General features: G+C 38.9%; 3 protein-coding genes across 4 annotated transcripts in view; 1 reads left to right on the top strand and 2 right to left on the bottom strand.

The window, feature by feature from the left end:
* The window catches only part of LOC131364606 (uncharacterized), a 10,633-nt gene extending 1,812 nt beyond the window's left edge, over positions 1 to 8,821 (top strand). Inside the window, exons 2-3 of the mRNA XM_058407781.1 lie at positions 6,363 to 6,584; positions 7,252 to 8,821. Of these exons, the coding sequence (XP_058263764.1) occupies positions 6,363 to 6,584; positions 7,252 to 8,237 (1,208 nt within the window). The 3' untranslated portion in view covers positions 8,238 to 8,821. The remainder of the gene's footprint in view (positions 1 to 6,362; positions 6,585 to 7,251) is intronic.
* Positions 8,822 to 14,125: 5,304 nt separating this feature from the next.
* LOC131364723 (mucin-2) lies at positions 14,126 to 20,564 on the bottom strand. Its single transcript, XM_058408006.1, has 2 exons — positions 20,036 to 20,564; positions 14,126 to 19,357 (listed from the first exon to the last, which is right to left on the bottom strand). The coding sequence occupies exon 2, from the start codon at positions 19,204 to 19,206 to the stop codon at positions 16,366 to 16,368; it is 2,841 nt and encodes a 946-aa protein (XP_058263989.1). The 5' UTR covers positions 19,207 to 19,357; positions 20,036 to 20,564; the 3' UTR covers positions 14,126 to 16,365.
* Positions 20,565 to 24,157: 3,593 nt separating this feature from the next.
* sncb (synuclein, beta) lies at positions 24,158 to 43,955 on the bottom strand. 2 transcript variants are annotated; one of them, XM_058408008.1, is made up of 6 exons: positions 43,799 to 43,955; positions 41,979 to 42,113; positions 33,875 to 33,904; positions 33,025 to 33,143; positions 28,697 to 28,786; positions 24,158 to 25,001 (listed from the first exon to the last, which is right to left on the bottom strand). In XM_058408008.1, exons 2-6 carry the CDS (start codon positions 42,097 to 42,099, stop codon positions 24,969 to 24,971), a joined length of 393 nt encoding a protein of 130 aa, XP_058263991.1. In that variant the 5' UTR covers positions 42,100 to 42,113; positions 43,799 to 43,955; the 3' UTR covers positions 24,158 to 24,968. The 2 variants fall into 2 exon arrangements, with proteins under 2 accessions (XP_058263991.1, XP_058263992.1); XM_058408009.1 differs by having other exon boundaries at positions 24,158 to 24,995.
* Between the last annotated feature and the right edge of the window lie 28,134 nt (positions 43,956 to 72,089).

The following is a 72,089-nucleotide window of genomic DNA, read 5'->3' as shown; positions in this document are numbered from 1 at the left end:
ACACACCTTGCTGAGTAGCTGCCTGAATGTGTGTGGGCGTGGCTTATGACATTTAAATAATAAAACAGAGTAATAAAAATCACTTGGTTGCATTATACAGTAAGGCACATTATTAGTTATTATTATTAGTCTGGAAAGAAACCATTAGATCGATCGATCGATAGATAGATAGATAGATAGATAGATAGATAGATAGATAGATAGATAGATAGATAGATAGATAGACAGATAGACAGATAGATACTTTATTCATCCCAAAAGAAAACTTACAGAATTTGAAAATTATAATCTATTATCCAGAGTCTCAAATCAATCAAATTATAATTGATTATAACAGCTCAGACTAATAAAACAAATCATGTCAATGCTCTCGTTTTTGTCCTTACCTTATCGTTTCCATAGTAACCGCACATTATTCACATGAAGTAATGATAACCATCAACAAATTCAATGGATTAAGAAGCTGTTGTTATTTATCACAGAAAAAAGCTATGCTTGTTTAAATGGACAGGAGATGTTTATTTAATGGATTATGGAAGGAGTCTCCAGCGTCAGCGCTTTGAAACAGTCTGTAAGTTTCTTGACATTTTCAGGCTGTCTACAGTAGTGGCTAAAATGGTTAAGGTGCTGGGTTGTTGATTAGGGGATCTGGGTTCAAGCCCCAGCATCACCAAGCTCCACTGTTGGGCAATTGAGCAAAGGCCCTCTCTGCTCCAGGTGGGCTGTATCATAGTGACCCCTGTGCTCAGACCCCAACTTCCTCAGGTGGACAGTAAAGAAGTACATTTACTTAAGTACACTTTTTGAGTATCTGTACTTTACTTGAGTATGATTTTTTCTGGATACTTTTTACTTTAACTTCACTACATTTGAAAGACAAATACTCTACTTTTACTCCACTACATTTCTGGCAAGGTCATTGAGTAGAAAGTAGTTACATTAATCATAGGATGATTTTTTTTCACTCTTGTAGCGTCACGTGTTGTAAAGTTCAGTGGTTTTCCATAAGTTTTTTAACTCAGTTGCTCAATTGATCAATTGCTGACAAAATGGACGAATATATGCTTTGTATATTATACACCACCAACGCACTGGTAATGATGTTAGTTAACACACAAAAACGTATGCTGTGTCCAAATTCTCATACTATGTGTCCTAAATAGTATTCAAAAATAGAATTAGTATGCCCCAAATCGTAGTATACTGAAAAGAGTATTCCAAAAATTCCTGGATGGTCTACTACTTCCGGTAGAAATTCAAAGTGCAGAACAATGCACACTCTAACGGGTAATATTGCCCACAACGCATTGTACACAGGAGGGAGGAGCCTGGACAATGGTGTAAATGCATATTAAAATGGTGTAAATGAATTGTGGAAATATATATAACTGCTTTGTTAAAGCTGTGTTGCTGTTGGGTGGTTGTACAGCTACAGTTGTGTAGCTGGGTTTTAAAGCAGGTTAGAATTTTTTTTCTGACCAGTCTTCATTTACAGACCATTTGATTGAAATGTTCATGAGTGGATACACATAGATGTGTACAGGTATATCTCAAAATTTAGAATATAAGGAAAAAGGACAATATTTTTTGTCGCTCAGTTCAGAAGTGAAACCCATATATTATATAGATTCATTACACATAGAGTGAAATATTTCAAGCCTTTATTTCTTGAAATTGTGATGATTATGGCTTACAGATAAAGAAAACCCAAAATTCTGTGTCTCAGAGAATTAGAATATTGTGAAAAAGTTCAATATTGGAAAGTCATGGTGTCGCACCCTAATCAGCTAATTACCTCAAAACACCTGCAAAGGTTTCCTGAGCTTTTAAATGGTCTTTCAGTCTGGGTCAGTAGGCTACACAATCATGGGGAAGACTGCTGACTTGACAGTTGTCCAGAAGACAGTCATTGACACCCTCCACAAGGAGGGGAAGCCACAAAAGGTAATTGCTAATGAAGCTGGTTGTTCACAGAGTGCTGTATCCAAGCATATTCATAGAAAGTTGAGTGGAAGGAAAAAGTGTGGTAGGAGAAGGTGCACCAGCAAAAGGGATAACCGCAGCCTTGAGAGGATTCTCAGGCAAAATCCATTCAAGAATTTGGGGGAGCTTCAGACGAATCCTAGACATGGCCTACAAATGTCGCCTTCCTCGTGTCAAGCCACTCCTGAACCAGAGACTACGTCAGAAGCATCTTACCTGGGCTGTGGAGAAAAAGAAATGGACTGTTGCTCAGTGGTCCAAAGTCCTCTTTTCAGATGAAAGTAAGTTTTGCATTTCATTTGGAAATCAATGTCCCAGAGTCTGGAGTAAGAGTGGAGAGGCACAGAATCCATGTTGCTTGAAGTCCAGTGTGAAGTGTCCACAGTCAGTGATTTGGGCTGCCATGTCATCTGCTGGCATTGGTCCACTGTGTTTTCTGAAGTCCACAGTCAACACAGCCATCTACCAGGAAATCTTAGAGCACTTCATGCTTCCTTCTGCTAACAAGCTTTATGGAGATGCTGATTTTATTTTCCAGCAGGACTTGGCACCTGCCCACACTGCTAAAGGTACCATAAGCTGGTTCAATGACCATGGTGTTACTGTGCTTGATTGGCCAGCAAACTCTCCTGACCTGAACCCCATAGAGAGTCTATGGGGTATTGTCAAGAGGAAGATGAGAGACACCAGACCCAACAATGCAGATGACCTGAAGGCTGCTATCAAAGCAATCTGGGCTTCCATTACACCTGAGCAGTGCCACAGGCTGATTGCCTCCATGCCACGCTGCACTGATGCAAAAGGAGGCCCAACCAGGTATTGAGTGCATAGAAACGAACATACTTTTCAGAAGTCTGACATTTCTCTTTGAAATATCCTTTTTTTATTGATCTTATGTAATATTCTAATTTTCTGAGACACAGAATTTTGGGTTTTCCTTATCTGTAACCCATAATCATCACAATTTCAAGAAATAAAGGCTTGAAATATTTCACTCTATGTGTAATGAATCTATATAATATATGGGGTTCACTTTCTGAATTGAGTGATAAAAAATATTGACCTTTTTCATGATATTCTAATTTTTTGAGATGTACCTGTACTTTTTTGTTGGGGGTGGTAGGAGTGTTAAATTAAAAATGAAAATGATTATACCTGTCTTTTTTGTCAATTCAGTTGTTTAATTTCTATAGGTTTTGTAACATTCTAAAAGCTCTTAATTCCACAGATACTACAAACTGGTCAGTATATTCACTAGGTTGCTACAAAAGGTACTGTAAGTATTGCATACAACAATGCAACAATAATAAAGCAATGCGTTGACATTTACTTTTGATACTTAAGTACTTTTAAAAACAAGTACTTCTGTACTTTTACTTAAGTAAAAATCTGTCTTTACAACTTTTACTTGTAATGGAGTAATGTTTGACCAGTAGTATTTGTACTTTCACTCAAGTAAGGAAGTTGTGTACTTCGTCCACCTCTGCAGATGGGATATTCGAAGAAAAGAATTCCACTTTGCTGTAATGTATGTGTGGAGATAATAAAAGCTTCATGCCCCCCAGTTCTACATTTATTAAGTCTTATTAAGAATGTCTGGTGAGGTACTGTAAGGTAAGACGAGAAAGGGTGTACAAGAGTATGTGTAATTCTAACTGGATTAAAAAGCATGACATGTTTATTAATACATTTAAAAACGTAAATTGATGGTGTGGGGAGGACATGGGCTTTGTGTTTAGCTTTTTCGGGTAGAGGGTTCGAGCCCCTGATCTGTGTGTTTGGGGTTTGCATGTTCTCCCGGTGCTTCAAAGGTTTCTTTCTGGTTCTTCCCCCAGTTCAAAGACATGTTTCTGGTGTGAGTGTGTGATGGATTCACACCCTATCCAAAGTGTCCTCCTTGTTGAGTTCCCTTGGATAAGCTCCCCATGACCTCGTACAGGATAAGTGCTACAGAAAATTGATGGATGGATGGATGGATGGATGGATAGATGTATGTATGTATGTATTGATGGATGGATGGATGGAAGGAAGGATGGATGGAAGGATGAGTGGAGGGATGAATGGATGGATGGAAGGATGGATGTATGTATGTATGTATGTATGTATGTATGGATGAGTGGAAGGATGGATGGATGGATGGATGGATGGATGGATGGATGGATGGAAAGATGAAAGGATGGATGGATGGAAGGATGAGTAGATGGAAGGATGAGTGGATGGATGGGTAGAATGTTCATTGTTAAAAGCACTATACAAATAAATAGACAGATGGATGGATGGGTGGGTGGATAGGTGGATGGCTGTATACCTTACTTTTTTCCATTTGGATAAAACTCTGTTCTATTCAGCCTTCAGAAAATCTTTCTTCTACATGTAACATGTTTCAATACATAAATGATGATTGTGTAGTCAAGTACCAGCATTTTAACATTTTTCCATTTTCTTCACCATTTTTCCAGTAGATCTCTGTGTCATCAGGCTTATAAAAATGAAAGGTCAGGCTGCACTTCAGGTTGATTCTGTAAGCTGGGAAAAGACCAGTTAATTACGTACATAAAGACTGATAATCAGTTAGTGGATATCAACCTGCAGTGAATTGTTGTGGTTAAAAACAGACTCAGTATCAATTCTGTTTAAAGGATGCACAAATTCCGTATAACTGCCTTGTCATCAGTTTTTCCACACCGGTGGTTTGAATCTAATCACAGGAGATAACACCACCACCACAGCGTGGAAACATGACTCCCCAAACACTTTAGCAAAGAAAGCATTTCTCTTATCTCTTAGGGTGTGTAAACAGGAAAGTAAAATATGTCAGGCAAGCTGTTAGAAGTCGATATGACTGGAACTTTCTGGAAAACAGACCATAATTACGAAGAATTATATACTTCACATCTCAGTTGTAAGAAAACAATTTTTTTTTACCAAAACAGTATAGAAATGATTCTCTGATTCTAAGAGTGACCTGCTGAAGCACATGAGTGAATCCATATCATGAGCAAATGATTCACTGACTCAAACACTGACCCACTGAATCAGATGAGTGAATCTTACTCATGCCCAAATGCCTTACTGACTCAAACACTGACCTGATAAATCAGATGAGCCAATCTGAATCATGAACAAACGATTCACTGACTCAGACAATGACCAACTGAATCAGATAAGTGAATTTCAATTGTGATGGAACAGTTCACTGATTCAAAGTGACCTGCTGAATCAGATGAGCCAATCTCAATCATGAATGAACAATTGACTGACTCAAACACTGTTTAACAAATGCAGAAGGAAAGCAAATCAGTCTCTCTAAAGATGACTAAACCCTCACTAGCTAAGTGTGCTTATCACATAATTATCACAAAACTATTGTCCATGCCCCTGCACTTTGGGGGCTCATCAAATCACAGTGCCCTGAATGAATGAACGGTTGAATGAAAGAGGGTTTATTTTCTTCTGTTAGTGTAATCACAGATCAATGGAGTGAAGAGATGATGACGTGCGACACGAGTGCCTTTTACCTCAGAGGATGAGACAGGCACTGATGTGGATGATAATCAAAATGAGAACTCAGTTAGGGTTAGTTAGGTAGTTTTTCCTTCAATAAATCAGGTTAAAACATAGAATTATTTATTATTTATACATTATTTATTTATTTTTCTTCCTTTCTTTGTAGTAAGTGTTATTTCCTAATTTCTTACACTAGAAGAAAATATCTATTAAGTCTCTTAAACTTTGCTTTTGGTATTTTGAAACTGACCTCATTGAGAAAATGGGCAAAATTTATTTATTTATTTATTTATTTATTTATTTATTTATTTATTTATTTATTTATTTATTTATTTATTTATTCATTCATTCATTTATGTATGTATGTATTTATTTATTCCCATTTTTTTAGTATTTTTATTTATTAGTAGCATATATGAATCATATCACATAACACTACAGATTTTTTTTGCATGAACAGGGAACAAAATATAATAATAATAATAATAATAATAATAATAATAATAATAATAATAATAATAATAATAATAATAATAATAATAATGATAATAATAATAATAATGACAATAAAGAAAAAAAAATACAGAAAAAAACCCCTCCCACTCTGGGTCCTGGCCTGTTTTAGTTGTCAAATATAACAAAAAAACACTCATGTCATGTAAAGTTTTACAAAAAATAAAATAAAAAACACTAAGTCGGACAGAACCTGGCAGCCTGTGAAATATGAATGAAACGGTTGCCATTTATGAAAAAAAACTGGCAGTGTTATATCTTATTGTATATTTATTTTATTATGGGCAAATTAGACACTTTTCATTCACCTAAAATGAGAAAAAAATGGCAAATTGTTTAAAACTGTATTGTTTTTCCAGACCTCAAAGCTCATGACAATATCCATATAGTGCTGGACTGTGATATATCACGAGCATGGCTGGGAGATAATTGGAAATTTCAAAATGGTGGCATTCTGGATGGGTTTCCAAGGAGGTTTTACCATCAGGAAGTTTCCCTGCTGTCTTTGTCTTCGAGATATCAGAGACACCAAGAGCTTGGACTCGCCATAGCGGGCCAAGTACACAATGTGGAGGAACATTGTGAGAGGCATTGGGAAGTTCTGATGCCAGCACTGCACACCACACTGGACCTTATACAAAAATTTATAACAGCTTTAGATAAGGACAGATAGATCAGCAGCCTTCATGTTCCTTCAAGACTTCATTCCTAAGATGTTTATGGCAAAAGTCAAACTTTTTTGGTCATTTCTGTGTAACTTTTATTTATATGTTGTTTTTTTATGAAACACTGACCCGCTGAATCAGATGAGTCAGTCTCAATCATGCCCAGCTGATTCACTGACTCAAACACTGACCAACTGAATCAGGTGAGTGAATCTCAATCATGCCCAACTGATTCACTGACTCAAACACTGACCAACTGAATCAGATAAGCGAATCTCAATCATGATTAAATGATTTACTCACTTAAACACTGCCTGCTGAATCAGATGAGTGTATCTCAAATGTGACTGAACAATTTACTGACTCAAACAATGATGAGCAAATCTCAAATCCAGCAAATCCAGATCATGACCAAACGATTCACTGACTCAAACACTGACTCACTGAATCAGATGAGTTTATATCGTCTGTTTCTTTTTCTCTTTCACCTAAATTTCTTACTCTGTCAGGTTTCGTTTGCTAAATCTTTACTTGCATAACGCAGTTAATTGTTCTTTTGTTTTTCTATCCCCCCTCCCCCCATTTAACAATCAGAAAATTTGTTTTAGTAACCTGATTAACATAAAACTAGATGATAGTGAATGCACAGCCAGCACCTTTGATCTGAAGCTAGGACTGTTAAATATAAGATCTCTGTCAACTAAAACACTTATAATTAATGAACTGATTACTGATCAGGAGTTCAGCGTTCTTTGTTTAACAGAAACAAAACAAAACGAGTATGTAGTAAATGAAGCTTGTCCGCCTGGCTATAGCTATATACATCAACCGCGTCTAACAGGCAGGGGAGGAGGTGTCGCAGTTATTCATGATTATAAGCTAAGCGCCACACAAAAACCCAGACATCAATTCAACACATTCGAAGTTCTTTATACTAACCTAACGTATGCAACTACAGATAATAAGTTCACAGAGTCAATTCCACTAACTGTTATTTACAGACCCCCAGGGCCATACTCTGAATTCCTCAGTGAATTTGGAGATTTTACTTCAAACCTTGTTGTTTATTTAGACAAAGCATTAATAGTAGGAGACTTCAACATTCATTTTGATAAGCCAGAAGACCCTCTGAGAACAGCAGGTGTGTCCATCTTAGATTCATTAGGTGTTAATCAAAATGTAATCGGACCCACTCATAATGGAGGTCACACTCTGGATCTCATTTTTACATTCGGATTAAATATAGAAAACAGAGTCACTCTTCCACAGTCGGAAGCCATCTCAGATCATTATCTAGTTTCATTTAGAATGCGTCTTAGTCACGAGATGCGCAACTTGCCACGTTACCGTATGAAGCGTATATTTACGTCTGCTACTGCAGAGAGATTTACCGATAGTCTCCCAGAATTATCACACATGATTCGTTCACCTTCTGACCCTACAGAACTTGACCAGGCGACTGATTACTTGGACTCATTATTTCGGAACACCCTAGACACTGTAGCTCCACTTAAAAGGAAAACAATTAAAGACAAGAAACTAGCACCCTGGTACAACGACCACACATGAGCTTTAAAACAATCAGCTAGGAAACTAGAGCGTAAATGGCGTCAAACTAAATTGGCAGTATTCCAGATTGCGTGGAAGGAAAGCCTTCTGAGATACAAAAGTTCTCCTAGTGCTGCTAGATCAGCGTATCTCTCTGCCCTAATCGAAGATAACAAAAACAATCCAAAATTTTTATTTACTAACTAGGAGTATAACCACTGTAGAAAAGCGCACACCATCTACATTTAGCAGCAATGACTTCATGGATTTTTTCAATGAAAAAATTGACAATATCAGGCAAAAATTCAGACTAGTAATTTAAAACCATATTATTTGATAGATAATACTTTAGATAATATAGCTATTTCTGATTAGAGCTTAGAGTGCTTCACTCCACTTCAAGAGCCTGATCTAATTTCACTGATTTCTTCTTCAAAATCTTCTACCTGCATCCTAGATCCTTTACCCACATCTTTCCTTAAACAGATATTACCAGTAGCTACTGAACCCCTTCTAAAAATAATTAATTCTTCTCTAAGCACTGGCTATGTGCCTAAATCTTTTAAGCTAGCAGTTATCAAACCCTTGATTAAAAAACCGGACCTCGACCCCTGTCAGCTGTCTAACTATAGACTGATATCAAACCTGCCCTTTATCTCCAAGATCCTAGAAAAGGCTGTAGCACAGCGGTTATGTTCATACCTGCATAGAAATAACATTTATGAAATGTATCAGTCAGGATTTAGGCCTCATCATAGCACAGAGACAGCACTGGTTAAAGTGGTAAATGACCTGTTACTGGCTTCTGATCAGGGTTGTGTCTCCCTACTGGTGTTACTCGATCTTAGTGCAGCTTTTGACACCATTGACCACACTGTTCTACATGATAGACTAGAACATGTTGTTGGTGTTAAAGGAACAGCCCTCACCTGGCTCAGGTCTTATTTGATTGACCGTTAACAGTTTGTAGATTTAGATGGTGACTTCTCCATGCATACCAAGGTTATGTTCGGTGTTCCACAAGGTTCTGTCTTAGGCCCACTGCTTTTCTCCCTATATATGTTACCCCTTGGTGCAATTATTCGTAAACATGGTATTAGCTTCCACTGATATGCAGATGACACACAGCTATATGTTTCAGCTAAATCAGATGAGAGACACCAGCTTATTAAGATAGAAGAATGTGTAAAGGACATTAGACATTGGATGGCCACTAACTTCCTCCTGCTCAATTCGGACAAGACAGAGGTGCTTGTACTAGGACCACAGGCAGTTAGAAGTGAGCTTTCTGATTACAGAGTAACGGTGGATGGTCTTTTGGTTTCATCTTGTCCAGCAGTAAAAGATTTTGGTGTGATTATTGATTCTGGTCTTTCATTCGAAGCTCATGTAAATAATATCACTCGGGTAGCCTTCTTCCATCTTAGGAATATTGCTAAATATAGAAATATGTTGTCGCTTCATGATGCAGAAAAATTAGTTCATGCTTTTATTACCTCTAGGTTGGATTATTGTAATGCCTTACTGTCTGGATGTTCCAGTAAGGAACATGTTTCTCTGTTTTCTTCTTTTGTAAAGCTGCTTTGAGACAATGTTCATTGTAAAAGACGCTATACAAAATAAATTGAATTGAATTGAATCTTTCTCATGCCCAAACGTCTCACTGACTCAAACATTGACCCACTGAATCAGATGTTCAAATCCACATCATGACCAAATAATTCACTGACTCAAACACTGACCTGCTTTATCAGATGAGCAAATCTCAATCATGATTAAATAATTCACTGACTCGAACACTGACCCGCAGAATCAGATGAGCAAATCCAAATCATGACCAAATGATTCACTGACTCAAACACTGACCCACTGAATCAGAAAGGTGAATCACACACATGCCCAACTGATTCACTGACTCAAACACTGACCCACTGAATCAGATAAGTGAATCTCACTCATGCCCAAACGATTCCCTGACTCAAACACTGCCCTGCTGAATCAGACAAGCTTGACCAAATGATCTGCTGAATCCAGATCATGACCGAATGATTCACTGACTCAAACACTGACAAGTAGACATTTATCTGCTTGAAATCCAAAACTATAACACGGAATGAACAGAAAAATCCCCTTGTGCTGATTTATTAGAAAGATAAGAAATGGTTTTGCTATTCTGTTTTTTTTTATTAATAAGCATTACTTGTAAGAGCCACGATAAACAATTCATCCGACCGTTAAAACTTCAAAGCTTAATACAGTTTACATTCCTGTCCAAGAGCAACCATTAATAATTTACTCCATTATGCAAAACCAGTGTCAGGCTTGTTTTTGGGAATATTCTGTCTTATTGCTTCATATAATCTATTGCTTCATTTATAGAAGTAGGAAATTCAGCTATTGCATCATTTATGGCTCTTCAGAAAACACTGAGAGATAAATACGTATCAGAAACGTTTCCTAAAATCTATGTTTGATAGTCTTGAAGGTGTTGGAACATAAGGAGTGAAATCATCATGGCACACTTTTTAGTACTAGTATGCTGTGTTAGGGGTAGCATGGTGGCTTAGTGGTCAGCACTGTTGCCTCACAACAAGAAGGTCCTGGGTTTGAATCCTGGGGTTGAACCGGCAGGGGCCTTTCTGTGTGGAGTTTGCATGTTCTCCCCGTGCCTCCATGGGTTTACTTAGGTTTCCTCCCACAGTCCAAAAACATATACATTAGGTTGATTGGTAATTCCAAATTGTCCACAGGAGTGAGTGTGAGTGGTTGTTTGTCCTGTGATGGACTGGTGATGTACCCCTGCCTTTTGTCCAATGTGCACTAGGTTAGGCTCCAGCAGATCCCTGTGACTGTAATTAGGAATAAACAATGGATGAATGCTACGTTAGCATGATACTGCAGTGACTAGCTGAGTAAATGTTAGCTAGCAAAATACCTGACTTGTGCTTCTCTCTGTCTCTTTCTCCTTTTTTTTGAAATGTTTTCGAATGCTTAGCTATTTAGCTTTTGCAAATAAAAGAAACATTTAGATGAAGCTCAAAACAACCAAGTAAAACTCTAGCAAGGCAAGAATGAGGAAATTCCTCATTCTTGACGTTAAGAGCAAATGTAAGTTAATGTTCACTAACTTTGTGTGAAATGATTTTCCCCCCTCACATTCTTTCTTTTTCACCCTAATTAGCTCTTTTCATCACAGTATCTACACTTACAATCAGGTTGCAAAAAAACAAACAACAACAAACACCTCAGAGAGAAATGATAAAATGAACGTTGATATAATTGCTTGAATAAATCATTAATAAATCAGTCCTTTTTCTGCCTCCTTGACAGAGCTGAATACACGGACAAGCATCCGAATACCTGCGGTATATTTTCAGTGTCACCCAGTTGTTGGAGGCATGCTGTTTTGGAAGATTTGGATGTTTGCCCATGCAAATCTACACCACAGAATGTGAGGTGAATCACGTAGGCGGCTCCATCTTAAATCTCATAACCAGGCTGTGGTGAGATACTGTTTCAATAAGCTTTTGTAGTTGTAGAAGAAAAAAAAACAAAGCAATGATTATTATATCAGTAATTTGCATGTGCTGGTGTTGAGAGAAGCTGAGATTTATAAACAAATCCATGACCTTGAACAAATATTCCAAAGCCTTAATAGTCATCAGATTTCAAATGACACTTTAACAGATTGTTCCAGTTAGTGTTTTTACTGTAAACTAATACAGTCTTTAATAAATTTTTAAAAACATTGAAAATGATGCTTGCAAAAGTATACAACTCCTTCAGCCTTGTACTTGGATCTTCAAGATCTTTAAGTCTGAGCTGTTCCAGCTCTTCTGCTGCTTGGGTTCTTCAGATTAGTTAGATGTTTGTTGTTTGTAATATTTATTCTCGGTAAGATTCAGAGCTGGATTTTTACTGGATACTGTAGAAGTCAATTCAATTTATTTGTATAGCTTTTTTAACAAGGGACATTGTCTCAAAGCACCTTCACAGAAGTATATAAACATAGAGAAAAAAATTATAAAGTTTAAAGTTACTATTTTGTCCCCCAAAAAGAGAAGAACAAGTCAGGTAAAGATAGAAGATTTACTTGTTTTGTTTTGTAGAGGCATTGGGAGGCATTGTTCTCCCAAGCAGTCTGAAGTGCAATGGGATTTGTTCCATCTATTCTCCATATAATTATGGCAAGAAACCCAGATCCTGTGGATAAAAAGCATCTCCATAGCACGATGCTGCTATCACTTTGTTTCACTGAGGGTATGAAGCCTTTATTATCACCACACATACGTTACTTTTCTTCACATACCCCAGATGTCTAAGGTTTCAGAGCACAGGGGCAGCTATGGTACATCCCTCCTGGAGCAGAGAGGATTAAGGGCCTTGCTCAATTGCCCAACTTGGTGGTGCTAGGGCTTGAACCCTGATCCACCGAGCAACAACCCAGAGCCTTAACCACTTGAGCCACCACTGCCCCTAGAGATGTAGAGTGAGGTCTTTCTCTCAGGGCAATTTCCAGTTATTAATGTTATATTAAAAAAGTAAAAAAAAAAACTCATATATGTGAACTGGCTCTCCAAAGAGGTCAGTAAATCCCTGTGTACAAACACTATAGGCAGTGAAATTTTGAGACAGTGTTATCTTGAAATAGTCAAAATTTCCACCCAAATAACCAATGTCTATGTTGACAAGCTTTACAGATCCTTGTCCTGTCTCTCTTTTTGTCTCTCTCAGTATGTTAGTCACATCTAGTGGCAGGACTTGCGTATAGCATCTGAAAAGAAAGCTCCACTGTATTGTGAGTTGAAATTTGATCAGTGTCATGTTAGAAATGTATGAGAACTGGGGTAACTTGATCTTGAGCTTAAGTGTGGTAGTGTTTCATGATTTCAGCCATGTTAATTGATGTCAATTGTAAAACAGCATAATATCACTTCCAGGTGATGGAAAGAAATAGACAGCTAATATACAGTAAATACCAACAATCTGAAATCAACTAGCAAAATACTGTGTGTGGAATAACATCTTCAAAATACAACCACTCTCCGGCATCAACACATGATTATGTAAATGAATTCCGATCCAAAGCCATCCAAAGAACCTTGACCTTAGCATTCTTTTATGCCCCACTATAGCATAACTTATTACTTATATATCTCCATATTAGAAACATCTAAACATCTTAAACTGTTCATATTTACAGCAATGACTGCTGCAATGACTGCTTACTATTGCTAAAAAATCTAGAAAGGGCAAAGGTGACCCCAACCCTAACCCTACAGTATATTTTTGTTTCATTAAAAGATCCACAGTCCATAGGCTTACTTGTTTTAAAAACAAAACAAAGCCCAAAATAGTATTAAATAATACAGAAAATCCTATTTCACTATTTAGAAAAATAACACTTGTCTACTGAAATATGAAGAAAATAAAAAGATATATGTGTGCATTAATATGTAGTTCATATTCCTAATGCCTTTAATGTTAATATGAAGGTCCACTCTTCTCTTCTGGAAAGCTTTCCACTAGATGTTGGAGCATATTGTAAGGATTTGTTTTCACTCACACAAGAGCATCAGTGAGATCAGACTCTGATGTTGGGATGTTGATGAGACAAAGTCAGGGCTCTGTACAGGACACAAAAGTTCTTCCACTTTCTTCTCAAACCTTCACCTCCACACCATGTCTTCATGGAGCTCAGGGGCTTTGTGCACAGATGCACTGTCAAAAAGAAAAAAGAAGCACAGAAAATTTGTCTGGAATAACGATGATTTCTACCAAAAAAAAAGTGATACCATTCCATTGAATGGCCTTTAAATCTACTTATTTATTTGTTTGTTTGTTTGTTTGTTCAAATAAACACACATTCATTTCTTTTAAACCATAGATTTATTGTTAAAATTTTCCCCAGATTTGAGTCTTATCTCTACTTTCTTAGCATAACTTTTTAAGCATTAATGATTCCTTAGAAGCACACAAGTGCTATTAATATGCTGATAATCATTAATCATTTCATTCCAAAATTTTATTTTATTTCTTTAATATTACTTTAACTTGGCCACTGAGTACATTAAAATGAATACATTTTAAAGTGGAAGATACACAGGCCATTTGTATTGCATGGGGAGCCGCTTTATTAATTTTTAAAGTAGTAGCAATGTAAATATTTTAAATCATAATTTATTTCTGTGATTTTAAGGTGTGTATGTATAACAGTTTTATGAGTGAGCTTGATGTGATTAATGAAGTAATGGAGCAATGTGTATGCTTGTGATGCCTATAATAAAATACAATACTATTTCTACAAAAAAATGCATCTTTGTAATTGAATGCAAGACAATCAGCAGAAGCACATTACAGTATGACTATAGAAACATGGTCTGAGAAACGAAGGCTGTTTGAAAAAAGCATATTAATAAATTGCTCAGGTTTCCACAAAATCAGTCTAGAGTCAATTCCATATCCAAGTCCATTTTTGTGAAATCCATCTTTTGTCCAGGAGCATTTACATTTCCTTTTTTTTTTCTTTTTTCTTTAAATAAATAGTGATTCTTAAAAGCATCTTAGATATGTTCAGATAAATCTGATTGAAAAAGTATTACACAACATGTGCCCTGTGTTCACACTAGCAAGCAACAAGTCTTTTGTTCATCTCTTATGGGTGTGTAGTGACTGCTATTGTTGCCTGTAGTGGGCGTGGCCTGTCCAGCATTCTGAGAAACAATCATACCTAGCACATTTAGCTTCTAAAACAAATTAATTAAACACAAATTAAATATTTAATGAATCAGTTCAAATTAAATTCATAGGCAGATTAGCAAAGCAAGCAAACTGTACTAGCCACATGCATGTACAAGAGGAAACGTCACAATCATCTCTGCTACCTGCTTTCAAGCTTTATCTTTCTTCATAATGTCTCGATACACGTTTAACGAAAAGTCGTATATGACTGGAAATGATGAAATAATAGTACAGTTTTGCACCTCCAACAGAACATGTGATGTAATTGTAAGTAGGAACTAATACTGTGAGTGAGGAAATGAAGATTTAGCGGACCACTGGATCGGTCAGAGGAATCTCTTCCGCCAGTCGTTTGGGCTTGTTGCATTCAAACCTACAATTTAGATAGAGTGAGAAAATCTTTTTGGAAAGATCTACACTGGAATGTAGGTGCTTTTGTCATTCACTGTTGTCACTGCTATTCACAGATCTGTTCAGTGCATGTACCTAGACAATGAGCAGTCACCAGACATCACTTGGTAGAGTGAACAGAGACTAAAGAGACATTTCAACCTGGGAAACTTTCAGAAAATAATGCGAAAGGCTGAAATGCAATAAAAATAACTGCTTAGCAAAAAAGGATAGGATTGTCTATGCACTTGTATAATCATCTAACTCTAAGCTAATTACACTTCCAGGGTTAGATCTGACACCCTTAAGGGTCCTTCAGTTTAACTGAAAGTCAGTTCCTCTACCAAAAAGGGTTTCAAGGAGAGCCCTGAAATATACAAAATATCCAAATGCCACTAAAGAAAGTCTCTTTTTCTAGGAAAGTAGATATACTATTTAGTAGATATAGAACGCAACTCTGTAGGCTTCTCCCCCAACTGCAAGTTAAGTAACAATGTACAAGTGTGCAGGCTAGGACTTGCCCCATCCCACAAGGGGTAACCATGTTTAGAGGCTGCTGTCTGCTTGTTAATGTTTCACAGAATGCCTGATCCCAGTTTGTACAAAAAAGTCACACTCTTATGGTCCAGGATTTCCAGGATGCTGGGAATTTGACTCTCTGTTGAAGCTAGATCCAGCACTGGAAATGTCTGTGAAAGTTGCGTCATTGAAATACTCAGAAGTATTAAATCAGTGTAGCTGGACATGCGATGCAATCCTGAAGACCTTTCAACAATCATTTGAAGTGCTTCATAATCCTTTCAAAAATATTTTAGTATTACATCATAAATTAAAGCATAGTAAGAAAGAATCATTAAAAAACATCATATCACTGGGGAGTGCTTCCCAGTCAGAGGGACTTTATCAGTTGACGAAATCTATATGTTCATTCCAGTACTCAAAAAATTGGACTGTTTTCAGTTCCCCTGATTTAAATCTCTTACTATTGCAATTTCAAAGCACTGTCTCTTCCTTATGTCTACTCGGAATGTACCCGGGAGCAGCAGTTTGGCCTTCTGAAAAATGAGCGAATAGGATTCCGCCTTTGTCTGCCTCTTGTTCCTTTTCTGTCATCCTTTTTCCTGCTACCTTTTGCTGAGCTACACCGGCTGGATGCTGACAATGCAGGTGGGGTGGAAGGAACAGGAGTGGAAGTGTCTGTAGTGTTTGGAGGCAAAGTTTGATTGGACGAGGAATCATAGGGTTTCATTTGCTTCTTCAGAACCTGTTTCTCCAGGTGCTTCTGGATTGCCGAGCCCAGGACTGATACCTCAACCATGGCACCATAGACTTCCCATGTCATGCCTTTTTCATCCCAACACACTTCCTGGACTGGCTCAGGTGGTTCCTCTGAACCTGACATGGCTCTTGGCTCTGGCTCTGGGATCAGCTCAGGTGAGCTTAAGATGATAGGACTCATGGGAGCTGTGGCACTTGAATGAGTTTCTACCCATGGCTCAGGAGCCCTTGTTGCTATAGGTGTCATGGGAGCTGTGGCAATTGAACGGGTTTCTAACCGTAGCTCAGGTGCCCTTGTTGCTATGGGTGTCATGGGCGCTGTCGCAATTGAACGGGTTTCTACCCGTAGTTCAGGTGCCCTTGTTGCTATGGGTGTCATGGGAGCTGTGGCAATTGAACGTGTTTCTACTCGTAGCTCAGGTGCCCTTGTTGCTATGGGGGTCATGGGAGCTGTGGCAACAGTACGAGTCTCTACCTGTAGGTCAGGTGCAGTTCTTGCAATGGGTGTCATGGGAGCTGTGGCCACTGAGCGAGTCTCAATCTGAAGTTCAGGTGCAGTTGTTGCAACAGGGGTCATGGGGGCTGTGCCAACTGAGCATGTTTGTATCAGTAACATTGGTGCACTTGTTGCTATAGGTGTCATGGGAGCTGTTGCAACAGAGCGAGTCTCTATTTGCAGCCCTGGTGCGACTGTTGCTATGGGTGTCATGGGAGCTGTGGCAACTGAATGAGTCTCAACCTGTAGGTCAGGTGCTCTTGTTGCTAATGGTGTCATGGGAGCTGTCGCAACTGAGCAGGTCCCTACTTGTACTTCAGGTGCAGTTGTAGCTGATGGTGTCATGGGAGCTGTGGCAACTGAATGACTGTCTACTTGTAGTTCAGGTGCAGTTGTTGCTGATGGTGTCATGGGAGCTGTGGCAACTGAACGAGTGTCTACTTGTAGTTCAGGTGCAGCTGTAACAATGGGTGTCATGGGAGCAGTGGCAACTGAGCTAGTCTCAACTTTTAGTCCTGGTGCAGCTGTTGCAATGGGTGTCATAGGAGCTGTAGCAAATGTTTGGGTCTCTGATGAAAGTTCAGGTGCAATTGTTGCTATAGGTGTCATGGGAGCTGTAGCAACTGATCGGGTCTCTACTAATTGTTTGGGTGCAGTTGTTGCTATGGGGGTCATGGGAGCTGTAGCAACAGATTGGGTATCTACCGATAGTTCGGGTGCAGTTGTTGCTTTAGGGGTCATGGGAGCTATAGCAACTGATCGGGTCTCTACTGATAGTTCAGGTGCAGTTGTTGCTATGGGTGTCATGGGAGCTGTAGCAACTGATCGGGTTTCGACAGATAGTTCAGGTGCAGTTGTTGCAATGGGAGTCATGGGAGCTGTGGCAACTGAGCGAGTCTCTACCTGTAGTTCGGGTGCGATTTTTGCAATGGGAGTCATGGGAGCTGTGGCAACTGAGCGAGTCTCTACCTGTAGTTCGGGTGCGATTTTTGCAATGGGAGTCATGGGAGCTGTGGCAACTGAGCGAGTCTCTACCTGTAGTTCGGGTGCGATTTTTGTAATGGGAGTCATGGGAGCTGTGGCAATTGAACGAGTTTCTACCAGTAGCTTTGGTGCATTTGTAGCCACAGGGGTCATGGGAGCTGTGGCAACTGAACGAGTCTCTACTGGCAATTCGGGTGCATTTGTTGAAATGGGTGTCATGGGAGCTGTGGCAACTGACCGGTACTCCATTTGCATGCCAACCTGGAGCTCGGCATCCTTTGTTTCCACTGAATCCAATTCACTCCTTTCACCTTTGCCCAGCTTGTTAAGACTGTACGGGAAGAAGAAAGTAGAGGAACCTTCTGGGGGGGTCATGGGGCTGGTGGCTGCTGAGTGGTATACAACCTCAAGGCTGACCTGTGTCTGTATGTGCTGTTGTTGCCTGGGTAATATGTCCCCTTCTGAGTCGCTCTTCTCCAAGGATTTCCCTTGCTTTAGTGTCACATTGCTCAGTGTTTTTTCTGACCTCTTAAGATCCTCCGAATTAGATGAAATGACTCCCTCTGCAGATTGGGATTTGTTGGCTTCAGAGTCTGTAGTCTCATGTTGACTTTTAACTTGTGTTTCTCCTTTGTGGCTCCCTCTGCATCCATCAGTGTTGGGTAAGTCTGAACTGGTGCTTTGCTCTGCTGAACTATTGCTGATCAAACAGGTCTGTTGCATTTGGCTGAGTTCTATTAAGTCTGCCACCACCATGGATACATCCAGACTATCCTCCTCACTTGGCACCATACACTCAGGATTGGTGTCACTTTCTCCAGTCCACTCAGCTTCCTCCATTTCTGCCTCTGGTGACTCATGATTGGTTACCAGGATTGTGATTTCTTGGCTGGCTTGTTGCAAGTCTGATTTAAAGCGTTCTCTACGTGTGGGTCCTTCGCCTGATCCAGGGCTTAAATCCACCACCACTGTTGAGCAACTCAGTACTGTTGAGTGAATCTGACCAGCTTTCGTCTCAGCGGTCTGGGAGTCAGCATGGATCTCTTCAAGGGCCACAGTTTTTGTATGTTTGCAGGCTTCGGGCAGTTTGTTATCCATCATGGTGTCCTTCACAAGGCTACACAGGTATAACTTATACCAGAGTTAATTTTTGAGCTGATTTTCCAAAAGAGAATATGAGTACATGAGCTTCTGTTCATGTGGAGTTCATCTCCTTGGCATTTTCGTGTCGTCCCAGAGTTGTACACGTTTTCTATAAATAAAGAAGTAAGATCATACTCATTTTAAAGTATAATTAGCTTAATTACAGTAACAGAAATCTCATTTAATAAGTTGTTCCTATAGGCATATAAGTTTTAATTATGATAAAGATTTAGTTATGTATGCATTAATTCTACAAAACTTTTCTAGATGATGAGATTTAAAGAAAACAGACAAATGGATATAAAGTATTTAAGTAAAACAAGAGTAGTGTTCAGGCAGTTTACTAAAAATATTCACAGTAACTATAAAAAACACAGATTTGTCTGATTTATTTGAAACATATAAAACCCTAGAGCTAAATCAGCATGGGTAAAAGATGAAAAATAGGGGAAAGATTTATAAGACCATAGATCACAAAGCATTTCCCGATGTTCTGTATATCATAGATGCATTTTTATCCTAGTCACAATTACCACAATGATGCTGGTATTATGTTTCTAGTCAATGTCATTAGGTAGGAGGGAAAAAAAGGCACAATTTCATAAGCATGTATGCACAGATTCGTATTCGTCTTCATCTGCTTTACTACTTGGTGTAAAGGAATGCTTCGTACACCACCTGTCTGATTCCATTTCAATTATATCTCTATCACCGATGATGTTTTAAACAGAGATTTAAACAAGTCATGCTGTAAGAAAAAAATCAATGTAATAGAACAAATACATACCTCTATTCCTAGCATTGATTAGTATCTCTGTTTCATCCTACATCCTAAAAACAAGAAGTATCAGATCCAAGGAATATTTATCTCTCTTTTCTGAAGCTTTTACTTCTCCTGTGGGTGCTGAGGAAGGTAGGTTTGTTTTCCAGAAGCCTCCGCTGTAGATGGAGGTCTTTGGATTTCAGCGTATTGAAAGCTTCTGATTTTCTGTTTCCCTGGAAACAAGGCTCAACCTGGCAGCGAGTGGTAATGCAATGACGAAGATGCTCCAGCTCTTTAATAAGCTGCAAATGATGATTAATACGTGAGACAATGCAAACTGAATGCAAACTGGAGGGTCTGTTATCAAACAGACAGAATGGACATGGTCAGGCATTAGTTTAAATTTAAGTGCTGTAACAAATTAAAAACCAATAGTTCACCAGCTCTGGAGAAACTGTATTCTTTATCAGTCATTATGTAACCACGATGTGGATTAGTTTATGAAGTGAAGAGCCATCCATAATCACAAAATGAGCATGGTTCATGTTGTCTTGCCTTGCCAGTGTGTTACTGGGTGAACAAGGAATACAGATGATTCTTTGATCTGAGAATTTCTCCTGTGTGGGTGTTAAAAACACGATTCTCAGTCTGGACGCTCTTGCAAAACAATTCCAGGTCTTACACAACTCTGTTGCCTAGCAACCTGCCGTGTGGATGTCGGTATCACGGGATTGGCCGTGATGGAGGTGTGTGGGGTGGGGAGGTGTTGGGGTGTCTTCATGGGGGTGTTTGGAAAAAAATCACTAAAATACTCATCAGTGATTATACGAAGGGTAAAAAGAAACAGGTCTGCAAGGGGGATGAGTGGGAGGGAAGAGAAAAGATGGAGAGAGAGAATGAGGAGGAGGAGGTGAAGAAGCCTGAATAATGAGCCACTGAGAAATGCAAACCTAAGACTTCAGCACCATGGAGATTATTTTTAAAACTTCCATAGTGTTATTTGTGTTATATACACACCGGCCACTTTAATAGGAACACCTGGACACCTGCCATTCATACAGCTCTCCAAACATCTAATCATGAATCAGAGTAATGCATAAAATCTTGCAGATTCAGGCAAGGAGCTTGAGTTCAGCTCATGTTTACATCAAACATCAGAATGTGGAAAAATGTGATCGTGATCTCACTGACTTTGGCTGTGATGGTGGATGGTAACAGATGGTTGGTGCTGGTTCGAGTATTTTTAGACTCTACTGATCCTCTCACACACTGCAGACTCTAGACTTTACACAGATATTCACTATTGCTTTATTTAATATCGCACATAATAAGTCATTTTTTTGCCTTATGCAACATCTTAGCAAGCTTTCATGTAGACAAATAACAATGCCACAAGTTTCATTTCATAAATTTGCAGCTGGAAAGGAGCACAATAAAGAGAACAATATAACCTCATGGGACAGCTTACCTGGTTACGTGCTCATGCTAGCAGTGCTGATGATCATTAAGTTTCCTAATCTTGCTTGCAATCTTAAGAAAAAGTTAGCATGTTTTACAAGTGTTCTGCTTTTATATGGCCTGAAAATCTTTCATCACTGTCATTCCTACATGCTAATTAATCTAAAAAACACCAGCTAGTCCATGACTCGGCTGATGTGTGTAGTCCAGGAAAATGAGGGACTCTAAATGAGTGACTCATGCTATACTGAAAGCATCAATGTTCATCATTCCACTATGAAAGACCATTAAGTTTAAACACACACACTAAATCTAGGCATTTGTTTTATGGAAGTCAACCAGAGGTAGGGATTTTTCCGGTTGTTGGACATTCCTAGACAGTTCATTTATTAAAAAAGATTCAAACTGTCCAGATTTATTGGATGGGACCTGAGGCATCGTGACTGAAAGCTCTTCTATGTTGTCATGGCTACGCATCACCTCACTTCTCTGTGAATACTCATCCATTGACCATGGAAAGACAAGTACTCGGATAACAGGCAATGAAAATGGATGATACCTATGAGATAGTGAGAGAGAGAGAGAGAGAGAGAGAGATCAGAGTAGGCTTTGCTGAAATGTCTAATTCATAATTGTTCATCACGAGCCATTGAAGGTCTCACACTCTGAATATTTAATACAGCAATCGATGCTCTAATTCACGAACCAAGTTCTGGGTTCATCAGTGATTTACACACATGAAAGTCTTGCTTTGGATAAACATAAACATTCCAGGCATTACATTTAGATAAAGAGTTGTTTTTATTGTTTCATAGTTTGTCTTGATGAGGAAAACAATATCAGGTTAAAAACCAATATCAGCTTTAAACTGGTGTTATTTGCTGCCCAGTTTGTGTCCAAATTCCTTTATGGTCTCGGAGGCTTTGTCAGCTGCTGTTCCGATAGCAGACTGTGTTTGTCTGGACACCTCCTCAGCAGCTATACACACACACACACATACGCACACACACAAACACACACACACACACAAACACACAAAGAGAGTTAACTTATTCCCATTTGCACATAGTGAAAATACATATACAATACTGTGCATGCTCCAAGGCACTCGTTCTCTCTCTCTCTCTCTCTCTCTCTCTCTCTCTATTTCTCACCCATGTTGGTGGTTTCTTTGGACGACTCTGCCACCTGGTGCACAGCATCTTGAGCCGTTTGCACTGAAATCACATGAAACAAGTGAAACCTCCTGATCTGACTGAGCTCCATCATGTAAAACAGTGTGCTCAGGTTTCGACAGGTTTTGAAAAAATGACAAAAAATATGATGAAATGTCGAGTACATACACAAATTAACTACAAATCAGCCCTGGAAGTATTGGAATTGGAAGTCATTAAATAAATGACTCAAATAAATTGGAATTCATTAAATAAAGTAAGGATAAAATTTAAAAGAGAAGAATTATGAAAAATTAGTTTATTGCAAACACATAATATAGTCAGTTTCATAAACTCTTTTTGCAAATAAAAACAAAACACTTTATATGCTCTTAAGATGTAAAATATTAAATATTTTAGGTGTGTGTGTGTGTGTGAGTGTATGTGTGTACCTGCAGATTCAGCAACATTTTTAGTAGCTGACTGGGTGGTGCTCTTCAGCCCCTCCAGAGACTTCTTAAAGGAGGCCATGTTCCTCACAGGAGACTCGCACTGACCCACATGGCCTGTGTGTGAAGTGAAGAGTAGAGCCTGGGGCAGAGTCACCTGCTTTAATACCCCAGTGTGGGGAAGGGGGGTTGGGGGCGGTTAAAGCCCTGGCTCTTCTGCCTGATTACTCACATAGTGACAATGAGAAGAGGCTTACAGGGGAATGAAGACAATCTGCTTCTCTCAGCAGCTTTACATCCTGTTGATGATGGAGAGAGAGGAAAGATCTCACATCACACTGATTGACTGTCTGACTGACTGATGGACTGATGGATGGACTGACTGACGGATGGACTGACTGACGGATGGACTGACTGACTGAGTGACTGACAGACTGAATGATGGACTGACTCACTGACTGACTGAATCACTGACTGAAAGACTGATGGACTGACTGACTGATGGACTAACTGACTGACTGAATGACTGATGGACTGACTGACTGACCGACTGAGTGAATGACTGACGGACTGACTGACGGACTGATTGACTGAGATCCATTGCTAAAAAAATATATATTTTGCATAAATATTCACCCCCATGACCTTTTCCACATTTTATATAATTATACTACAACCTGCAAATAAAATAAGGATTTTACTGGAATTATACTTAATAACAATTATCTCACTAGCTGAGTTTACACTCTATGTTGCCCTATGTAGAATAACCTCTATGTAGTTTATTGCTCTATGTTGCCCCCTAGTGGAATAACCTTATAGAGCTAATTTTCTTACAGAATCATTCAATTAATTAAATCCTTCAATTCAATTACTGTCCACAAGACCATGTTAATTTAGAAAAACACAGATTATAATCTCATTCACAAAGCTGTAGTAGAAATGTAATCGAGTTAATCTTGACCCTTGGGCTGTATATACTTTTTGATTGAAGGAGTCATCAGTAAATTATTACACATTTTAAACATACCGAAGGTCTGCACACCGAAGCCAGTATAAGTGTACAAACCAGTCTTAACAATCCCTTCGGACTTTTTTATTTTTTTTTATTTTTATTGATTTATTTACAGATGAATTGCTTGTCTTGTGGGACACAGAAACCTGTATATCGACATTTCCAGCATTGTCAAGCACTAAAATCCAACATCCATGAACATGTTCAAGACACTTTTACACTGACTTTAAAATCTTCGGTACACAAACGCACACTCACAAACACACAGATACAAACTGCCCATATTTTTTTTTTCCACTGGAATGATATCACAAGCAACTATAAAGTTACAATGTATAAAACTTGTACTTGAAAAACGTTAAAATAACAACTTGATTTGATATTAAATGAAATAAAAAGGAAAATAAATACCCACATACAGGAATCATACACAGCTCTACATCATATATATATATTTATATGTATAGTCGAATATATATATATCTTTTTTGTTTACCCCCAATATGGCATTGGAAGATCAGAAACATCTATTACACAAATAGAAACACATATACACAGGCACAAAGAGGCACAAAGGGCGAATGGGTCGCGTTTCATTGGGAGGGAATCAAGGAAACGAGACCAGGCTTCGCCCGGCAGTCGATAAAGAAAACTCTACTCACCACACTACAGGACATTTACAATAGATCATCATAAAAGTATATTTATATTTATTTATATTTATATATTTATAGAGAGATCTGATAGGAAGAACATGTTTCATCAGGAATAACTGTATTTTTTTTTTTTGTTTATTGGGATGAGTTCAGCATTTTGTCCTTCGTATTAGTAGAAACGTTATTGTGCTGCTGGTTGATGCTGAAGTTGTTGGAATGCTTGCTTTATGCTTCAGGTTCGTAGTCCTGGCTCTGCTCCTGACAGGAAAGAGAAGAAATCCAGATCAAGTATCTTGTAGAATAAATACGAAGCGTGTACAGTCGCAGACAAACGTTCAAGTCTTTAGCTATGAAATTGATCTGAAGTGATAAAAATATGCAATTTTTTAATATTAGTGTGCAGCATATATTTTAACATTCGTGGGGCAGTGGTGGCTCAAGTGGTTAATGCGCTGGGTTGTTGATCAGAGGATCGGGGTTTAAGCCCCAGCACTGATGGGCAATTGAGTAAGGCCCTTAACCCTCTCTGCTCCAGGGGTGCTGTATCATAGCTGCCCCTCTGCTCTGACCCCAACTTCCTCAGCTGAGATAAACAAAGGAAAGAATTCCACTGTGTTGTAATGTATGTGTGGAGATAATAAAGGCTTCATGCCCTCAGTTCTTACATTGCAAGAACAAGGCACTCACACGTTTATAAAGGATTTATAAAATAAAGCTACAATTTCTGAGGGTTGTGTTTACAAAGAAACCCTAAATAACTAAATTATACTTTTTCCAGCTTCCCACAGAAGCTGAATATAAATACCACCAGGCACTCGAGCGTGATTTGAACACCTACAGTGCTGAATTACTGATTCATTTGGTCTATTACTGTCCTGTAAAGATGTTTAAATGAAGCTCCTATGATGTACTTAATACTAGACATTAGATAGTTCATCTTATTCATCTGTGAACTGTTGGTGTTTAGTTCCAATTTATATACTGTACCAGGAAGCAGAGTTAAGAGAAAGATATTAACTATGATTTAGGTCTACATGATCGATAATCACAGTTAAATCTATAGTATTCTAGGATGAACCATAGATATACAGCTTAATATGAGACGTGAAGAATAAAACACCATGCTGTTATGAAAAATAATCCAATACTGAACATGGAGTTGTGTGATGCAGCCTGTACTCACTATTTCCCATATATGCGCTATCTTAGTGGTTAAGGTGTTGGATTACTGCTCAGAAGATTGTGAGATGTTCAAATCCCAGGTCCACTAACCTGCCACTGCTGGGCCTTTAAGAAAGGTTCTTAACCGTCATTTATATAAAGTGAGATAAATTGTAAGTCTCTCTGGAATGTAGATGTCTATGTGTTTTATTCTGTGATTAATGATTAGACATTTGGATCTGTTAAAGAACTAGCCTTATTATTGTCACATCTACAATACTGTATAGTGAAATTCTTCACATACAGGGTCAGCACCCCCTGGAGCAGAGAGGGTTAAAGGCCTTGCTTAGGGGCCCAGCAGTGGGTGGGACTTGAACCCTGCTCCTCCAATCAACCCAGAGCCTTAACCACTTGAGGTACCACTGTCCAAACGACCCCTATGGGATCGAACCTGTGACCTGGCCAAGACCATGTGTATGACAAATCACCATAATGTTTATCAGTGATGTGTCATTTATGAACAATTCGTTCAGTTTTCAATCGACTCAGAGAGCGATTCGTTCGTTTTGTATTAACCTTGCACGGGCAACATCCTATAGGTTCTGCACAGGAAACACGATTAGTTCATCTCCCGAGTCGTTCGTTCATCACGTAACAGCCTTATAGGCTTCGGCTATGCAGTCTGTGGAGGAAACAGAAATGATTCAATGATTCACTGGGGCTGTCGTGATGAACGAACGACTCAAACCTGAAGACTCTGGAGATGAACTAATCATTTCTGTTTCCGGTACAGACTGCATAGTTTAAGTTTATGGGGCTGTTACGTGATGAACAAACGACTCAAACCTGAAGACTCAGGAAGATGAACTTCTCGCTTTTGGGTACAAACTGGCTGGTTTCAGCCTATGAGAATATGACATGACAGACTGCATAGCTTAAAGACCCTGCTAAGCAGTGGATTAATCATTTCTGTTTCCTACAATTTATTCTTGGTTGATTTATAGTTAAAGATTAGTTCATTTTGCTGAACGAGGTTCAGAGATCTGAGTCAGTACAATGATCCGAACTTCCCATCACTAGTGTTTATAGTCACATTTCATGTTGTGGAACATCTGCAAAATATCACTTGTGTTATAGCAGCTATAAACTCACACGAACGCTGTATAACTGCTCACTGAGAATCAGCTGGATTTCTTCTTTATACTTTCTTCTTTATACAAAGTCTTGACGTATTACACAGTATTTTAGCTAAATACAGCCATTTTTGTGTTTTTTCTAGTCACCTCCTACACATGTTATGGCACATCTGGGGTACATCATATGGATCTATAATCAGAGTAAAGCTGGGGATCTAATCTCATTGATTTCTCTTCTCTTCTACCATGGAGAATGTATATATATTTTTTATTTTAATATTGTGAGTAATTCTCTAATAAAAACACTACAGAACTCTGGGATCATCTGCTATGAGTTTGATTTTGTTTAGTCAAATGGTGAAATGGTAAGTTTTCTCTTAAAATTTGTGAAAAAAACCCAACATAAAATCTTTCCTTTTTACTGTCTGCACCGACCCTGGAGATTTCCTTCCATAAACCCTTCATCATTTATACATAGCTCAACAATTGTGTGTTTATTGTTAATATATTTAATCATAATAATGTATCTAAATGAACACATCTAAAGATGTGTTACTGTCAAAGCCGCTATTATAGAAAACGAACACCTCCTGACCAATCAGAATTGAGAAGAAAGATTGTAAAGATGAAGAAAAGACGTTCTTTACTAATAAATATTTCAGCAGTCATCCTCGCTGAATAATTAAAGCCTTGCATCACGGCTGTTCTCTGATATTTCAAGTGAAAATGTGAAGCTGTAAGCAGACAATGTGATCTACTCTACAAGACTCTGATCCACTGCCATGCTCTGTAATTATTATCCTGTTCTGCTCCACTGGCTTTCTTACACGTCATTAGATATATATATAGATATATATATAGTGTGTTTTTCTCTTTTCTGGCAGCAGGGGGCAGGATGAGCCTTCAGATGGACCCAGACACCATTTCTGTGTTCTGTTGTTGTAACTTTACAGAAGGGAGTGAAAAAGGAAAAAAGAGAGAGAGAGAGAGAGAGAGAGAGAGAGAGCGAGCATCATGTGACTGTGGGTTTCTGTGACAGCTAACATGACAGTGGTCACATGACCACAAGCTACAGCCAGAAGAATCCATTTATAAAGTGGCAGGGGGGAGGGGTCTGTGTAGAAATACCCACAATCCTTCTGGCTGTTTGGCGTCACAGCCACGCCCATGCAGAATGACAGTGAGGTAATGATGGAGAGAAAGAGATGTGGGGGCAGAGAGAGAGAGAGAGAGAGAGAGAGAGTTAAAAAAGGGAGTAAGAGAGACATCTTGTGAGAAGAAAGAAAGAAAGAAAGAAAGAAAGAAAGAAAGATTATTAGATAGTAAAATTCTAATTTTTTACGTTTTGTGCCCCTCCCACTCTGCTTCATCGACCTCATCACTTCACCTCTTCTTATAGTAAAATACCTCCTTTCTTAAAAAATGAAAGAAAGAAAGAGAGAGATAGAGAGCAAGAGAGAAAGAGAGAGAGAGAGAGAGAACACCTGGATTTTCTTTTATTTTCCCTTTCGCTTCTGAAGTACCGAGTCAGGACACTCATGTAGGATATTGTTAAGTTAAAAGATGAACCCTTTGCCCTTTTCATTTCTGTCCTTGTGTAACGGGGTGTGTGTGTGTGTGTGTGTGTGTGCCTGTGTTTATTACAGTGTACTCTACCTGCTGATTCTCGTCGTATGCTTCTCCCTCTGGATCCACCATTCCCTCCCCCATCTGCTCCTCAGTGGCCTCCTGACCAAACTCCTCAGTCTGTACACACACACACACACACAGGAAACATTAAAGAGATCATTAGAAAGAAAGTGGAACAAAACACTGGATTTGTCCTTTTAAAACATGTACTTTTTAGTATTTGGGATTTTTGTATCTGTCTTCAAGAGATTTGAAAGTTATTCATTTCTTCAAAAATATACTCATTAAAAACACCATCAACAAAAACTCTTCTGTCTGCTTATCCCATTCATTGCTAGTTTAGCATACAGACTCCTGTATTGACTTGACCCAAGTACTGAAAGAAGTACTGAAATTTAACCCAAACTTCGAGCTACAGAATATGACTTAAAGGTGTTAATCCTCTAAATCGGATGGTTTTTTATTTGTTTTACTATTCAAGAGCAGTTTTATCTACACATATAGACAACTGAAACATTTTCCAATATATGATGTCTTCTTGTAGCCGTTGAATCCCCGAACCACACCAGAGGATAATCCCATGATGATCTGAGGATGATTCGGACAAGAAGTATCCTGATTTTCACATATTTGGCTGCTTTTCAATATTTATTCCAAATTATCATATAGATTATTATTAATATACAGCATGCCCTCTCTGATGTACTATACCGAATATTAAAAACGTGTCTCATCAACTTCCTGTCTGAATTTTTGTCTGCTGTGTTTGTTTGGATCCGAAGATAAGTTAGTTTTCCACAAATCCTCCCAGATCCCAGGCTCTGAGACTCCGGATCATTAATAATTTGTGAAGTGTATTCTGAAAGAGTGTGTGGTTTAATTTTGAACAATCCAGCACAAAAACAAACAAACAAACCCTGAAATGATGACCCACATGACCTAGATACCAAGAGTAAAATAGGCGTGGCTTAGAGATGATCAATTTCCCTGAAAAGATTCATGTCATCTGAGCAAATTAGGATTAATGATGGAACACAGTGTCTTTGCTGCACTATAGAAGTATAGAAGATTGTTTTAATCAATTATTTCAATCATTATAAATAAATGAATGATGTTGTGTCTGTGAGTCTCATCTAAAATGAGTCTGTCGGCTTTCAGTGTTTTAGTCGTGTGTTTTTCCCTCTGTTGGAGAACCTTACACAGAATTTTACTGGTCTAAGATCAAATTTGAGATCTGCTTTTTAGATGAACAAGCACTTGGAGAACATTTCAGAGAGCAGAAATGGGTTTGAGATCAACATTTACTTTGAAGATACAAACATTTGTGTGAAAAAAATGACATTTTTTTTGTTTTTTGGAACTTTTCCATGAATATATATCGCCCCTAATAGGCTAGATAAAACAGTAATACTTCTGAAACTCTTAAATTCTTAAATCCTGAGTGTCTACTTTCATATGAGCTTCATATTAACATTTTTTGGAGTTAATAATGTACAGAATGTTCACATTTCCTATCAGTGGTCAGTGGTGCTAATAAATTGAGATGTTGTGGTGTCTCTCTGGGCAGGTGGAGTATTTTTAAACTGTGCTAATCTGAGCCAACTAGGCCAAGTTTCAACAGCGTGTAATCCCCAAATCCCAACACGACACGTTCAGTCAAACACGCCAACTCCATTATACACACCTCGCACACCAAACGTCCAATTAAACACAACAACAGTCATACAAGCCAGAAATACATACAATTGCCCTCCCTTACAAATTTTCGCCTTAAGAATTGAAATCTTTCAAGAAATTTGCATCGGCATATGAAGCATTTCCGGCATACAAACAAACCGATCTGAATGCTAAGTTGCACAACTTGTTAGCGTCAGTGGAAAACCAAGCGAATTCAAGTGAAGCGAGTTTACGAATTTTTACGAATATTTTTTTCAGTCAGTGAAAGCTGTTGGGAAAGACTCAACCCACGATACCAACGTCGCCTTCAGCATGCATTCAAAAGCTAGGTGATTTTTCGGGTGCTTTTTGTTGACAGATTGGTGGTGTAGGTGGTCTGTTCTATTTTTAACCCAAGCTTGGTGGCACGACTTCCTGTGAGGAGCCTTGACATGGAATGCTTGGCTTGGGTCAGTTCTTTGTAAGCAGCCGTACAGTTTACATACACTTCATATTGGGAATATTGGTCATATTTTTGGGCGGCTGGAACGGCTTATCTGTATTTACATTATTTCTTATGGGAACATTCATTTCGCAATACAAATATTCACCTTAAGAACTCGCCTCCAGAACCGATTACATTCTTACACCGAGGTTCCACTGTATAACTTATTTAATCTTTGTAACAATGTAACCTATTTAATCTTTGTAACAATATCTCAAGTGTTTATTTTTCACTTCTACATCAATATTTGTGTACATTATGATATACAATTCCAATGAATTCTAATCATTTCCAGGCAGTAACACTACAAGATGTAGAAATGTTTATGGGGTGAAGATTTATGCAAGCCACTTAGACTATATTGTAATCCACTGTATTTTTATAATAAAGGTGTAATATTTGATCCAAACCTCAAAACAGGTTGGTTTTGATTATTAGGGGTTCATCCATGGAATATGCTTGATCTGTTCTGGTTCAGTAGAGTTTTTGTTGCTGTTGTTATATTATTACAAAATGAGAGACATGAAACTTGGTCAGTAGGTAAAACTCCCTCTTGCTGCTCCACAAGAGAGACCAGCCTGATCAGCCTGATAGTGGAGCTCCAGTGCTGTGTATTTTGGCCTGTTAGACTTTCCACTTTTCTTCCCTGTGTCAATCCGGCCAATCAAAGAGAATTTTAAGCTAATTTGCATAATATGCAAAACCTAATTTTGCAAACTAGTTTGTAGAACCTTAGGCCAAATACTTATTAGAGACTCAGACTCTCCAAATACATAGAGATGTTTGTAAACAACATGGCTGTTAGAGTTCAATTTACTCAAATGGATTCATAGAAACGTTAAAGATTACAATTATAAAGATATTATAATGACAACTTTGTGGTGTGGTCATTCATAGGGGGCGCGGTTATGTTTGTTCTAATAATAATAACAGCCAATAATAATAAAAAAAAAATCAGCCAATCAGCTTAAAGCAGCAGTTATATAGAGTTTAGAGTGACAGTGTGTTCTATGGGATCTATGGTCTCTATGTAAATTGGTTAGATCTGGTTAGCGATGGCTGTTTACAAGGCGTGCTTGGACCCCGTACGTCGCTGCTCTGATCATGTGATCATGTATATTAGTATTACTCGCTAGTATACTGTGTCTACACGGCATATGTTCACCAGATTAATCTCTGACTAGTCTTCTGAACACAAAGAGTGTGTATCAGGTTGTAAACACTGCAGGTGTGTGTGTGTGTGTGTGTCTGTGTGTATGTGTGTGTGTGTGTGTGTGTGTGTGTGTGAAAGCCTCTTACACTCGCTTCCTCTCTGTAAGATTATTAAACTAGGCTCACAGGGGGAAATCTGTAAATCTTACACACCCTCTTACTTCAGAACACACACACACACACACAGGCATCAGTGTTAAGGAGTCAATGGTTTGTGTTGATATTAAAGCGCCGTCATGGAGAAGAGACACCTGAGTAATGAGCAAACACACTGATAGAGCTTCATGACCTTCAGCAAGGTCATGTGACCTAGCAGAAGGGTGGAGGAAGGGCAGAGTGTGGGAGATGGAGGAGGAGAGAGAGAGAGAGAGAGAGAGAGAGAGAGAGAGATGAGGGAGAGTGTCTATGAGGGATATAAAAAGAGATAGAGGACAGAATGAAAGAGGTATCGTTAGAAAGACAGAGAGGACGAGAGAAAGGAAAGGAAATGAGAGAGATAGAAGGTGGAAGAGTGAGGGAAAGAGAGAGGGGGTAGAGGGTAAAAGAATAATGGAAAGGAAGCGAAATAAAGAGTAGGCAAAGACAGATAAATGGATAGCGAGACGATGAGGGACGTAATGAAAAATGAAGGGAAATTAAAGACAAAGTCGAGGATGAAAAGAAAGAAAGCGAGAGACAGAGGTAAAGAGATAAAGAGAGAAAAGCGAATAAAAGAGAGGAAAAGAAAGAAGATATGAAAGGAAGGGATATGAATATAATGCAAGAGGAAGACGAGGGTAAAGAGGAAGACATAAAGGCAGAAAGATGAAAGAGCAGGAGAGAGGGATGTAGAGATTTCCCCCTTGTGACCTTCAGGGGAGAAAAGAGTAACCCTGTTATAAAGACATGTCTAGGTGATGACCTCATGATGAAGACCATCAAGACTAATCTAATCTAAGGTGTGACCAGTGGGACAGGACGGGAGACTGGAGGTTAAACGTACGTTCATGTCTGAGGGAAACTCGTCTTTCTTCATGAGGCCGGTGGCAGCGGCGATGTTTCCGGCTCCGGAGAGGACCACGCCCCCGAGCTGAGACGCCTGCTCCTTCGTCTTCTCAGCCACTGCAGGAGAAAACACACATAAATAAATAAATATATAAAATAATTAATTCATAATAAAATAAAAAAACAAAAATAAATGAATATATTAACTAATAAATAAATTAAATATGTACATTGTTTATTAATAAAATTGTTAAGAAATTAGCAAAAATAAACGTAACATATATATATATATATATATATATATATATATATATATATATATATATATAAATAAGCATAAATTAAATTAAATATTGATATAAATAGATTAATATTTAATAATATTTAATATAAGAAAGAAAGAAAGAAAGAAAAAGAAAAACCACTTCAAATAAATGGATGAATTATAAAATAATAAACAAGAAACTATAATAAATGCAAACCAACAGAAACAACCAACCAAATGAATACATATATTTATTAGTAATAATAAATAAATAAATAAATAAATAAATAAATAAATAAATAAATAAATAAGTAAGTAAGTAAGTAAGTAAGTAAGTAAGTAAGTAAGTAAGTAAGAACCTGAATGAATAACTGAATACTAGAATAGAGGAAACGGAGGACAGGCAGCCGGCTCGGCCTGAAGAGTGTTTGTAATTTAATGCTGCTTGAACAGAACCCAAATTTTACACTTATAGACCTGTACACGTGTCGCTGGCTCGGCGCTGCGAGGTGGCTGCATGCCAACGCAATCGAAGCCTGCATTAAAGTGTCTATTATTTAGGAGGTAAAGAGGATGAGCTCACCCGTAGCCACACTGTCTTTGGTCTTGCTGCCTGGAAACATAAGAAAAAAAAAGAGACACATGAGATGAGTTTCTTTTCTGCAAAAGTCTGTTTTCACACTGTGTCGCTGACAGAAAACAGGGGGAGCGTCAGAGCGTCAGAGCCGTGGATGAAACCCGACTCGATTCAGACCGGAGACGATCGTTATTAAAGATCTGACAATGTGTTGTCACGTGTTATAGAGAAAGAGAAGGAATCACCGACACCGACGGATGCTGCGATGCTCTTTACAGCTCGTTACGGGTAAATTCATATTATAGCTACAGCAATATATATTGTACAGTGCCTTGCAAAAGTATTGGCACCCTTTATAACAAGTGATATTTTGAGCTTAAATGTAGCATCTTTGCATCAGTGATGGTTTAAGTGGTTAAGGTTCTGGGTTGGGCCCACATTGGGCAAAAGACTCCAGCAGACCCCCGTGACCCTAATTAGGAATAAAGCAGGTATAGAAAATGGATTGGTTTTGAGTTGTAGATCGGAGGATTAGGGTTCAAACCCCAACAACACCAAGCTCCACTGTTGGGCAATTGAGCAAGGCCCTTAACCCTCCCTGCTCCTGGGGCATTGTATCATAGCTGACCCTGCACCCTGACCCCAACTTCCTCAGCTGGGACACATGAAGAAAAGAATTCCACTGTGCTGTAATGTATGTGTGGCGATAATAAAAGGTTTTTTGCCCTCAGTTCATCTTCTTCTTATTATTATTATTATCATTTTAACACAATTATTGTTATATCCATTATCTAGTTAGTGCACATCAACAACCTGAACATCATTTCTGTTATATACGCTCTTTGTTTTTCCCCCATGGCACTGGAGTAATTGATGTCTCATATTTATACTCCAGATAAACAGGAAATGGACTGAAATCAAAGGACAACAGGTTGTGTTTCTTTATAATATTACTTAGGGGCGTCAATACTTTTTTTCATTATTCTTTTTATTCTCTCTTTTATTTTGCTGTTCTTTTTTGCATTTGCTTTTATTTTATTTTATTTTTTACTCGTTTGATGCCATGCATTGATTTGTACTGTGCTGCATTAACAAACACAATATTCATACAAACAAAGCGGTATATTAATCAGTCTTTATTTATTTATTTATTTATTTGTGAAATCCTGAACAATAAAATCCTCTTCATTATTTTCAGAATTGCGAAATATATAAGAAGGAGAGATTCTTGTGAATATCATGGTGTAAGTGTTCATCTCTTTTCTCATCTCTTCTCACAGCTCTGTGTGTGTGTGTGTATGTGTGTGTGTGTGTGTGTGTGTTTATATGTACAGCTGATGACCAAGGAGGAGTGAAAATTAGCTCGCTCACACTCACACCCCTCCTTCACATGAGCTTGTCTCGTCTGTCCTCTGAAGATCAATCTCATTCTCTATCTAGCTCTCAACACACACACACACACACGTCATGCTAGCTGAAGTGTAGCTTTCTGGGCCATCGTTCTCTCAGTGTGTGAGATGCTTCATGCACATCACTGTGCTGCTGCTGCTGCTTGCTAACCATCAGGAGGTGGGATTAGGATATCTCGGCTAATTGGCTTCCTCTGTCACAGACTGCGTGTGTGTGTGTTTGTGTGTAAACGTGTGTGTGCGTGTGTGTGTACACACAAATCATTCGGGCTTAATCTTAAAAAACCCAGACAGTGAATGCACACTGGTTTCGAATGAATCTGAATGTGTGTGTCTGTGTGTGTGTGTGTGTGTGTGTGTATGTGTGTGTGTGAGTGAGTGATAAAACCTTCAGAATGAATACGCAGTGTTAAGTTTCTTGTTGAAAGAAGCAGGTCGATAAATATCAGTTTTTTTTCCATCCCACAAATATGACAGCTGCACCTTCTGCTCAGCTTTTTGTTTAAATGTGCCCCAGGACACACACACACACACACAGACACACACACAGACACACACACAGACACACACACACAAACAAAACCAGAAATATTGCTTTCAAGAGGAAAGATACACTACAATATAAAAATTTATCCCATGGCTGTTTTCCCCCAAACCCTTCAGTGTGTTTACAGTTGTGGTGGATATCCGGTATGAAGGATTGAAGCTTTCAGGCATTTTATAACTCCAACATCAGGAATCCTGGCTGCCTCTACCCGGAGGTAAAATCTTGACCTTAAGCTGGAGCTTAAAACAAAACGAACTACAACAAGCAAACATGACATACTGAACTAAACACAAAAATATACACAAACCTGACAATCAGCAATGACGGAGATTAGGTTTGATCTCAAACTCTCTTTAAAACTCTCTTTAACAAACTTTGGTGTATTTTCACGAAAGGTGCCAATGCTTCTGGAGTCGACCGTGAATTTGCAATTACTTTGCGTTTTCAGCTACGAGCGACAACCCAGCGTGTCATGTGTAGTTTATCTCTTGTGGGCGTGTCATGATGATTGTGGGTGTGGCCTGTTCCACTTTTTATTTTAATTCCAATGAAAAAGTGTATTAATGTATATGATGTATGTAGTACATGCTTAGCTTTAGTAATGCGACATGGCCAGCTTAGCAAAGCAAGCTAACTCCTCTGCTACCCGTAACCATGGTTACAAGTTTCTTGTCCAAGCAGTGAATGGAAAGTAATTGGAGGTATGAAGATGTGTGTATGGAAATGAAGAAATGTTATTCAGAAACTCGCGGAATACATGCTAATAAACCACCATGAACTGACCGCCACGCCTAAACCCCAGCCTTAAACCTTCCTCCTTAAACCAAGGGGTTCTTATCCTCATCGTATCCTCGATACACACTCGGGCTCAGTCTGTATTTTGGCATTTGCAGCCTAATTAGACTTGACACAACGATCGAAACGTGTGGGAGTGATTTAATTTTCTCTGATTTCTCCAGCAATTAAGTTTAAGGCCATGAGCGATTTTTTTTAGCCTGATGCAGTGTCCAGTCTGTCACAACATTAGATCTAAAGCCTTTAACTCTTTTTCCCAAAGGCCAGGAAATATAGTTTGCTCCTGACCATGTTGAGGATTGAGTGTCTTTGTCATGTCTCACTCCACAGTGGAGGTTAATATGAAGTTCATATGAAAGCAGACACTCAGGACTTTAATTTGTAGTGTTTCAGAAGGATTTCTATTTTTTCCCTAGACTACTAGGGGTGATATATTCATAGAAAAGTTCCAAAAAACGATTTTTTTCTTTACAAATGTTCAAAGTAAATGTTGATCTCAAACCCATTTCTGCTCTCTGAGATGTTCTCCAAGTGCTTGTTCATCTAAAAAGCAGCTCAAATTTCATCTTCAACCAGTAAAATTCTGTGTAAGGTTCTCCAACAGAGGGAAAAACACACGTCTAAAATACACTGAAAGCTCGTTTTATGAAAATCGTTTATTTGTTAATATTGAAAATGTCCCATAAGACCATTTCCATTTCTCTGGTAATTAGAGTTAGAGGCTCTTTGGTTTGTAAGAACCAGCAGTGAAATGAAATCTAATATCTATCAGAAGATTGACAATAAAACTACTAGTCTTGAAAAAGTAAAGGGTTTATGGAGCTACGATGGAACAAACAATCCTCCTTGTTCATGTTCCAGGTTCAGTAGATGAACATGCAACTGAATTTCATATGTAGTTTCTGGATCATTGCAGTCCAGATCTGCTTTACATGATTTACTGTCCAGTGTCACCCAAATGAGGATGAGGTTCCCTTCTGAGCCTGGTTCCTCTCTTCCTCGGATCATCTCAGGGAGTTTTTCCTCACCACCGTCGCCTCAGCCTTTCTCATTACGGAAAAAATATCAGGGATAAATAGCAACTTAACTTAAAACTTTAAAAAAAAAATCTCAGTTTCTATATTTCTGTAAAGCTATGTCCATTGTTAAAAGCACAATACAAATAAATAGAATTTTACTACAGGTGTAATGACCTGGCCTGGTGTAACTGCATGAATCTACAGTCTGGGCTAGGAAGAAATCAGCCCCAGCGTCTGCACTTAACACTTCTTTATACCGTTGTGTGGACCTACAACCTTTAGTAATGCTTTTGTGCTTAGTTCCAAAGTCCAAACATTTGAAGACAACAGCAGAGATGCCAAAAAAATGAAACTTTTTTGTTTATCTTTGATAGATAGCTACTGTAACTTAGCAACCAGGTGTACCTGTGAGAAAACTTTTAAAGCTTTACCACATGATCTGTTTCTTTTATAATGCTATATATACATCCGTTCTCATTTTTGGCACCAGAATAAAAATCTGAGATCCTGTATAAAAAACTATTCCTACCTCCATTGTGCGAATGCTAAACAGCTAGAAACATGATTCATTTTTTTCCACAATATGAATAACTCAGGAGTCATATACAATATCCTACATAAAGGATACGATGAATTTCCTCATATCAGCAGTACGTCATTTGGATGGCAGGAAGTTTGCGGTTCCTGGTGCATTATAATATGTAAGGTTATAATACGAAAGGTTTTTGCTGTACCTTTTTGTCCTACACAACAAAAAAACTACATTCCTCATTGTCCAGTGAAGCCTTAAAGCACTTTTCCCTCCTTAGTTTTCCAATAAACAACCCGTCAAGAATGTCCATCACAGTATGTATAAAAATCCTCTACATTCGTATCCTCCTAGATCCTTTAAGGCATTTATAATGTAACTAAATCATCTTGGTCCAGGTTCTTTAAGGGGGTTCATGTGGATCTCTGGAGGTTCCTGGTGCTCTGTGCAGAGACTGATAGCAAGACACTCTGCAAACTATGTACACAAAAGTCATTAGATCATTCTACATGACCGACATGACCTGGCACTGGCTTATAACTGGGACGTATCCATATGTCATGCACTACAGGGGGAAAGCAGGCCAGTCTTTCTAACAGGACTCTCTGTTTTTTTATGGACAGCATTATGAACAACATTTACAATGAAAAGCAACATAACAGCAAGTGCTGGACCAAGTGCTATTTAATGCTTATTACTTTTACTTCTTATTACTTTTTTTGCTAGCTATTATCTCTATTTCTTTGAGTTTATAACTCTCAGCATATTCTCATTCATATATCATCGTATTTTTTTTCACTTTAATTTTTGGTTATATCATATTTCATTTAAAAAAAAACATTCTAGTCCATATTTTCTATGGAAAGTTTTTTTTTGTTTTTCAGTTTTAAAGGAAAGGATTTTAAGGTGTTTAAGGATGGAGGTCTAGATGCTGCTAAAAATACATTTACTCAAGAAATATCTGGCAACCTCGGAGGTGTGGGCTACATGATTTTAATAATATTAATGCATTAATGCATTAGGTGCATAAGGATATTATGAATATTATATACATGCTTTTTTTATTAACAAAATTTTGGTGTAATTGTGTGAAAAAAGGGCTTCCTCAGGGGTTAATTGGATAATTAATGGCTCCTCCATGGGTTCTCCTGGTTTAGAATCTTTATTGGCTCCTCAGAGAGACCCCTTAAAGGTTCTACATTTCTTCATACTTTATGTCTGAACTTAGGTTCTTGTATCATATCCCATCTCAGGACCTGTGTAGGGTTCACACAGAACCTGACCCACTACGGTACTAATGATTTCTCCGGTTCTCTGTATGTTCTCCGTACAGCTACCTTGCATTTGTTTAGCTGTATTTTTATCCAAACTGTGACAGAACAGGAAGCGGGTCAGCTTCTACTAATTTACACTCCGCTTCGCATGCTGGGCAATGTGTCAGTGTGGCATGCAAACACATGGTCTTTCACACGCACACACACACACACACACAGGCACACACATCATACAGTATTCAACCATACAAAGGCCTCCTATTGTCCTAAGCAGTGTTGATTCTCAGGTCTATACACACACACACACACAGGTTGCTGTGCATTGTGTTGCATCAGACAAGGTGTGTGAGAGTGTGTGTCCTGAAAAAGAGTGCTACGCTGTGAGATCATGGAATAGTGTGACATGTGGCCGGTGTGGCTCCTGTCCAACCCTCGGGCAGGAGATCAGAGAGAAGCTGGAGCGTGTCCAAGATACTACACCTCTCTCTCTCTCTCTCTCTCCATCTCTCTTTATTTGTTGAATGATGAAAACATTTAATATTAACTGAATTGTAAACTGTGATAAATAATATATAAAATTAGATCAAATAAAAATACAAGAAAAAACAAGTATTCTCTGGAATATTATAGTATTAAGCTGGAGTGTGTCCAAGCTACTACACCTCTCCCTCCATCTCATTCTCTCTCTCCGTCTCCCTCCATCTCACTCTCTCCATCTCTGTCATTCTCTCTCTCTCCCGCCCTCCATCTCTCTCTCCCTCGATCTCTCTCTCTCTCTCCCTCCATCTCTCTCCCTTTATCTCTCTCTCTCTCTCTCTCTCTCTCTCCATCACTCTCTGTCTTTAATTTTTGAATAATTAAAAACGTTTACTATTAAATGAATTGTAATATGTGATAATGAGATATATAGATAAAATAAAGATAAAACATTATATAAAGAGTATTACAACTCTCTCTCTCTCTCTCTCTCTCTCTCTCATTCCATTCCAACATAGACACAACAGTCAGTATAATATAACATGATTTCTCTTAGAATTATATTAGAAGTGTGAGTACAGAATCATAAATGATATGAAACAGTAATAGAGTTAACCTGACAGGACATCACCGGTCCGGACGACGCCATTTAAAACACTTACGTCCACTTTGTGTCGAAAATATTATTAAAGCAAGCACAAACACGAGCAAGTCATTTTATTAGTCTCTAGGCCATAACTGATTGATTTCATTATTTTAATGAATTTTGCATTTAGAAACGACTGTTTCTATAGTAACCGCTCAAAGAGAGGACGTTCCTGGTGAACCGTAGATGTGTTAAAACGTGTTAAACTGCTGAAATGGTGATGTTTTCTGCCTCAGAGCTTCATAACAGGCAGACTTGACATCTTCAAGACAAAGGAGTCTACGCTTTTTACGGTTTCTCAATGACACGACACGGAATATGGAGATGGAACGACTGTTTATAGCTGCTATAACCTAAGACATAGCAGGACATAACCTGCTTCATGGATGTTACGCAACATTAGACATAACCCCAGGGTGCGAAAACCCAGAGGGACGTTCGTATTGAAATTTCTACATTATTCATATCAGTCATACATCCTACAGTTCCCAAAGTGTAGGCAAATACACAACAACAAAAAATAAGCAGTTTATGTTTACAGTTACGAATCGATTCAGCTGTTAGCAGACCCCAGAGGCGTCACACATCTCACGAACACTTCATCACCGATACGGAACGAATCAGAATGTCAGCTCTGTGACTGGAGCTGGTGGCTTTATTTTCATTCTCCTTCACATGCAGCACCTTCTGTACCATTAATATTGACGTTCTGTCACATGCATGTGGTGCGTATCAGCGTATCATACCTTTACTCAAATTATTTGAGTGCCATATCAGAGCCAACGTATTTTAACCACACCCTCCTCCAACATTATGGGATTTGACCTATTTTTTTTATTCTATTGAGTGTAGTCTAGTTTATGAGACACATATCAACATATTTTATATATTAGACTTCCTGGGATCATGAAATAAGTCGAACTTCTCTTCTCTGAACACACAACCAGGATTGGTCACGTGGGTCTTTTCAAAGTCTCTCTAGTGTCTGTAGCATTTGTCCCTTGGGGTTTCCTCCTAAGATGCTGACCTCAGTATGTGTATAATATGGTGACTGGTCGTATTATGCTATATACAGTAGCTTATAAAGTCTATTGTTAAACAAAAACACATACTACTGACACAAAAACCCCGCACTAAAGCAGCGTGCACGAGACGAGACATCGCGTGAACAGTATGAATATTTTCAATATGTAAAATAAATCATTAGGTGCATTACAGACTTAGTGCCGGTTCTCCAGACGCACAACCTCCCCCACATCCACCCACACACACACACACACACACGCCCCCAAGCACGCGCTCTCGTCCACCCAATAGCTTTAGAAAAGATCCCCTCCCACGCGCCCACGGGAGTGGAGCTGTGATGAGATGAGAGCGCGTGTGTGCGCGCGCTCGTGCACGCGTCGCCTCTTACCCACGAACATGACGCCTTCCTTGGTCTTCTCTGCTGCCACCGCCACGCCTTCCTTGGTTTTTTCCGCGGCCACCGCCATGCCTTCTTTAGCTTTAGAAAGCCCCTTCATGAAAACGTCCATTTTGGCCCCTCTGTCTGCGGAAATGAGCGCGAGAGCACGGTTAGAGCGAAAGCGCGAGAAAGCAAGCGCGCGCAAGTAATGGCAGAATACCTTGCGTGTATAAGTGCATTGAACTGAATTGCATCATACAGGATAATAATAATGGACTAATTATGTGTTTTATACCCTTATTTGATTTGGCTGTAGCAATCTTCAATGCCAATAGCATTAAACCAGGACTATTGCATGCTTTCTTCTGATTATTATTGCACAGGATATTGCATGTATGATATAGATATTCTCTCGAGCATCATGTTGAATCGATATCACAGTAAGCTCAATATCTTGCTCTAAACAAATAGCCCCCCTACAGTATATATAATATGTACTGATTATATGTATCATATAATGCATTAATATCCAAATATTTGGCATAGCAGCATATGAACCTAATATCAGCTTTCTCTCAGCATGAAATAACAGAGTGTGACTGAACACCCACTGGTTATTTAAAGACAATACATCATTAAAAATGCATTGCATTGAATCACACTTTAGAACTGCAGAGTTACACTATACTAACATTTCAATTTTTATCCTATTGCATTAAAAGATATGCTCAGCTCATTACATTTTATTGGAGTAGTTTGGCCACTGAATGGCAGAGGAAGTGCCATATGTGTTATATGGTGTTGCATTGCATGTGGTTGGTAAGATATCTAATTTATAGATGAATTTAAAAGTAAAACACTACACTAGACTACACTACACGGTAGCATTGCATCTCGGTGTCATGGCTGCACAGCTTTAGGATGCATTGTGTGTGTACCTCCTCAACACCACCTCCTCAGCACCACCTCACTTTCTCTCACCTCATCCCTAAAAACTGCTATAGCTGATATGTTTCATTTTGTGCCTTTCTTTCATTTCATTCGGTCTGTTTTTCTTTTTTTAATCCCAGCGTGCACAGGTCGAAGGGGGACATCGTGTCTTTTAAACGGTTAAACTAACACCTGCTCATTAATTATTACTCGATGCGATAATGATATCCTGGGTGATGGAGGACAAAAGGACCTTAGATATATAAAGAACAATATGATCTGGCATCTGGTGAGATAGGATAAAGACGGTGTGGAATAACCCACCAAGCTGAGAATAAACTGTATTCAAGAAACATCTCGTGGTTGGACCTGAAACCTGTTTATTTTCTTATCCCAGGGGTTAAAATGGCTATTGGAGTCATATTATCATCTGATAATATGATGCACTATCCCATGTGTTATAAAACCCTCGAACAGAAAGCTCTTTAATCGTGTGGGTTTAATGATAAAAGAGAAAAGGATCGATTGGATGCTCTTCACACGAGGCAGGAAAAAATGGTTTCTTCCATCGTTTCATCTTGAATCTACAGTCAAATCTGTAGGTCACGACTGAAATAAATTCATAAAGAAAAGCACAAACACAACCTGAGCTTATTCATCGTCGCTGATTTCTAATTATTTATACACACACACACACACACACACACAATTAATACAAAACATCCAATAAATGAATGATCACCATGCTCCTTCATGCCTTTCTTTCTTTCTTTCTTTCTTTCTTTCTTTCTTTCTTTGCACTGTACTATACAAAACAATTATTATTATTATCACATTTAATTATTATAATTATTATATAATTTTTGTTCAATTAAATCCTGATTAAAAGCCACACTCACCTTTTCAATCGCTTCCTGCGTCCTTTAACGCTTCAGTTAGGATTCAGTAACACGGAGTAAAAGAGACGCTCCGGTGTGATGTGCGCGTGGGCCTCGAGATCTCAGCGCTCAGCCAATAGCGCCCGCTGTTCTCTTGACCACGCCCCCCTCTCTCCCGGTGTGACGCCCTGACGCCATCACCCCGACTTTGATTGGTCAGTTTGGTCAAACGCCTATATTATATAGCATAGTATGTGTTCAAGAAAAATGTGTTCCTTTTTTTAAAAAAAATTCTGACACACACACACACACAGGACCTGGTCATTTTATTAGGAACACTTGTATACAATCCAGTTCAATTTACTTGTATAGCGCCTTTTGCAGTGGACATTGTCTCAAAGCAGCTTTACAAAAGTAGAGAAAAAGAGAAAGGAGGAAAAAAAAATAAAATTAAATTAAATTATTAAACTATTTTATCCCTAATGAGAAACCTGTGGCGACGGTGGTGAGGAAAAACTCTTCGTGATGATATGAGGAAGAAACCTTGAAAGGAACCAGCCGCAGAAGGGAACCTCATCCACATTTGGGTGACACTGGACAGTAAATAATGTAAATGTAACTAATTACTGTCCTTTCTACAATAGCACCCAAGGGCCCATGAGGAACTATTAGGTCAGTGTAGTTTCTGATAGATGTAATGGCAGATCTGTGGTGGTGTGAAAGTCCCCAAGTGGCTCTGTATACCTGTTCATTCATTCATTCATTCATTCATTCATTCATTCATTCATTCATTCATTCATTCATTCATTCAGATATCCAGTAAGCCAATCACGTGCAAGCAGAACAATGCATATGATCACAGAGATACAAATAACAAGCTTTGTTAAAAAAAATGGGGGGAAAATGTGCTGGTGCTGGTGCCAAACAGGTTAGTTTGTAGTCTTGTACTTCAGAAATTACCAGTCCCCAGATTTTCATACACAGCATCCACCCACCGCTTCCTGTTCCTTGCTTCCTTGATTTTCCTCTTAAACTTCACCCTAATGTAGGCCACCTACCAGTCAGTTCTCCCCTATCTGGTGACAGCTATCTACCAAGGAGGGTGAAGGTTATCACATCTTCTTCTTCTTCCTTTCTCTGAGACATGTGAAACCAGACAGGTCAGCCATTGATCTAGGACTCTATTAACTAATCAATGTTTATAGCTGCTATAACATTAATGCAAATATAAAGAGATATAAAGTACAACATTTCTTAAATAAATCATTGTACTGTATAACACATTGTGGGATACTCCTATATGAAAACTTTGAGATGTTAAAAGTAAGTCTGCTTCAATACACCATGCTGACATTGCCGCACACAGCTCCTTAAAAATAAATAAATAAATAAATAAATAAATAAATAAATAAATAAATAAATAAATAAATAATAATAATAATAATAATAATAATAATAATAATAATAATAATAAAAACCCAGCTTATCATTTATGACTTGATTGATGGACGAGCTGCTATAGGGAAAATGTTCAGCTCTGTGTTTCGCATGGAGACAAACCTCATCTGTATCTCTGTGTCTTTCATCAATTTCATCTCTCAGTCTGTAGGGCGAAATAATAGCGGTGAAGGAACCAGGCACAATATTTACTCGATCGCTCACCTGGAATCTGACAGAAGTGTCAGCGCAGAGAAGCAACAGTCATTGATTTACACAGCACGCCATGACTGTAGTGTAATCACTGAAACGGTTACTGTACACCATTTTGCATGCATGAAAATAAACCCATAGATCATTCTGTCCACAGAGGCAGCATATTAGATGGAGTGGAATTCAGTCACAGTTGATTTTTGTTGCTCTGGACAGCTCATTTGAACTGAATACCTGAACAGAAATGAGCGAGACATCCTGTACCTTTAATGTTCTCATATTATCATACTGGATGTAATAAACTGAGGTTTATGGATCTCAGGGGTGTTTTCTTTGTTTCAGGCGAGTTCCTATCTCACTGTTTTATAATACGTTCATCTGAGATGTGCAGTAATTGCTAAAACATTAATTGGGATTGGGATTATGTGATTGTAACAGGGTTGATAAATATGTTTCTTGCCTTTTATATCTATTTCTTTCCTTCTATTACTTTCTATTTTCACAGACTTAAGCATATTTTTCAGTAACTACATGGAATAACAGTTTCAATGGCAGGGCACTTGCATCTGTATGACCAGAGGGTTATATAAGTACAGAATTTACTCGCTTTTCCACCTTTTATTACAATCTGAAGCGAACTGGAACAAATCATTACGCTTGGCAGAAATCCAACACTGCTTGAGAACTCCATCCTGGCTATAAAGCATGGTGGTGGTGGTGGCATCATCTACAGTGTTACACATGGCTGCTTCTTTGACTGATCTCTCTCTTTGCCTGTCACTATCTCTTGACTTTTTTCTTATTTTCAGTCAGTCCGATCAGATAGGGAGGCACACGGACGGAGCGAAATATAAATCAGGGAACACACATAACTTTAACGGATGGCAAGACTGGTTTGGAAGAGCTGTAGGAATCAAAAACAACAGAATACAGCACATCAGATCTTTTCAAGTGTAAGCGCGAGAAGTATTAATATCTAACGTTGTTCCTTGTTTTTAAACTGTATTTGTTTAACAACACCTGAGTAAATTGTCAACTTGTTGAAAGTTTAAAGAATAAAAACGCATTGCTGTTTTGGGAAGAAAAACTGTTTTTCTGATTATGACATCATAAGTTACCTGACAACACCAACATGGTCGTCTGGATTGTATTCATACTACACACATACTGATTAGTACGTACTATATCCATGGCCAAGCAGAAGATACTGAATTAAATGTGGTAGTTACTTAATTGAATAAAGTAGGTATTGAACTGAATGCAGGAGGAACTGAATCAAATGCAGTAAGGGTTGAATCGAATGCAGTAGGTAATGAATCAATTCAGTAGGTGTGAATCAAATGCAGTAGGTATTGTATCAAATGCATTAGATGTTGAATCAATTGCAGTAGGTATTGAATCAATTGCAGTAGGTATTGAATCAAATGCAGTAGGTGTTGAATTGAATGCAGTAGGTATCAAATCGAATGCAATACATAATGAATCAATTCTGTAGGTGTGAATCGAATGCAATACATAATGAATCAATTCTGTAGGTGTGAATCGAATGCAGTAGACATTGAATCAAATGCATTAGGTGTGAATCGAATGCAGTAGACATTGAATCAAATGCATTAGGTGTGAATCGAATGCAGTACGTGTTGAATCAAATGCAGTACGTGTTAAATCAAATGCTGTAAGTATTGAATTGAATGCAGTGGGTATTAAATCGAATGAAATATATAATGAAGCAATTCAGTAGGTGTGAATCAAATGCAGAAATTCATTAGGTGTTTTATCAAATGCAGTATGTGTTGAATCAAATGAAATAATTGTTGGATCAAATGCAATAAGTGTTGAATCAAATGCAGTAAGTGTTGAATCAAATGTAGTAAGTGGTGAATCAAATGCAGTAGGTGTTGAATCAAATGCATTAGGTATTGAATCAAATGCAGTAATTGTTGAATCAAATGTAGTAAGTGGTTAATCAAATGCTGTAGGTGTTGAATCAAATGCATTAGGTATTGAATCAAATGCAGTAGGTGTTGAATCAAATGCAGTAGATGTTAAATTGAATGAGGTAAGGGTTGAATCGAATGCAGTAAGGGTTGAATCGAATGAGGTGGATACTGAATCAGATGCAGTATTTTCTGTCACAGTACACGATTTTGGATGCAACTTTCACAGTATGGAAACCAGGAAGTACATATGAAACAGAAAATGAACGACTGAGTGAAATTCTGGGGATGTTGACCTCTGCTTGTACGGAGCGATGTGTCCTGCACTCATATCACATTAGACCTCCTGCATACAGATATCCTGCTCCTGGAACCACATAAAAGATTATGAATGCAAATAAAAACTAGTACATTATTTTAGCACTTTGTGATCTTTAATCTAAAACCGTTCATCATCTGATTGTGATTGTTTCGGCTTTTGTTTTTAAGGAGAAGTCTTAGGTTTACTGGTTAGTTATTGGATAAAATCTGTGAGGAGTATTCTCACATTTATTTTGCATCTCATCCTCAAATTCTGCAAGAGCAAATGTTCTCAGTTCAGTTCAGCGATTGATTTTGTGGAAATAAACCGCACACATGCTGATATTAATCTCTCTAATCTTTTTTACCTGCTCGATGTTAATGAATGTTGCCGTATTAATTGATTTTAAATTAATTACCCTGGAATAATGGGGCTAAATGTAATTAAGAGTTTACCGCAGCCTGAATGTATTAACATGAGGAAAAAATCCTACATGGTCTGAATCCGACTCAGTTGAGGTGGGATAAATCTAATACAAGATGTTAAGTCAGGATAAAAATATATCTATTCATGCTGACCTTTTCTCTAAGTGTAGTTAAAGTTCTTCCCTTGCTCAGTTCTCATTGTATCACTGAAGAAATGAACATTATTCATTATTCAGATCGAAACTACCGACTACCCCCCCCCAATCCCCCCCCCCCCCCCGACATTAAATATTGAGACAACCTTTAAAGACAGCCTTGCATGACCGCACGAGAAACCGTTAAACAGGTCAGTTTTTCAGAATACAAAAAAATTCAATAGGTCACATTAAGTCACACAGCTGTTGTGCTGCAGATGTTCCTCGAGTGCCGCGGGGCTAATTATTCTAAATGATGGGTAATTACGGTGACTGACTCAGTACTAATAGGCTATTGCCTTAAGAAAGGTCAGTTGCTGTTTCAGAAAAAGCGAGTGTTGTACTATTGTAATAGAAACATCACACTGCGGCTTGTGTCCAGGTTAAAAGGTCATCTTAAAACACAACAAAGAAACAAAAGAAAAATAGCATGGTAGTTTTGCTGAGCCGTGCGATCATGGCTAGAATATTAATTGAGATTTATTTGTGGTAGCTTAGTGGTTAAGGTGATGGACTACTTAATCCTCCTCATCCCTCAATTGCACAGTATAAAAAAATGTAAATAAATAATAAATTGTAAGTTGCTCTGGATAAGGGCATCTGCCAACTGCTGTAAATACAAATATTGTAAAGGGTTCAAATCTGATTTATTCATACAATTCCAGCAATAATACAGTCAAAATGTATTCTTCAGTACCTCCACGGGAAAAAACAAGCCAGTGTCCTCAATGACAGAGCCCTTACACCCTTTACACAGGGCCTGTATGAGCAGAGGGTTATATAAGTACAGAATTCACGTTTTATTACAATCTGAACTGACATGGACGATGGCAGAAATTATTACGCTTGGCAGAAACCCAACACTGCTTATCTCCTTGAGAACTCCATCCTGGCTGTGAAGCATGGTGGTGGTAGCATCACCTATAGAGTTACCCATGACTTCTCCCATCTGACTTTTTTTATTTTTATATTATTATCTGTTAACTATGATTTCAGAAACAATGAAATAAAAAACACAAAGTCAGAGAGGCAGACACATGAACAGAGAGAGCAAGAGAACTCAGCAGGTAAGTAATCATTGATCCTCACACTGCACCTCGCTCCCTCAGATCTACTAGCACTGACCGACTGGTCCCACCATCTCTCAGGGTAAGAGGTAGGTAGACGTCTAGTCTCTTCTCTGTTCTGGCATAGAGGTGATGGAATGAACTTCCTCTAGATGTCCAAAAAGCCGAGTCACTGACCGTCTTCAAACGATGGATGAAGACCTACCTCTTCCTGAAACACTTAAATTAGTGCTTATTTTCCCTGTTTGTATTATGTATTGTTGTATGTAAAACAAAATCTAAGTCTGTGGTATTCTAAGTCTGTGATCTATTAAACCAGTGTTAATGTATTCATTGATAAAGATTTCAAAGCACCTTTGTACATCGCTCTGGATAAGAGCATCTTAGCATTTTCTAGTAAAAAAAAACCCCCAATAACCTAGCCAGAAATATAAACTGAATTGATTTAAATCAGGGTAAATGTAATTTGATTGATAATGAAATGTAAATATAAATTAACAGAGAAGCATGATGTACCAGAAGTGAAGCACAAAATAATGAACAGAATAATAAAATTTGGTGTAGTGGATTAATTGAACACATCATTAGCTTGTACAGTAAATCAGGGCAGATGGAGCAGAGCTCAAATATAACTCTCAGCTTTTCAACAAATCTTAATCTTCATAATGAGTTGAGAGTTGAGTATTTTATTATTCAGCAATAGAAAATTCGTGTATCACAACACAAGAGCAACATCAAGGATTTAAGAGTGCAATAATCTCACACAAAACCACAAATAAGAAAGAATGAAGCTACACTGATCAGACATAACATTCTGAGCAGTGCCAGGTGAAGTGAATAAGACTGATGATCTCCTCATCATGGCACCTGTTAGTGGGTGGGATATATTAGGCAGCAGGTGAACATTTTGTCCTCAAAGTTGATGTTAGAAGCAGGAAAAATGAACAAGTGTAAGGATTTGAGCGAGTTTGATGAAGGGCCGAATTGTGGTGGCTAGACCACTGGATCAGAGCATCTCCAAAACTCTTGTGGGGTGTCTTCAGTGGTCAGTATCTATCAAAAGCGGTCCAAGGAAGGAACAGTGGTGAACCGGCGAGAGGGTCATGGGAGGCCAAGTCTCATTGATGCACATGGGGAGAGAAGGCTGGCCCGTGTGATCTGATCCAACAGACAAGCTACTGTTGCTCAAATTGCTGAAGAAGTTAATGCTGGTTCTGATAGAAAGGCGCCAGTGAGGTAGGCTGCCGTCACGACTGCTCCGACCTCTTTTTCTTTGTTTTTGTTTTTTATTTTAACTTCTAGTAACTTTAAACCGGTAAATTCTTCACAACTGAGTACATTAGGTACGCTAGAGATACTCTTATTTCTATTGGTATACAGCGTACTCACAATTAGATGTTTTTAACCCAGGATGCAAGCTGGCTGAGTGAGATCCTGAGGGAGAACAAAGGATGCGACCCAAAGCGGCGGTCCTGGGGGAAACGAGCCGGCATCAGGAACAGGCTAAGAGCCTGTGCACACCGCATACCTCTGCCTAGCATCCTGCTCGCCAACGTCCAGTCGCTGGAAAACAAGCTCGATGACCTCAGGGCCAGGGTAAAGTTCCAGAGAGACATTCAGAACTCCTCTCCTTCACCGAGACATGGCTGAACCCAGCAGTGCCGGACCACGGCATCCAGCTGGCCAGGTTCTTCTCGGTTCACAGCATGGAAAGAACACTGGAATCAGGGAAGTCAAGGGAAGGTGTTTAATGGTGAACAGTAGCTGGTGCAACAGCGCAAGCCTTGTTCCTGTCACATGCTCCTGCACACCCAACCTGGAACTATTGTAATATGAATATTGTTCTTTTTACCTTCCTCTGGAGTTTATGTTGGTCATAATCAGTGCCGTTTATATTCCACCACAAGCGGACATGGACACTGCCTTATGCGAGCTACATGACGCAGTCACACAACACCAGACACTAAACCGGCACGTGCAGTGCCAAACATTACCTGCCCCACCAGGGGTGAAAGGACACTGGACCACACAACAATCAAAGACAGCTACAAGGCACAATCTCACCCCCCGTTTGGGAAATCTGACCACGCCGCCATCTTCCTCATGCCAAAATATAAACAAAGGCTGGACAATTGGATGGACCAATCAGTGGCCGCTCTACAGGATGCACTCAAAGACGCAGACTGGGACATGTTCCGGCACAGCTCTGATGACATCAACGTGTTCACGGAGGTGCTGGTGGGATTCATCGGGAAACTAGCGGATGATACTGTGCAAAAAAATGACCATATGAACATTTCCCAATCAGATGCCATGGGTGGATAAGACCAGCGCTCTGGGAGGAAACTAGAGTCACAGCTCCAACAGAGTGACTCTAGGAGCCTGCGGCAGGAACTAAGGACAATAACTGACTATAAAGCACCAACATCCGGTATGATGAATGCAGACGTGTCTCTGGCAGATGAGCTAAACACCTTCTACGATCGCTTCAAGGCTGCAGCTAATGATGCTAATGCTAAAGCTAATGCTAAAGCTAATGCTAATGGCTGCAGACAGGAAGATAATGTCAACACCAGAAACGCATTCATCATCTCCGAGCATGAGGTGAGGAGAGCCTTCAGGAGAATGAACACCAGGAAAGCAGCAGGACCAGATGGAATCCTCAGAGCCTGCGCTGAGTCCATCATTGTTCCTGTCACAAAGAAACCCCATCCTGCTTCCCTCAATGACTACCGCCCTGTAGCCCTGACCTCAGTAGTGATGAAGTTCTTTAAGAGGCTGGTCAGAGACTTCATCATCTCTTTACTACCTGACACACTGGATACACTACAGTTCGCCTACTGCCTGAACCGCTCAACAGATGATGCCATTTCTCACCTCCTTCATACGTCACTCACTCACCTGGACACTAGAAAGGGGAATTATGTTAGAATGCTGTTTGTCGACTACAGTTCAGCATTTAACATTTTTAATTTAGCATTTAATTCCCTCCACACTCACCACCAAGCTGGAGCCCATCTCTGTGTCAGTGAATCTCCAATTTCCTAACAGGCAAACCACAGGCAGTGAGCATGGGCAAACATGTCTCGGTCTCACTCACCCTCAGCACTGGAGCTCATTGTACAAGTATGAATGTGTGGCCACTACCAACTCCACCACCATCATCAAGTTTGCTGATGACACCGTTGTGGTCGGACTGATCTCTGACAACAATGAGACGGCCTACCTGGAGGAGACCTCCTCCTTAATGTCAGCAAGACAAAGGAGCTGATAGTGGACTTCAGTACAAAGCAGGAGAGGAATCACCATGCAGGACAGACGAGCTCTTCAGAGGGTGGGGCGATCAGCTGAGCGTATCATCTGTACCAAGCTCCCTGACCTGCACTCAATCTACAACAAGCAGTGCTGGACCCCAACAATGGACTGTTCTCTCTGTTGCAGTCAGGAAATTGCTTCCACTCCCTGAAGGCCAACACAGAGAGACTGAGGAGAAGCTTCTTCCTGCAGGCTATACGGTCTCTCAACCAGAAATCCACATAGGACTCAACTGATTGGACTTGTTATGTTTCCTTCACACATGTGTTGGAACACACCAAAACCAAACACTTTGTACATTTGCACATTACAGGACTGAAGTACATAAAACATAAAACATATATGTTGCACATTTCTGGTTCTGTTTACATATAAAAAAGGACTACTGTTGTACTACTGCACTTTAAAGATGGACAATACCACTGCTGCTCATCATTTCATTTCACACTCCATGACCACCCCATACTGCTACTGTCTGCACACTGCACACTTCATACACTTTATACAGTTTATTTATACAGATCTTACATTTTATATTTATATATGTTTTTTTTTTTACAGATTTCTACTTTATTTTATTTTATTTTATTTTATTTTATTTTATTTTATTTTATTGTAACAAAATTGTAGATTTTATATTTTATATTTTATTCTTTCCTTTGGCATTTTACCTCCTTATTTCCTTTTTCCTTTTCAAGGTTACAAACAGTCTTGTAAACATTTCACTGCATATCATACTGTGTATGATCGTGTATGTGATGAATAAAAAGTTGAATTTGATGCAGCTTGAAAAATATTACAGCTCTGCAGATTTAAAACGTGTGATGAGGAGTTGTGTGTATAAAATTGTGTTTGTATAAAACTGTACACTGGTCATATCTTATCTTATACTGTTTGAGGCAACAGTGCTATTAATGTCGACCTTCTTCTTCAAAATATCTGGCCATGAGACGCTCCTGGTTGAAGTTCACAGGGCTATAGTCTTGGGCTATATTTACATTTGCTACTACTTAAATTCAGTTAATGTATATAAGCAAATATCGTTTTTTACAATAAAAAAAATAGTGCATAACACACACACACACACACACACAAGTACTGAAACGACACAATTGTTATTCTTGATAAAACAGCTCCATCTGGTGTTACCACAATGACGCTACACATTTATTCCTGAATTTCTGAGTAATCGAGTGTCTCATGTTCTAATTTTTGAGCATATTCTTGGCATGATTGTGCAGCTGTGGGTCAGCAAAAGCCTTCAAACGTGTCAGTGTTAATAACATCAACATTGTAATATGTAACAGGTTAATATAATATTGTTATAGTATTATCATATTCAATATTATTATTAAATAGATTTGATTTCTGCATATCCTCAACTTTCACTCTTTATTAAAAATAGTTAATGGGTCAAAAAACAGATAATCACAGGCAAAGAAAATCCCAAACACAATCCAGAACAAACACCTGGTTTAAATTGGCAGAGGGAATAACAACCCAAAGGGCTAGTGAAAAGGGCAGGTGTGGTAAAACAGGGTGAGAAAGGGTAAGGCAGGATAAGGAAGGGTAAGGCAGGTTAAGCAGGGTAAGGCAAGGTAAGGAAGGGTAAAGCAAAGTATGGAAGGGTGAGGCAGGATGAGGAAGGGTAAGGCAGGATAAGGAAGGGTAAAACAGGATAAGCAGGGTAAGGCAAGGTAAGGAAGGGTAAAGCAAAGTATGGAAGGGTGAGGCAGGATGAGGAAGGGTAAGGCAGGATAAGCAGGGTAATGAAATGTAAGGCAGGATAAGGCAGGGCAGGATAAGGCAGGGTAGGATTATACAGAATAAGGCAAGCAAAGGTAGCAGAATAAGTCAGGGTAGGATTATACAGGATAAGGCAGGGTAAGGCAGAATAATGGAGGACAGGATTAGGCAGGATAATGCAGGATAAGGCAGGGTAAGGCAGGACCAGATTATGCAGGATAAGGCAGGGTAAGGCAGAATAATGGAGGACAGGATTAGGCAGGATAATGCAGGGTAAGACAGGGTAAGGCAGGACCAGATTATGCAGGATAAGGCAGGGTAAGGCAGAATAATGGAGGACAGGATTAGGCAGGATAATGCAGGGTAAGACAGGGTAAGGCAGGACCAGATTATGCAGGATAAGGCAGGGTAAGGCAGAATAATGGAGGACAGGATTAGGCAGGATAATGCAGGGTAAGACAGGGTAAGGCAGGACCAGATTATGCAGGATAAGGCAGGGTAAGACAGGGTAAGGCAGGACCAGATTATGCAGGATAAGGCAGGGTAAGACAGGATAAGGCAGGGTAAGGCAGGACGAGATTATGCAGGATAAGGCAGGGTAAGACAGGATAAGGCAGGGTAAGGCAGGACGAGATTATGCAGGATAAGGCAGGGTAAGACAGGATAAGGCAGGGTAAGGCAGGACGAGATTATGCAGGATAAGGCAGGGTAAGACAGGATAAGGCAGGGTAAGGCAGGACGAGATTATGCAGGATAAGGCAGGGTCGTTCACAGGCAAAGTATCCAAAATATCATACCAGGACATAATGTCAGACTTTGTAAAGCCATCTTTTTCTAAACTCAGACTTTGTAAAGCCAACATAATGATAAGAAAAGCCCCCTAATAATACAACAACAGCAAGAACTACAGTTCAACAGTTAGCACAAAACAGTGATAATATTCAACCCTCTTTTTTTTGAGAGAGAGACTTGAGTATAGAATTAATTTCTTCGAGTTCAACTTGGGGGCAATTTTGTGTGAAATATTTGTTATGCTCCATGTGCTGTTTAGAACCAATCCTACCCTCACAACAGAGTCAGGAAATGATAATGTCTCTAACTAAAATTTAGCACAGAATTACCCTGGCTGGATGTTAGAGTAAATAAAATCCCTGGCATGAAAAAGATTCTGATCCTGTTTACTGAGTAAGGAATAAAACACTGTGGGGTGCTGTTACAGGAAATCAATCAATCACAAATGACAATTATCTATCCATCCATCCATCCATCCATCCATCCATCTATCTAAAAAAAGGTGTATCAAACTCCTTTGTACTGAAGACGTATCCAGAAAAATGAAACCTCTTTGACTCCTTAAATCCATTGTTGTTGATGATCTTTCAGATGCTCCCTGCATGTGAGGGGTCACCACAGCTTTACACCAGATGCCCTTCATGACACAACCCTCCGTCTGCATCCAGTGGCCAGGGTTTGGGCACTGGCTGGGAGGCCTTCCACAAGGTAGGCAAGAAACCTACCACTAAACCACCAATGCCCCAGACTACTTAAATCCTTAAATGTTATATAAACAGAAAATGTCAACATATCACCCATTACACATCTGTAATTCATATAAAGCAGTGATTTGCAGTTACAACTTCTGACCAATCAGAATCCAGCATTTAAACAGCACTGTAGTATCCTACATATCCATCACATAAGGCTGTGATTATATTTCCTCTATATAAATGTCTGAATAAATTAGTGTAAAGGAAACCATTGTAAGATGATAAGCGTAGTAAATGGCGCTTGGATCAGCAGTACAATAAAAATGGCAGGATTTTTTTCTCATGTGGAAGAGTACATAAAAGAAGACATTACGTGACTCATCACCACGGCTCTGATGTGGCTGATGTTACTGAAATGATACAAGCTGCTGTGGGAGAAATGAAAGTGTTCAGAGATACAGAGCTCAGAGCTCCAGGTTCGTCACACTGTGACAAATGCAGTTAATAACAAATGTGATGAAGGTGTCGTTTATATAAAAGATAGGTGATGTCCTGGGGGATGGCTGGATTTGAGGAGCTGCCTCCTGTGAAGCTGTCAATTATAATCAGTTATAATTATATTCCTGTGCTAGTTTCTCTTAAACATGTTGCATGCCTCAGAATAAAACTCAGCTATAAGCTTGCAAATGTAGGTTACAGAAGGCTTAGGTCTCTCTCTCTCTCTCTCTCTCTTCTTTTTACTTGCTGCCAACATTCAACATGACTCACATGGCAACATGACACATCTATTAAAGGTGTAGATGTTAGCCAAATGATATCAGTCCTTCTCCATCTGCTCAATCTTGGCTGAATTAATCAGGACTGATTTCACAAATTTGTGCAACAGTTGCCAGGCAAATAAGTACAAAATAGTTATCCGTGTTTGGTTTTTTTCCTTTTTTAAAGTGTCAGTATGACTGTAGAAGCATTTGGATGTTAAAGGATCATTTTAGTGGACAAAACGAATGTACTGAAATCGAATAGTGTCAAAACAATGCTTACAGTGATAGCAATGGTGTAATGTGGAATAACTCAGAGACAGTGACTGGGAAAGAACACACAGCTAAAACACAAGAGGCTAGGCTAGGCTAAAATTAAATCTATCTATCTATCTATCTATCTATCTATCTATCTATCTATCTATCTATCTATCTATCTATCTATCTATCTATCTATCTATCTATCTATCTATCTATCTATCTACACTATATTGCCAAAAGTATTCGCTCACCCATCCAAATAATCAGAATCAGGTGTTCCAATCACTTCCATGGCCACAGGTGTATAAAATCAAGCACCTAGGCATGCAGACTGTTTTTACAAACATTTGTGAAAGAATGGGTCGCTCTCAGGAGCTCAGTGAATTCCAGCGTGGAACTGTGATAGGATGCCACCTGTGCAACAAATCCAGTCGTGAAATTTCCTCGCTCCTAAATATTCCACAGTCAACTGTCAGCTGTATTACGAAGTGGTAGGCCACATACACTGACGGAGCGGGGTCAGCAGATGCTGAGGCGCATAGTGCGAAGAGGTCGCCAACTTTCTGCAGAGTCAATCGCTACAGACCTCCAAACTTCATGTGGCCTTCAGATTAGCTCAAGAACAGTGTGCAGAGAGCTTCATGGAATGGGTTTCTGGGTTTGGCGGTTGCCAGGAGAACGGTACTTGTCTGACTGCATTGTGCCAAGTGTAAAGTTTGGTGGAGGGGGGATTATGGTGTGGGGTTGTTTTTCAGGAGCTGGGCTTGGCCCCTTAGTTCCAGTGAAAGGAACTCTGAATGCTTCAGCATACCAAGACATTTTGGACAATTCCATGCTCCCAACTTTGTGGGAACAGTTTGGAGCTGGCCCCTTCCTCTTCCAACATGACTGTGCACCAGTGCACAAAGCATGGTCCATAAAGACATGGATGACAGAGTCTGGTGTGGATGAACTTGACTGGCCTGCACCTCAACCTGACCTCAACCTGATAGAACACCTTTGGGATGAATTAGAGCGGAGACTGAGAGCCAGACCTTCTCGTCCAACATCAGTGTGTGACCTCACAAATGCGCTTCTGGAAGAATGGTCAAAAATTCCCATAAACACACTCCTAAACCTTGTGGACAGCCTTCCCAGAAGAGTTGAAGCTGTTATAGCTGCAAAGGGTGGACCGACGTCATATTGAACCCTATGGATTAGGAATGGGATGTCACTTAAGTTCATATGCGAGTCAAGGCAGGTGAGCGAATACTTTTGGCAATATAGTGTATCTGTCTGTCTGTCTGTCTGTCTGTCTGTTTGTTTGTTTTTATGAGTAAAAATTAGGATCGCAACCAGTTAAAATTATGAATAAAATAAAACAACTGATGGTAAAATAAATGTTATAATAACATATTCATTATTATTATTATTATTATTATTATTATTATTATTATTATGTTATTTTTATGACTAATAATGAGGATCACAACCAATTAAAATGATGAATAAAATAAAATTACTGATAGTACAATGATCTTTTTAATAATAATAATAAAATTTTTAGTCTCCTTTAGTCAAAATTCATATTTATTTATTTATTTGTTTGTTTGTTTGTTTGTTTTTATGAGTAACAATGAGGATCATAACCAGTTAAAATTATGAATAAAATTAAATAATTTATAGTAAAATACATTTTATAATAATATATAATTTGATCATGATTCATTATTACATTAAATGAAATGAAAATATATTTTATTTTATGATTAATAATGAGGACCACAACCAGTTAAAATGATGAATAAAATAAAATAATTTATAGCAAAGTGATCTTTATATTTAATAATAATAATAATAATAATAATAATAATAATAATAATAATAAATTTAATTAATTAATTTATATGACTAACAATGAAGATGGCAACCAGTTACAATGATGAAAAATATGTATAGCAAAATAAATTTTATACTAATAAATCATTTTACTCCTTCCTTCCTTCCTTCCTTCCTTCCTTCCTTCCTTCCTTCCTTCCTTCATTCATTCATTCATTCATTCATTCATTCATTCATTCATTCATTTGTTCATTCATTCATAATATAATAAGAGTAATAGACTATGGAGGATTGCAGTTTTTCAGCCTTGGGACATCTTGACAACATCCCATGTTTTATTCACAAAATTTACCCCAGAAAGCAGAAGCATGATGCACAGTGGGGGATTTTGTGTTCTTTATAGCCACTCATACATGACGAAGAAACATTTAAAACAAAAGTGTAATATATTACTGTGTGAAACAAACATCACTTTTAGCATAATGATATTTAAGCATAAGTTTGTTCACAGAACTCTTAAACACAGGAGACTGCTGTGGATAGAACCACTTAGACACTATGGCACTGGCTTCGAACTGCAGTTGCAGTGGTCAGTTCTCCATCACTGAATATTTTATAGCTTCGGCAGGAAGGAATTAGTGTTAAATCTATAATGAACTTATATATTACTCTGATTTATTTGTTACTCAATACCTCCTGGTTACACAACTCCACTAAACTATATAGAGCTGTAGAAAGGAGATTATTTATAACCGTGACACCCAGATGAGGATGAGGTTCCCTTTTGAGTCTGGTTCCTCTCAAGGTTTCCTCCTCATGTCATCTCAGGAAGCTTTTCCTCACCAGCGTTGCCATAGACTTGCTCATTACGGATAAATATAATCTTAATTTTAAACTTTGTAATTTCTATTCTAAATTTCTGTATTCTTTAAAGCTGCTTGGAGACAACGTTCATTGTTAAAAGTGTTATGCGAATAAAATTGATAAACACAGTTTGGTTAAATCACAAAAATGTAGTCCAACCTGGCACTTATCATCACACCGGTTCCCTAAAAAAAAATAAATAAGATTTCTCCACTGACTTTTGGATCGTTGCTGAAAATAAACTTAGAGATAACCTTCAACTTTTATGGATTTTATGAATCTAAAAGACTAAAGCTAAGCTAAAAAGCTCTATAAAGCTATAAACGATCTACACCTCACACAGTCACATGACTTCCAAAAAAAGACAATCCTGTTCTCTGATAATGATCCACTGTGATCTTTTTGTGAATGAATCTGAATGAATAAACAAATGGAGTTGGAAAGTTGTGCTAAAACACATGGAGGCTGTTTATTTGAGCTTTCTGTAGTCTTGTAGTTAGCAACCGCTTTTACAAGACATTTAAATGCTTAAAAAAATCATGAGTGGGGGTATTACTGATGTATTTTATGTTTTGGAATAAATGTCTGTATTAATAACAGATCTTATTTTAGGCATTTAACTAAAAACCCATTGACTTCAAGACGATGGAACCAGAAATGCAACAATGCTAACTAATTATTATAAGGAATTTATTCAGTTGAACTTCTCGCCTATACCACCAGGGGGCAGTGTGACTCCACGACATCACGACATACAGCGACACTAAATATAGTAATGTTTAATCTTGTGGTCATTTGTTGAGAAGGGATGAATCTCTCACACAGACATATTGCCACCATTAGAACCTTTTAAATTGCCTCTGCAACTTGGTGTCGCTTCATGCAGAGATTTGGGATTTCCAGTGGTTGAAAATTAGGCGAATATATATGTTTTTTTTTGTTTTTGGTTATTCATAAAACAGTAAATATGCTAAGCATTCTGCACCTGCTCACAATAACGTCAGGCTGGGAAACGTGGAGCGGGATGAAGGAACAATGTGTTAAAACATGATAAGTCAAATAGGAGTTTGTGTTCGAGGGAATCATTTGCACTACAAAGAATATTTTTCCTCGTCATGTATTCGAGTGAAAGATCTGTTCTCTGCTTGAGTTTTGTCTTTTGAAATGCACTAACATGCACATTTTAACAAAAAGAAAGAGTTGCACTTTCTGCAACGTTCTTCATTGCAAAACTTTCTATTAAACTCAACTTCAGTAAAAAGGGGTGATTTAGGATTCATGATAGTTTTTAGATGTAGTAAGTGGCCTGTTTTAAGACTTCTCACAAATTCTGTCATGCTAGCTGGCATGCTAGAAGTTTAAGATGAAAATCCTCTGTCAGAATACCTCCTGTTAGCTAGCTGCTCAGAAACCTTGTCAAATTAGATGATATTAAACAGCTAGCTAATATTATTAGTGAACCATTCGTGAATAGCGCTCAGAAATCCTGTCAGATTCACTAACAGAAGCTAGCAGGCTAGTGTTTTTCTTTTGGTAGATCATTTCTGTAGGACATTTTAATCAAGTAAGATACTTTTAGATAGCTAGCTGGTATTCTTAGTGAAAATTCATGAATATGATCTAAAATCATGTCAGAACTGATGTTGGATTAGCTTAAGTTAGCTAGCTGGCTAGCATTAGAGGTTCTTATACATTTGTGAAAAGCATAAATCCTGTCATATTAGATCATTTTAGACAGCTAGCTAGGTAGCTAAAATGCCAGAAATCCTGTTAGATTAGCAAAGCTGGCAAGCTTTAAAAACATATCTGGGGAGATCAAGTCAACACTTTGAACTCTTTTCAAACTATTTCTGTTATCCTGCTGAAAGAGGACAATGACTTGTGGGGAGCATGTTGCCATGCATGTTTAGGTAGGTTTAATGCTGCGGGTCAGGGTGAATGCAGGACAAGGTTTTCAAGAAGAACATCACACTACCTCCACTACACAGCTCTATGTGATTCTCTGTGTCTTCTGACTCCTTTCTATCAGAGCCAGCATTCAGTTTTTCAGCAGTTTGTGCTACTCTACTGTAGCTCTTCAGTGGGATCTGACCAGACAGATTTTCTCTGCCCATGTGCATCACTGAGCCTGGAAGTCCATGACCTTGTCAATGGTTCAGTGGTTCTCCTTCATTGGAGCACTTTTGGTGGGTTCTAACCCCTGCATACCAGGAACACCCCATGAGATGTGCTGTTTTGGAGATATTCTGACCCAGTGTTTTGTCAATTTGTCCCAACTTGTCAGATTTTCCTACTTTTGCACAAATTTATAGCTATATCTATCGATCCATCCTAAAACATCGAAAATCTGTACAATAATTCAGTGTAACTTTACTGAAGATTCTTATTAAGCAATGCAGGCATGATTTGAGGAATACTTCATCAGATTGTCCTCCTAGTATAAAATAAACAGCTAGGATGATTTACAGTTTTTAATCTGTAGTTCCTGGACAGATATTACAAGCTCACCCTAAAAACAGACGACAATATAAATTTAAAATAAGATTAGTTATTGAGATCATTTACACCGATCAGCCATAACATTGTGAGCAGTGAGAGGTGAAGTGAATAAGACACCTGTTAGTGGGTGGGATATATTAGGCAGCAAGTGAACATTTTGTCCTCAAAGTTGATGTTAGAAACAGGAAAAATGGACAAGTGTAAGGATTTGAGCGAGTTTGACCAAGGGCCAAGTTGTGATGGCTAGACCACTGGATCAGAGCATCTCCAAAACTGCAGCTCTTGTGGGGTGTTCCCGGTCTGCAGTGGTCAGTATCTATCAAAAGTGGTCCAAGGAAGGAACAGTGGTGAACCAACGACAGGGTCATGGGCGGTCAAGGCTCATTGATGCACGTGGGGAGAGAAGGCTGGCCCGTGTGATCCGATCCAACAGACGAGCTACTGTTACTCAAACAGTAGAAGAAGTTAATGCTGGTTCTGATAGAAAGGGGTCAGAATACACAGTGCAGGACAGGTCAGGGCTGTTTTGGCAGCAAAAGGGGGACCAACACAATTTTAGGCAGGTGGTTATAATGTTATGGCTGGTTGGTGTATAATCATGCAAGTTAAAAAATAATATTTTTGGTCAGACTGGTCACATAAAATGTCAGGACAACGGTCATCTCGCTATCATAGTTTGTCACACTCAGATCTTTATGGTTCAACATTTATCCTGCTTCCATCGCATCAAGAGCTAAGTTTGAGAACTAACTGCTCACTTGCTGCCTAATACAATCCCACCACTTGATACCTGCTCACTGGTTTTAATGGTATGGCTGATAACTGGTTTAGAGTCATTATCTTTCACTATATCTGCAGGGGCGGACAGGGAGTTGATGTTACATTACATTTACAGCATTTGGCAGACACTCTTACTCAGAGTGACTTACATTTTTATCTCATTTTGAACATTTCATACAACTGAGCAATTGAGGGTTAAGGGCCTTGCTCAAGGGCCCAGCAGTGGCAACTTGGTGGACCTTCACAACCTTCTGATTAGTAACGCAACACCTTAATCCCCTGACGTGACTCAGTGGGAGTTTTCCTGAGACAAAATGAGATGAGCTTGTGGCATAAAAAGCGACAGTTCTTTTCTTTATGTCATCTCAAGAGGGAATTTATGAGCGCTGGCTCATTTGTCAAAGCAGCAGCAACATAAAGCAGTACAAATACGAGCTCTCATGTGCGGAACAGAGGAACATTCCGCGTCTAATGTGCCGCAATCGAGAGTTTAATGAGTTTGCACTTCAATCTTCTCGGATTTGATCCATGTTTTGTGCCGAGGTCTTTAGGGTCCTCGGTGTCAGAGTACTGTAATAGCGTTTCCATTATAGATCTCTGCTCTCTTTTTCAGGAACTCTGGCAATCCAGCTGAGAGAAAGAGACGGAATTTGCATTGGAAATACAATGGAGTGAAGGAAATTTGGACTGAATTATGGTTATTGCTTTAGGACAAAAAAAAAAAGTAAAACCTTTCCACAAATCCCATCTCAAAAGGCAGCAGTGGAACGTAATTAGCGGATACAGACAAGTGATGAGTAATGATCGCAAAGCATTCAGGGATGAAAACGAGCATATCGCTCTTTCTCTCCTGTCTTTTTCTTCACAAATTTTTGACACTAGCTTTTGAAAACGTGTTTCTTTCAGCAACGAGCGCGCTGTATCGCTGTGCAGCTTCTTCTGTTCACGATAATTAGCCTGTTATTTGCACACAATTTGCACAGAATGTCGGTCCAGTACGATTGGCTGGTAATTAGATTTAAAACTCTGGGCAGGAGTCCCAAAGGCTGGAGGAGAACTGGTGTCTGATAAGGCGACAAAAAAAGGTCAGAGAAACTAAAAACTCCATTTTCCACTAACAAGCCATGGATGATGAATATTCTCCCGTCGAGTAGAAGCAATCCTGAACAATGGACCTCATTTTGTTTTAAAATTATTTGTAAGTATTTTCACATTCTAAACTGTACTCGCCAGATGTTTTCGGTAACAGTGATGTTCTTCGTCCTCATGTACCAAGTACACATTACCAAGTGTCTACATGGAACAGCTGATGGATGTCTAGCCACGCCCACAAATCTCCATATATAGAAAACTGAAAATGATGATTGCACGGTGAAAGAGCCGTGTTTGCTCAGCTTGTACTTGGGGCTTTGATGGGGGAAAAAAATGTGGCCAAATACACAACGGACATAAAAAGTTTTTAAAAGGAATGAAAAAAATTAATCTGGTCAATTACCTCATTATGAAATTACAGAAATGTTTTTTAAAGGGAAAAATAAAAGGAGCTTAGTTTGCACACCCCTAAACTAATACAGTGAAACCTTGACTTACGAGTGACTCAACTTACGAGTTTTCCAAGATACGAGCCATCGCTCAGTCGATTTTTTGCTTTAAGATACGAGCTGAGATGTGAGTTACGAGCGAGCAAGCTTACGCCACCCGCCACTCGGTCGCCCAGTGAGCGGTCAGTTCATGTGGTTATCTCTCCAGGTCGTGTGTTGGCGCTGTGTAACGACACTTCCTCACTCATTTCCCAAACATTTTGAAAGGGAGGAAGAAACAAACCTCCTTGGACAGGTTTTTATTGAAACGCCCTGCAAGTGAAAGCGAGGAAAGTGTGGCAAAAAAGGCAAAAGTCAGTGAAGAAGATGGTTAAGTGAAGTGAAAAAAAAATTTAAAAGTAGCAATTAAGTTTAGCGATAAAGTGTAGCATTGTGTGTAAGTTAAATTTAGCAATTAATTGTAGCATGAAGTGTGTAGCGAGTAAGTTAAGTTAAGCGATAGAGCACGAAATGAAAAACTCCGCCACCCTCCTCCGCCAATCTCCTCCATCTCCGCCAGCATCTTCGTCTGATCTTCAACATAAATACACTTTAATAAAACCAGTTTATTTCTTTACATTCTCTTTTATTATGTATTATTGTTGTTTTATACATTATCTGTTATTTATAAAGTACATTTTTCTTATTTAAAAAACACGTAACAAAAAAAAATTGGTATGGTTTTTGGGGGGCTGGAACGGATTAATAGCATTTCAATTCATTTTAATGGAGAAATTTGATTTGATATACGAGCAAATTGAGTTACGAGCTTGGTCACAGAACCAATTAAACTCGTAAGTCAAGGTATTACTGTACTTTGTTGATAGGTATCACTCACTTTTTGGGAAGGAGTCTAACAGTGTGGCAAATCTTGACATGGATACATCCTTGAATCTTTCACTTCACTCCACAGATATTTTGCTGCATTCAGGTCTGGACTTTGGCTAGCTCTATCGAAAATATCCATCCTCCTAGCTCCAGTTCTGTCTGACTGAAAAACAGCCCTACAGCATGATACTACCACCACCATGCTTCACCGTCAGCATGAGGTTCTTTTGGCGATGTGCTTGTTTTTGTATCATTTGGAATTATGGGATTATTATACCTTTTGAAATGGGTCTCATTATACCATGAGAATACAAAATAGGTGAAAAGGAAACACACTTAAATTTGCAGATGCCACATTTTCTGTCTGATCTGTACAGTGTGATAGTCTGAATCTCTCTGTGATTCTAGATAATATTTTCAGAGCCCTACTGTGCGCTAAATCTTCCAGTTTATACATCACAGCATGTCAGCTAGCATGGATACACATTAGCATGTCGGTGTGGGTTTGTTTTTTGATCGTGTTCTTTCAAGGTGTTAATATGAAATGACTCAAAAAAAACCCCCACACTTGCATTAAATTGGTGTTTAATTAAAATAAATGAGCGATTTCACCTTGACAGAGTAATCTGTCACAGCTGAAGCTTGAAGGTTCCTGGTACGTACATTGACACAAATACATAAAACTATCTACTTGGATTTTCCTGGATATCAGATTTCTAAATCTAGAAGTAAATGTAAACCATGAACAAATCATATCATGCTTGATGGCCACAGATTTTGTTGCCAAAGGTACAAACAAGGTAAATTGCTCTTTATGAATCTTAACAATGTTCCTATGTAATTATATCATATATATGATATATTTCTATGTAATATATATATAATTTTTTTTCCTCCAGCTAGACAAGTTAAAAACATTTATACCTTAAACCATGGGAGTCCGATCTTATCCTCAAAGGGCCGGTGTGGGTGCAGGTTTTCATTCAAACCAAGCACAAGCTACACCTGATTCCAACTGGCTAATCAACTGATCTTGGCTTTCAGTAGACTCAGGTGTGGCTTCTGCTTGGTGGGAATGAAAACCTGCACCCACACCGGCCCTTTGCGGATAAGATTGGACACCTCTGCCTTAAACCAAGGTGTCTGATCTTATCCTCAAAGGGCCGCTGTGGGTGCAGGTTTTCACTCCAATTAATCAGGAGCTACACTTGATTCAACCTGTTTAATTAACTGATCTTGGCTTTCAGTAGAGTCACGTGTGGCTTCTGCTAGGTTGGAATAAAAACCTGGACCCACACCGGCCCTTTGCAGATCAGATTGGACACCCATGCCTTAAACCTCTAAACCAGGGGTGTCCTATCTTATCCGCAAAGGGCCAGTCTGGGTGCAGGTTGTCATTCTAACCAAAGAGAAGTCACACCTGAGTCTACTGAAAGATAAGTTCAGGTGATTAAACAGGTGGAATCAGGTGTGGCTCCTGATTAATTAGAGTGAAAACCTGCACCCACACCGGCCCTCTGTGGATAAGATTGGACACCCCTGCTCTAGACAAAACCTGTATACTGTGTGGTCATGCATCTGTAAATGACCGAAAAGATGTTCACAGTGTTTGTAAAAAGTGCACAGATCTAAGGCTTCATTAAATAAAATGTATCTTAGTTCATTTAATCTCATTTTATTGGCTGTCAGTTGCTACGGTGAGAAATAGAGTCACCTGTCTTATGACTGACGTACAGGAGGTTTACTGCAGAAGGAGAAAAAAAGCAGATCTGCTTCTATAAGATAAAATATACAATTTCCTGCTCTATTACTAGCATCTCGTCGAATCATTTTCAGTGGACATTTTTCTATGCGATGTAATTATTATGGAGAGATTGGATGATGCAATATCACCTACAGCCTTACATTTAATTGCACAGATCATGTCATTTTATACTAAATATAAAGTTCATTTTGGAAATTTCCCCATAAATATATGACTGTGTCAGTTTTGGTCTTGAGGAATCTGTTTTTTTTTGCTTTCATTCATTTGTCCGGTTTCTGTATTTGAAAGGTCTTTTCCATAATTTCTTCTTAATTATTTTTGTGCTTCTGTCAGTTTATTTGAGTGTGAATATGACTTATTTATTATATCTTACAATTAAAATCAAAATCATGAAAAGTTATTGCATTTCTTGATCATTTCCAAAGCAGAAGAAATCTAGGTAAAGTCTTTAGGTTTTTATCTTCACTTTTCTGCTTCTGGGCTTTCAGCTCTTTTCTGGTTCTTGGCTTCAGCTTTTGTTCATGTTCCAGCTGCTTCTATACATCTCTTACCTGTTGATCTCGCTCTGAATCCAAACTGGCCTCCAGCTGCATGATGGTTTTTGTCTCTTTCGGTCTCTCATACAGTTCTCTCTCCGCCTCTGCTTTCTTCTCTTTTTCTTTACATTGTTTCAGAGAACCCTGGAGCTCAGAGATGTTTTGCAGGACTTCAGTGTTCCTCTCTTTCTACTCTTTCACTATTTGTCTGAGATCTTATTGTCTATTTGTGTCCTTCTTAAGCTCTCTCATCTTTTCACCATCTTTTCTATTTCCATCTGCATTGTTGTCTTTTTCCACAGCCTTTCTTTCCCTAGTTTAGTGCATTACTTCACTCTCTTCTTCTCCAGCTTGTCCTTTTCTCACTGCTGTCGCTCTAAAACAAAAATGGCCTCCATGCTGCTCTACCTTCATCACCAACCGGCCATTGTACTCCATTCTTTAGTTCTCTGTCTTGTCTCTCATTTCTTCCCTGCTTTTCTTCATCCCCTCCTGCATCCTTTCCACATCCGATTTCTATTTCCATTCGTTTGCATCGTCTCTGATATTTGAACTTTCTCTTTCCAGACTCGAGGCCATTTCTTTATCAAATCTTTCTGTATAAAATGTCTGAGCAGTTTGAGTAGCCAAAGGAGATCGATATGTGTGGACAATCTGAGAGTATTTTTCTGGGTTTCTGTCACCTTATCTCACTAACACAGGATGGCAATGTCAAGGTTTCATTTTAAAGGATTATTGAAAACAAATTTGACACCGCAGCACAGAAATCTTCTCACCTTTGCAGGATGTGATTCAAGACTCTGAACCGGAAAAGCCAACACAAATATTCAGAATCCTGGCCCGGTGGTCACACACAGCTTAGAGCTGCATAAATGTAAATAGTTTCCTGTTTCTGTAGCACTTAGTGTCTGGTTCTCCTGGGGCTTTAATACGGATGTGATATCCCTCAATTCCCTGGCTCTGCCTCAGTTCCCTGGCTCAGCAGGAAAGGCTGGCACTACCAAGGCCAACTTCCTGTTTCTCATCCTCTGTTGCTGGCACACAATAACCCTGCCCAAGACAGACATCAGCACCTCAGGGACTCTGTGGATAATTCAGCAGACGATGGTCTTTGGGATGCTGAATGCCCTAGAAATCACCCCATATGAGGCTCCACTGGCCAGACAGAACAAAAATACCAGGACCTCAATGCTGTTTCCAGAAACATAATGATGCCCTTGGTTCAGCAACCTCATCAAAACATCTAGTGACTCCCTGCTGAGATGAGAATCTGGGTGAGTGTTTTGCTCAGTATTAAAAAGCAAATGTAGCAGGGGAATCAAGCTGCTCAGAGGGCACTAATGGGTTGCCAAGCCTTCATTCTGTCAATGAAATGGAACGCAATGTTTTAGTCCTTACTTGTCCTGCATTCTTAGTTTATTGGTGCATGACATCTCACATTTTTGACTCTAACCTGATTGATGGCCCTTTTAGTTACACCATCTAGGAATGTTGTATTGGGAAAACTATCACTTTGACCGCTTCATGCTTTTTTTTACGCTTTTAGGTTTGATGGCATGGTATAGGGAGATAGTATGCATCACTATTGCACAGACCTGAGGCAGTTAAAAGCCTTTTCCAAATGACCTTCCAAGGGTATGCCGTCAGTCCAAGAGGTCAAAATGAAGAGAAAATGCCTCTACACTGGCTGAATGGCTAGAACCACCCCAAAATTAGAAACTGTAATGATTTCTGTGCTTTGGCAACAAACATAATCTTGTTTTCTGAAAAACCTTGACCTAATATCTTCTTAGTTTGCCTTGCTCAAGGCTAATCCATGTAAGATGGGGTTGTCACAAACTGCCTAATTAAAGAATGCTTAATTACAGGTCTTTATTTAAACACTACATTTGACTAACACACCATTGTGTAGTGGTGAGGTTGGATCACAAATACTACTGCTTACTTATCCCACACGCTCTAACCATTGTGCCAAATTTAAATTCACTAGCGGATTGGAAATATTGATTCACAGGATCTCAGGAATCTGTGTCCTAGAAAGTCTTTAATGAGGTCACTGGCTATCTATCTAAGTCCTTCAGTGGTCAGTTTGCCGGTTTTACAATTCTAATATCCTTCCATCATGTAAAAAATGCAGCGCTTCATATAACCAGAAAATCCCAAAGCATAAACTCTTCTGTCCCCAAATCCTGGAAGAACTGAAGATACATTCTTGCCTTGGATTGATACAAGGCACTGACACTGGAGACCCCTTCCAAAGTTTCCATAAGGGGTGGAGAAGGCTCAAGTGGTTAAGGCTCTGGGTTGTTAATCGAGGTTCAAGCCCTAGCACCGCCAAAGTGCCACTGTTGGGCCCTTTAGCAAGACCCTCAACCTTCCTGCTCCAGGGGTGCTGCATCATGGCTGACCCTACATTCTGACTCCAACCCTCCAAGGATGGGATATGCGAAGAAGGAATTTCACTGTGCAGTGATGTATATGCGACAAATTTTTTTAATTTATTTATTTGGAGCATATGCTGATGCTCTGTCACTATAGAAATGTTGATGTATTACAAACCTGTGGTTTACACCTGCACTACTGTCAGAGTGCTAAATCAGCACCTTCTGACCAATCAGAAAGGAGAATTCTCCTGAGATCTATGATATAAAAATATACCATAGATCCCTGGGGACCTCTTGCTTTGGTCTGTTTCCTTCTGAGGTTACTTCTACCTTAGATCCATCTTGGGAATTTATCTTTGACTTTGCTCACTGGGGGATTTGTGTCCTTGATGTCGCTACAGCTGCTTTGAGACGTAAAAAGACCACTGAAAGAAATCCTACTAAAGTCGGTGCATTCAATAAATGGGTTGTTTTGAATATGGAAATCCAAACATACAGGGTATGACCTACTTATACTTTCTAGTGTAGGCCAGGGTTGATTTGAGAGCTTGCCTTTTGGCTCTTGTAATGCCGAAGCTGATTGATTTGTGCTGGTTGTAAACCCCAGTGCTGTCCAGTCTGATCTATTCAGCCATTAATTCCTCACTAAAGACAGAGAGGGAAATGAAGTAAACTCCCACAGCTAGCTGATGTGCTGAAATGTCCGCTGTCCTTTTGATCCCACTCTCTGCTAGTTCTCCTCCAGGCCTCAGTATATCTCCACCACACAACACACATTCACACACACACACACACACACACACACTCTGCATGAAGCACAGGGAAGAGTTGTGTCCCACAGGCAAAATTGTCCTAATAGAAATGATGTGTCCATTTTTGCTCTATTTTTTTAAATGATCACATTCTCACTGCAGGTTTTTCACTTTCAGTGTTCACCAAACAATGACGCTATCTTCATAACCAGCTTTGTTTTGCAAATCAGCCTGTAATTTTGAGCACATTTAACTGACAGTAGTCACCTCTATCCAGAACACACACTGCTCAAATTTACTGCATTGATACCTTATAAAGTAAACATAAAAAAACAGGCATTTTGAGTAATATTGCTCAGTCAGGGGGTGAATTGATGCCTATGTTTATTGAAACATATTTTCCAACTCATTTATTTGCTAATGTGTTTAAAGTCTGGAATTTCTTCACAGGAAGTGTGTTTGTCACCAGGAGAGAAACCCTTTCACAGGGTTGGTCTTGTTTTTCAGGTGCTACCTGTCTGAGAGGTTTTTATCACATCCACCTGGGTAAGTTATACCTCCACACCAGCAGTGGTCACCAGCCTGATATCCTGTCCACTACTACATTCATCACACTTCCTGGTTAAATCCAGTTCGAACTCAAAGTATTTGTGAATTCTTGCAAATGTCTGTGTTAAATATCCTGGGGTTGCTGATATCATGTTCTTGTCAGAACAGTTTGCTATTCTTGGATTGTGTCCTGCACATCTGGTCATATTCATCTACCCAAGCATGTATATTTGTTCCTTCAGGGTTAATAAACGATTCTCAATGCACATGAAATCTAGGAGTTGTGTCATTCTGTGTAATTACCTGACTACTATTAGGCTGCTAGGCTGCCTGAATCTATAGACTCAGGTAGAAAGAAATCAGCCTCACTTCTTCCTACCATTCTGTATATTTCAAGGGTTAAAAATTATAATTTTTTCACATGCTTATGACCGTCATGTGATGTCATGTAGGTTACTCATCCCACAGTGCAGCAATGGAACGTCCTGTCACCAGGCTGTTTGTCCAGGAAATTTCTGGAAAATTGTGAGATGGACCCCAGGGTATTTAAAGCTGCACAAACTGCTGGCTCTGTTAAACATCAATAACCTGAGGTTCCTCATTTGCTTTTCTTTCTGTAGTCAGTAATCATCTTCTTAATCTTCTTGCTTTTCTCACAACTAGTCATGCTATCATTGTTCATTTCCACAAAAGCCCAAAGTAATCCAGATTTTAGTTAACCTTTTTCCTCTAGTACACAGGTCTTAATCGGCTTATTGAAGATTTTCAATCAATATAAAGAACTGAATGATGTTCAGGCTGTGAGTCTGATCTAAA

The sequence above is a fragment of the Hemibagrus wyckioides genome, linkage group LG14 (assembly GCF_019097595.1).
Source record: "Hemibagrus wyckioides isolate EC202008001 linkage group LG14, SWU_Hwy_1.0, whole genome shotgun sequence".
NCBI classification, from domain to species: Eukaryota; Metazoa; Chordata; class Actinopteri; order Siluriformes; family Bagridae; genus Hemibagrus; species Hemibagrus wyckioides.
The sequence above is the reverse complement of the archived record's forward strand: the minus strand, read 5'-3'. Positions and strand labels throughout refer to the sequence as shown.

Excerpts from the sequence above, each read along its gene's own strand:
- sncb (XM_058408008.1), bottom strand. The coding sequence starts at position 42,099 with ATGGACGTTTTCATGAAGGGGCTTTCTAAAGCTAAAGAAGGCATGGCG. Across the intron at positions 28,787-33,024 it reads AGTTTCCCTCAGACATGAAC|ACTGAGGAGTTTGGTCAGGA; the intron begins GTACGTTTAACC and ends GTGTGTGTACAG. Across the intron at positions 25,002-28,696 it reads CATACGACGAGAATCAGCAG|GAGCAGAGCCAGGACTACGA; the intron begins GTAGAGTACACT and ends CTTTCCTGTCAG.
- LOC131364723 (XM_058408006.1), bottom strand. The coding sequence starts at position 19,206 with ATGATGGATAACAAACTGCCCGAAGCCTGCAAACATACAAAAACTGTG.